Source organism: Capra hircus, chromosome 5 (genome assembly GCF_001704415.2).
Source record: "Capra hircus breed San Clemente chromosome 5, ASM170441v1, whole genome shotgun sequence".
Taxonomy (NCBI): domain Eukaryota; kingdom Metazoa; phylum Chordata; class Mammalia; order Artiodactyla; family Bovidae; genus Capra; species Capra hircus.
Genome location: NC_030812.1, coordinates 112,262,491 through 112,332,454, shown reverse-complemented (window position 1 = coordinate 112,332,454; position 69,964 = coordinate 112,262,491). Strand labels below are relative to the sequence as shown.

At 56.3% G+C, this 69,964-nt stretch overlaps 1 protein-coding gene across 1 annotated transcript; it reads left to right on the top strand.

Moving 5' to 3' along the window:
* NFAM1 (NFAT activating protein with ITAM motif 1) lies at positions 10,728-47,222 on the top strand. Its single transcript, XM_013964382.2, has 6 exons — positions 10,728-10,877; positions 29,913-30,242; positions 31,416-31,528; positions 36,809-36,907; positions 45,316-45,402; positions 46,769-47,222. Exons 1-6 carry the CDS (start codon positions 10,772-10,774, stop codon positions 46,826-46,828), a joined length of 795 nt encoding a protein of 264 aa, XP_013819836.2. The 5' UTR covers positions 10,728-10,771; the 3' UTR covers positions 46,829-47,222.

The window sequence follows — 69,964 nt, the reverse complement described above, 5'->3', positions numbered from 1 at the left end:
CCACACTAAATGGGCGATTTATCTTTGCCTGCACTCTGAACTTCCCCACAGAGAGTGTATCACAGAGCCTGAGAAAGCCTTTTTCAAAATCAAAATGACCTGTGGGCAACCTCAGCTAATGAGGTGAGGGGTTGGGAATCAGAGTGTCAGAGGGGACAGAGAAGGGGGGCTTCTGAACCAGTGCCTCCTCTATGAGCCCCGCGGACGGGCCTCGTCAGGGAAAGCCAGGCTTTTGCCACATGTGACGCAGACGAGATCCAACCAGTCCATCCTAAAGGAAATCAGTCCTGAATATTCATTGGAAGGACTGATGCTGAAGCTGAAACTCCAATACTTTGGCCACCTGATGTGAAGAACTGACTCATTTGAAAAGACTCTGATGCTGGGAAAGATTGAGGGCGGGAGGAGAAGGGGACGACAGAGGATGAGATGGTTGAATGGCATCACCGATGCAATGGACATGAATTTGAGTAAACTCCGGGAGTTGGTAATGGACAGGGAGGCCTGGCGTGCTGCAGTCCATGGGGTCGCAAAGAGTTGGACATGACTGAGCGACTGAACTGAATTGAACTGAACTGAGGCAGACGATAGTCACCATCACGAACCACTTCAAAAGAGGACCCATGTGGGGGTGGCTTCCAAGGACGTAGAGGAGGCCCAGCAGAGGGCGGACCAGCCGCTCGGGGGCAACGGGGGACCCAAAAGGAGCTGAGGGACTCTTGGGCAGCACCTGTCCAGGATGCAGGCAGGGCCACACTCCCACTAACCTCAGCCCTGCACAGAACCCAGCTGGACACCAGGGAGGTGCAACTGGAGGAGCTGGAAGCTGGGCGGGGGAATGAGCAGGACCAGGGATGTCTTGGCCTGGCGGGAGGGAACCACAGCCCCATCCTCACCTGTGGGAAGGAAATGGAAGAAGTTCCTGGAGGTGGAAACTCCTAAGGAAGGACTGTTCATCCAGGGCAGGGGCTGAGAGCCTCCTGTTATAGGTGGAACACAAGTTGGGGGGGGGGGTGGCAGGGCGGGGGGAGGCAGGAAGAGGAGGGGCAAAGCCACAAGGGCTCTAGGGAGAGGTAGCGGGAGCCCCAGGTCACCTGCAGACCCCAGGAAGCCCCTGAGCCCATCCCCCTCACTTCCTCCTCCCCCATCAAGTTCCCCAAACAGCCAAGGCCTCCTGCCCCCACCCCTGCTCTGACATCAAGCACAGCTGTTGCTTCGGCTGCCTGGACCCCAGGACCATCTGTTAGTCCCCTCCCCTCCCCCTCTGCTTCGGCAGCATGTCGCAGGGAGCCTGTGATGCAGGCATCTGGGATTCCCACAAGGGGAAGGGAGTCATCTGGGAGGGGTCTTATTTTCCCATGATCTCAGCACCAAGCCCAAGGCCTTGTCCCCGGGAGCACAGTTTAAACACCTGAGGAACTGATTTGAAGGAGGAACTCGGTTCTGAGGCCAACTTCCTAATACTTTATAATTCTACATGTTAGCCAATTCTTTCCTATGAAGGGCCAAATCCCACGTTTTCAGATTCTGACATCCACTTTCTACAAGTTGGTAGCCAAAGTCATATGCGTCTACTGTTAATTTGATTAAGGCTTCCCTGGTGGGTCAGTGGTAAAGAACTTACCTGCCAATGCAGGTGACTCAGGTTCGATCCCTGGGACAGGAAGATCCCCTGGAGGAGGAAATGGCAGCCCACTCCAGTATCCTTGCTTGGGGAAGCCATTGGCCGGAGGAGCCTGGCGGGCTACAGTCCATAGCGTTGCAAAGAGTCAGACACGACAGAGCGACTAGACAACAACAAAAATGTAATCAGAACTCCCTGGGGGCCCCTTTTACCTCTGCATTCATAAAAGGGCCTCATACAGGACTCCTCTCCCAGTTTCCCATTCATTCATTCAAGAGATACTTGTGCTTGTTCTGAGCACCTGCAGAGACAGAGGTATCCTGCCCCTGGAAGGGACGGCTGCTGCAGGCAGGGCAGGTGAGGACCCCAGAGGAGGTGTGGCCACAGAGAGCTCACCACCTAGCCAGGGAGTGCAGACACCCCGGAGGTTGTTAAGAGGCAGCCCATGCGGGTGGGCAGAACCGGATTCAAACCCCAGCTCTGCCCTTGCCAGCTGTATGGCCTTAGAAAAGTGACTTCCCTTCTTTGAACCTGTTTCCTCACTTGCAAGATGGGGATACCTGCCCGGGACGGTGGCTAAGAGGATGGACGCAAGCCCAGCATCTGGCAAAGATGAGTTCCATTCCCGCCTGGGGACACCCTTCCCACACCCTCCCCGCTACCCCAGACACCGGCCAGACACAGGCAGGCAGGTCAACGCTGGGGCAGGAGGTGGGCGCAGAGTGGTGTCAGAGGGCCCTTTGCCTGCTTCAGGCCCTGGGTTTCCTGCCCACCCTGAGGTCAGCTGCATCCAGCCTGGAGCCCAGCCCCGGCCCCACGGGCGGCTCAGGGATGTCCATGGCCTGTGCACGGCTCATCTTCCAGACGGTGGTGACAACAAAGATCGGCAGATAGATTTAGGGAGCGGAGAAAGGAAAAGGAATGACCAGCAGGGCGCGGAGATTCGGGGACTCAGGCCTGGGCTCTCCGCCAGGCTAGGCCGCTGCTTAGGAATACTTTCACCCAAGCCAGACGCAAGGAGCCTGAAAACACTCCTCCAGGCTCCATGGGGGTGGTGGGGGGTTTCCCGGGGAGGAGATTTCTGGGGGCGTGAAATCCTCAGGCCCTTAGGCCCTCAGCCTGCTGCTCTTCTGTGGGACCTGATAGATCACAGCATCTGAAGGTCTAGACTCAGCTGACTTTCTCCCTTCCTTCTCCTATCTGGACTCAGGGCAGGCTGTGGTTCTTGTCAATCAGCACACCGCCTGCAGATTTCTGGTCCTAAAAGCCACAGTGTGGCAGGCATTTTGTACAGAACGGGATTTTCACTCCAGGGAACGCAGGAAGTCTCTTTACTTCCAAATGAGCTGTCTTCCAGAGAAAGTCTTTCCACTCAGAAACCATATCACAAATGATGCCAGGCTTCCAGGAACAGCCAGCAAGCTGCTTAACTCGGAGTGTGGCTGAAAATCTGTACCTGTGAAATGAATACAGTAGAAATCGATACCGGTTGCAACACCAGTAATTTTTTAATAGAAACATAAATGGTTTTATTCATTTGACTGTTGACCCTGGAGAGAAGGTGGCTTCATCAGAGGATCGGGGAAGAGGGGGGCTGTCTTAGTCCGGCTCCCATGGGCCCCCCCTCCTGTCTCAGCTCCATAGCCTGGAGCTGACATCTCAGCCCCTCCTGCCTGCCATCTCTCTCCTACTCCTGGGAGCTCCTTACCAAGACTCAGAATGCTGTGGCCATGGTTTCCATGGAGGGCTCAGCCTGATCTGGGCTTGCGTCCCTCTCATACGGGGTTCCTACTGGGTTGTGACTTAGATATGTGGGCATAAAGCTCTGTCCTAGAGGGAAGGTGCCCAGGACAGCTCCTGACCCAGAGCAAGGCTCTGGAGACCTTCATAGAATGAATGAATGAGTGAACCAAAGTTCCTTGTGGCTCATCCGAAGGATTTCCTCGGGAATTAGAGGTGCCAGCCTTGGATCTTTGCCATCTGTGGATTGAAGGCCTTTTGGCCTTCACCCAGATCCCAGGCATGAGGGTTTGAGGGAGCAGGCAGAGATGCAATTCAATGGACAGATAGGAGAATGGAAAGCAGAGCTTTCCGGAGAGGTCAGTGGTGAGAGAGACCCCGGGAGAATCCCCCGCCGCTGTCCAGGCCCCAGCACCCTGCTTCTGGAACCTACCAGGGGCCATGGGCACCTGGAAGGCCCTCCTCCCTTTCATGTATGTCACCCTGCTGCCCTCCCAGACCTGTCCCCCACGCAGACTTCCCCATCCATAACTGCACACCCTTGGGGGCTGCACCTGCCTCTCTCCCGGTGCAGACCCTTGTTGTTCTCTGCAGAACCTCCCCCAACAACCCACCCTCTCCACCCAAGCCCCTGGCCCAGCCCCTGTAAAGAGATCTTGAAAGAGGCTCAAAGGTTTAAGTCAAAGCAGCTACTTTCAACCAACACCTCATTCTTTGCAAAGTGCTCTCACTTCTGTTACTATGACTATTCTTCATCAGATCTGTGCAAGGTGGGTATTTCACCCCTGTATTGTAGGTGAGGCAACTTCCCCCACTGGCCTGGGACGCAAATGAAGGGGGGTTGTTGCTTGAGCTTCACCAACCGGCCTTCTAAGAGGGAGGAGGAGGGAAACGGAAGGGAGGAGGGACGACCCAGCCTCTTTGAAGGGCTCCTCCTGGCCAGAGCCTCCTTTCAGAGCTAGCTCCCTCGAGAGCCGTCCATCACTGCCCACAGACCCTTGGGAATCCGCCTTGGGAAGCGCGATGGGCAATTTCTCAAGTGTGAGAACCAGCATCTGTTACCACACAGGTCCTCTGGTCTCCCAAAGCCTCATGGAGCTGGATCTCCAGGGTGGAGCCAGAAATCTTTGCAATTAGTGGCTGCCACCCCCTCACCGCCCTCCCCTCCCCACCGCACGCCCTGCCCACAGGGGACGGAGGTCCTCAGTCTTAAAGAACCTTGAGCGTCGGAGGGGTGACAGTGCATGACTCAGCCTCAGGGGAGGCTAATTGCTTTCTAATTGGCTGAGCTCTCTATGGGGAGTCCTGCCTGGAAAGTCCCTGGTTGTCACTGCAAAGCCACGGACTGGTTTGCCTGGAGCCCGAGAGCTGGCTCCTGTGAAGCTGCCCCAAGAGGAGTTTCTAAGGTGTTCTCAGCCAAAGCAGCTGTCAGGATGGAGCAGGGTGGGCTCTGAAGGAGGTTCTCGTGGGTGCTGCAGAAAAGCATCAGAGAGGCAGGCAGGTTGGGGTCCTAAGGCCTCACTCCCTGCCTTCTGTTCCCACGGGCCCCCAGCACATTCCTGGTCCTGCCTGCCCTGTCCTCCCCCTCCCCCCGCCACTTTATCATGTGGCCTCTCAAGCTCTGGTCTGCCCCGTGCTGACTGGCAGCCTCTGGGCACCCCAAGACCGCTGGAGAGGGAATAAGCGACTTGGAGAGGCAGGCATCCCAGGTGAGAGAGGGCCACGTGTGCCACCAGGTGGCGCCATGAGCACAGGACAACCCAGGGGCTGCCCTCCAGGCTGGAGGGGAAAGGGGTGGAAGCCTTAGGATAAGACCTTCAAGCTCTGCACACACCCCTCCCGCCACCCGAGGACCTCCAGTGATCAGCCTCCTGGTGGGTGTTTGTCTCTCCCAGGGACACAGTTGTACCAAGAGTCTAAACCTAACAAGGCCATGGCACATGGTGAACATGCAATAAAGGTTGAAAAACGATGCCACCTTTGTTCTTCAGATCCTCAGGATTACTTTCAGTCTGGCAGGGGCACGGGAGGGGACACTAGCTCCTTGCTGCCTCTCCCAACGGTGTTAGCAAGGAAAGTCTTATCTAACTCTGGGTATACATCCAACAGGAAAACCCTGGACTCCGTCCCCTCTGTGACCCCAGGCAGGCCGCTTACTCTGTTTTGCTGCATCACTAAATGAAGGTTGTAATGCTAGCTCCCTCTGGAGAATCAAATGAATTGCAGGACACCATAGTGGTTAAAGAGCTTCCTCGTAGCTCAGATGATAAAGAATCTGCCTGCGAAGCAAGAGACCCAGGTTAGATCCCTGGGTCAGCAAGATTCCCCCGGCGTAGGGAATGGCTACCCACTCCAGTATTCTTGCCTGGAGAACTCCATGGACAGAGGAGCCTGGCGGGCTACAGTCCATAGGGTCAAAAAGAGTCGGACACGACTGAGGGACTAATACCTTCACTTCCCTTTTCATAGTGATTAAAAGCAAAGTCAAGGAATGCGAGTCCTTGTTCCGCTGCTTCCTAGCTGTGTGGCCTTAGGGAAGTGACTTGCAGCCTCTGAACTGCAGTTTCCTTGTCTGTAAAATAAGGGCAATAATAACACCTACACACACGAGGTTTCTGTGGGGACTGAAGTATTCAATACATAACGAGCCTTTAGAATCGTGGCTGGCATGAAGCAAATACTTCATAAACGGGCCAAATTTGGGCTGAGAAGGGACTTTGGAGATGGGCCAGGTCAGCCTTCCAGGCCAGGCAGGTGTATTTCAGCAGCGTGCAGGGCGGATGGTTTGCACACATCCAGTAACAGCGAGCTCATCCCCCTGAGAAAGGAGGCTGGTCCACTGTGGACCGGCCTAGTTCACGATTGGATGGGTCTCGTTCAACTGAGTTGCAGCCCGCTCTCTCCCCTGGGCTGGGTGGTCAGGTCCACTCTCAAAGCAAGGAGTCAGCACCACCCACCTGCCGGCTGCTACATGGTGCAGAAAGGGGCCCCAAGGCAAACCCAGGTGTTGCTAGGAGGGGAGGGGGCCGCCCCGCACACCACTCTCTGTCTCTCTCTAGTGTGCAGGGTACCCGAGGCAGAGGATGGAAGAGAACAAGGAGCCGATCCATCTGCCCCTGGTGCCCTGGGCAGTGGGGTCACGGAGCCCAGAGGAGGGTGACACTCTCCATCCCGACTCCCAGGCTGCTTCTCAGGGGGCCCTAGCAGGCTCCTCCTGGTGCTGGGGTCTACAGGAAGGAAATGACTTCCTGCGGGTGGGAGAGGAGGAGCGTGGTCCCCTTCTGCTTCCTGTGCCCCCGCGGCCCATGGTGTGGCCTGGAGAGGAGACAGCAGATCCTGAGCATCAGGGCCAGATGCGGCTCTGGAGCCTCACCTCGCTCGCTCACTTGGGGCAGCTGGAAATACTGTCTGGGGGTTCTGTGTTCCTCCCTAAATGGGGAACACTTTGAGGACAAAACTATGACTTTTGTGTACCCCCACTGCCTGGCACACAGTAGGTATTTAATAAGTGTATGGAGGCCAGCGACAGTGATCTCATTGGGAAAGCTTTAGTCTTTGTGTGAACAAGGCACTTTAGGACTGCAGGGGACTTGTGTGCTCCCCCATGTCCTCCTTCACAGCTGCCACCTCCTCCATGAAGTCCTCCTGGTCACCCCTGCCTCCCTCTTTGCTCTGTACACACTGTGCTATTGAGGCAGGCTGGAGCAGAGGCTGGAGTCATCCTGAGTCACTTCCCCTGGACGCATTTCTTAGCTGTGTGACCTTGGGCAAATTTTAACTTTCTTGTGCCTCATTGTCCTTATCTGTAAAATGGGAGTGACTATAAAATCTGTGTTTGAGTGTTAGTTGCTCAGTCATGTCTGACTTTTGCAACCCCCAGACTGTAGCCAGCCAGGCTCCTCTGTCCATGGGATTCTCCAGGCAAGAATACTGGAGTGGATTGTCATTCCCTCCTCCAGGGGATCTTCCCAACTCAAGGATTAAGCCTGCATCTCAAGTCCCCTGTGTTGGCAGGTGGGTTCTTTACCACTAACACCACCTGGGAAGCCTGATTATAAAACCTCCCTCATGGAATTGCAGTGAGCATTAAATAGATGTGTAGATTAAAACTGTCTCATACGTGTGTCTGGCGTTGGTTGAGTAACTGCTCTGAACTGCCATGCGATTGTGTGATTGTGCAGACGGCTGCTCTCCCACCCGAGACGTGGGCTCCTCGAAACGGGTCTTTCACTTTTGCGTCCTCCTGTTGAGGCCAATGCCTGGGGAGGAACAGGTGCGCAGCAAAATGCGAAGAGATGACGGATGGATAGAAGGATGGACGGACGACTGGGCGACAGCAGGAGCTGGAGTGAGCGGGCCCCGGGGCCCTCGCCTGCAGACTCAGCTGCGGAGGCCTGGCCCAAAGGCTGCACCCCGGAGATGCCAGCGGAGCCTTACATGGTCTGCTCTGCCTTTCACCCACTGATCGCAGCTCCCCCCAAAGGCAGGGGAGAGGAGAACCCTGGCCCCAAGTCCAGCAAGTTCACCGCCCGGCAGCCGCTTCAGGGAGAGGAGGTGGAGTCTCGGGGAAACTGTGGTTCCTGAATGTGCTGCGACTTCTCTTTCATCACCATCGCTGAGGCCCAGACGGCAGGGCCTGGGCCCCTGGCTCCCCACCCAAGGTCTGCGCCTGCCTCTCCCCAGGGGCTGGGTGGCCTCAGACTATCTAGGAAACTCAACAATGACCCCGGACTTCTGGCCACTTCCTTTCACGTCACGTCTGCCTGGGGAGGGTGCCCGCCTCCTCCCGCTCCGCCGCGGAGTCCAGTCTGATGCCCAGAGGCACCCACCTCCACAGCCAGCCTTGGAGGGAGGCACTTGGGCTCATTCATCCTTCATTCGTGCACCAGGATTTATTGGGCACAGACCAGGTGCCAGCCCTGTGCTAGGCTCAGGGGAGTCAGAGGTAAAAAAAAAAATGACAAATGGGAGACCCCCAGGAAGGCAAGAGGCTGCAGGCTAGACTCGGGCCCAGAGGTGGCAAAGTTCCTAGGACCCCGGGGCGTGCAGATCCAGGCCGCGGGCAGCACCATTAGGGGACCGCAGGCTCTGTGTTGGTGGTTGCAGGGGTGAGGGGGCAGAGTGGCCCCAGAGGGGACAGGCAGGGGTCCCTGCTCCGAGGCGGCCTGGCACTCGGCTGCCTCCAGATGCCAAGTCATAAAGAGACTCCTGGAGGCTCAGACCGATGCCTTTATAACGCTCCCTTCGTGCGTGGAGGCATTAACATGACGTCTATCACCATGGCATCGAGGTGCTTAGACAACCTGCTCCCCCCAGGAGCTCGGAGACAGCGTGAAGCCGATTATCTGTGTCTCACTGCGACATCTGCGATCATGTATCACAGTGATGGATCCACAGTCAGTACCACTGGGGTCCTGCCACCCCCCAGCCCGCAGAAGTGTCTGCGGTTCATCTGTCTTCCTCACCTGGGGACGGGCCCTACTGCCTGCCGTCCTCCCGGTGCTCCTGGAGTTGGTAGGAAACAGCTTTCTGGTTTTCACTGTTCGTGTGCTCAGTGGCTGAGGGGAAAGCATTTAGACCAAGGGGAGAAGCTGGACCCAGTGTTGCCATCCCTGGAGGCCAGTTAGGGGTGGGAAGAGAGGCTCTGGCTTCACCCAGTCAGGCTGCCCCTATCATGGGCATATTGCTTTGCCTCTTGGGGGCAGAGTTCGTCAGATTGGGATAAAAGCCTTGATCTTGAGGGTTGACGGGATACTAGGGGCTTCCTCGGTGGCCCTAGGGGATTCCTCGGTAAGGAATCCGCCTGTAATGCAGGTGATCTGCAGGAGTTTGATCCCTGGGGCCGGGAAGATCCCCTGGAGTGGGGCATGGCCACTCACTCCGGTATTCTTGCCTGGAGAATCCCACGGATGGAGGAGCCCGGTGGGCTGCAGCCTGTGGGGTTGCAAAAGAGTCTGACACAATCAGCGACATAGGACCACCAACAATGATGGGGGGAAAAGGGAGCGTGTTCAGCTTGTGCTGAAACTTACCACCTTTAGTGCCCCCCGCCTTCCTCTGCGGGCCAGCTGGCTGCTCACCTCCACCACAGACCCCCTCCCTCTGCCTCTCTGGACAGGCAGGCATGCAGCTGTCCCCCATGCCATCCGGCTCTGCCTGGTGCAGGGCTCCAGAATGCCAGGCCTGCACCGGCTCCCAGTCTGCTGGGGAGACGGACCCAAGAGGCAGGTAGTCACTGACCTGTGTTGGGGGCCTTTGGAGGGGAGGACAGGGACTGAGGTTCACTCCTGATGGGGAAGCGATTCCTGGGCCTCCTGGTGGCGGAGGGGCAGCACGAGTTTAGGGGAGCGGCAGCAGGTAAGACATCTGAGGAGGGTCGGAGGGGAGGTGTCTGCTGGGCCTCTCAGGGGGACCCCCACGGTAGCTGTTGCTGGGCTAAGGAAAGACAGCAGGCTTTTTGGTCTCTGCGAAAGGCCGGAAACTTGGGGCTCTTGCCCACCCCCACCCCCAAATGCCTGCCCCTCCCTCATCCCCCTAGCCCCTTCCACCCCCACATCCCAAACCATCCTCTTTGAGGAGTACCTTGATCCAAGGGGCTCCTGGGCTATTTCCAAGAGGCAGTTTGTGTGAATGGGGTTGGTCTGTTGTTTTTTAGAGTTTCAGGCCTGAGCAGCTAGACCTGCCCTCCTTTGGTCTAGTTTATCCAGCAGGAAAGGGGCTGAGAAGGGGAGAAGCCACCGCCTCAGGGGTGAGGGTGGGGCGGGAACGGGAGGCCCAGCCCCTCTCTGTTTGGCATGTCCTTGTTGCTGTTGTTCAGTCACTGAGTCGTGTCCAGCTCTTTGAGACCCCATGGACTGCAGCATGCCAGGCTTCCCTGTCCTTCGCTGTCTCTCAGAGTCTGCTCAAACCTATGTCCATTGAGTCAGTGATATCATCCGACCATCTCATCCTCTGTCACCCCCTTCTCCTCTTGCCCTCAATGTTTCGCAGCATCAGGGTCTTTTCCAATGCGTTATCTCTTCGCATCAGGTGGAGCTTCAGCATCAGTCCTTCCAATGAATATTCAGGGTTGATTTCCTTAAGGATGGACTGGTTGGATCTCCTTGCATTCCAAAGGAAGGTTAAGAGTCTTCTCCAGCACCACAGTTCAAAAGCATCAGTTCTTGGCACTCCAAGTCACATCTGCACTTCTTGGACGGCTGGAAGCCGCAGATCCTCGCCTGGCGGCTCCTGGCCTGAAACTGTTCCCACCAGGGAAGTCCGGGGTCATTGAGAGGACAAGGCGGTCAACTGAGACCTGGAGGAAGCAGAAGGCCGGCCGGGGAGGAGCCTGTTAAGGACGCCAAGGGCAACCGTGGCTACCAGCAGGCTGTCCCCGCCCGCGACCTAAAGAGGAAGGAGGCCCCGATGGAGAGCTGGCCTCCTCGGCCTAGGGCCCGGCCGGGCCCCCTCCCGGCCCCCGGGCTGCTGGGCTTGATCCTGCTCCCCTGGACCCTGCCGCTGGCAGGCGCAGGTACGCGGTCCTCCCCTCCTCCCGAGCTCTCTGCCTCGCGCACATCACAGCCTCTTTCATCCGGCGCGCGGCTAATTCCCCGGACCCGTCTCCGGGGATTTGCTGGTTGCGTTTGAACATTGCAGACTTCACAGGGGAAGCCTTTGGGGACCAGGAGATGTTTAGCTAATGCCTTGCCGAGGTGGCTTTTGAAGAGGCGGGGCCGCGCCCCCCTCTCGCTGCTGGAACAGCCTCCCTCTCGGCTCCTCCTGACCCCCTGGCCCCTCAGCGAGGTGGGTGGGCGTTGCTGCGGGCTGGGAAGGGGGGCCATCCGGCGGGGTGTGGGATCTCTGGGGAGGGGTAGCTCACCCCCAAGGTATCTGATTGCGGAACCCACGCCTTGAACCTGCCCATTGGTGTTGCAGTTCCCCGTTGGGAGGGGTGGGGCTGAGGGAGGGAGGCCACCGCTGGTCATAGGGCAAGGTACCTGGGAAGCTAGGGGGATGGATCCAAGCCTGGCCCTAGGATGGGTTGCCTAGGGGCCAGTTCATCCAGACCAGGGAACTCCCAGGAGTGTCCCCAACCAGGGCTGCCCACCCTGGCTCTGGGGTCTCTGAGGCTGTCTCGCCTGGGCAGTGCCCACCCTCCTGCAGCCCCAGCCTCTGCCCATCCCGCTGGGCAGGCTGGGTGCAGGCTGGATGCTTCCCTTTGCATTCACCTTGATTTTTATGAGCCTTCTAGGAGCTGCTCCCACCCTTCTGCTCCATCCTCTCCCTTTCACTCATACCATAAGCAATAACAGCTATATTTGTCCATATATTTTTTAAAAATGTATTTATTTGGCTGCGCTGGGTGTTAGTTGGGACATGCGAGATCTCTAGTTGCAACATGTGAATTCTTAGTTGTGGCATGTGGGATCTAGTTCCCTGACCAGGGAATTAACCCGGGCCCCCTGCATTGGGAGAGCAGAGTCTTAGCCACTGAACCACCAGGGAGGCGCGACATCTACTCTTATTATCATAAATTAGCCTCTCTGCGCACATAAGCTGGGCTTTACACTTGTACTCAGGCCCCTTCAAGGCACCCTTGGGGCGCTGTTCCCACTGGCACCATGTAAGCACCGAGAAATTGAGGCCCAGCATAGCTGGTCCACAGCCTGGAGGGTGAGTAGAGGCCAGGTTCAGCTCTGAACTGACCCTTGGAAGTGGGCTCCAGGGATCCTCTTGCCTTTCTTTGTAAAGAACATCCTTCACAAAAAATCTACCCCTTTGGGAAGGCAAGACTCAACTGGGTATACCCACCCCTACCGCAGGCCTGACAGCCCAGCCCCTGTGAGGTCATCTCCTGTGCACCTCACACCCCCCACCCCGTCACCAACCACCACCCCCAATGCAAAGAAGGCTGAGGAAATGCAGCTTCTTGGTGACAACGTGTTGAAACTCATTCGTTTTAATTTTTCCCCCAGTTCCCATCATTTCTCTTTGTGTGGTCCCTCTTCCCCAAAAGGGACCCACGCACACCCCAGTAACTGAGTAGAAGAGACTTTTGGGGGTGCTGCTGTGAAAAGTGCCGTTTGTAACTGTCTTGACCACAAACAAACAACATATTCCCTGCCCCCGCCCCCCAGGATTGCAGGAAACATTGTACACAAGAGAAACTCTGCTCTTTTGCAAGAGGTGGAAACACCTTGTGGTCTCCTCTCGGAGCAGCAGACAGCACCCAGTCCTCCTGGTCCTTCCCCTGCGGGTCTTGGGTTCTGTCTCTAAGCTGTGCCATGCCCCTCCCCACCCTCTTGTCTCTGAGCTTTGAGAGTTTGATGGAGGGAATCCAGTTTCTCTCACATCCCCCAAACCGCCCCTGACCTCACGCACCTGCCTGGTGCAGCCAGCTCCATCAACCACGAGCACCAAGACCCAGCCTGCAGCCTCAGCAGTGTCCCTGGGGGACCTTGGAGAGCGTCGTCTCTGAAGCCTGGGCTCGATGAACTATTTACCTGGACCACCTGATGTAGGGTTGTGTGCAGGCCAGGGAGTCTGGATCTGAGCTCTGCTTTGGACCTGGGCCCCTGGGCAGGTTCTGTCTTTCCTTTCTTTTTTTCTTTTTTTGATATTTATATTTCTTTACTTGTTTATTTGGCTGCAAGGGGTCTTTGTTGTGTCACGCGAGATCTTCAGCTGTGACATGAGAACTCTTAGTTATGGCATGTGGGACCTAGCTCCCTGACCAAGGATCGAACCCAGGCTCTCTGCATTGGGAGTGAGGAGTCTTAGACCCTGGTGGTTGTTGTTGTTTAGTCACTAAGTCATGTCCTACTCTTTTTGCGACCCCATGGGCTGTAGCCCACCAGGCTCCTCTGTCCATGTGATTCTTCAGGCCAGAATATTGGAGTGGGTTGCCATTTCCTTCTCCAGGGGATCTTCCTGGACCAGGGATCGAACCCGGGTCTCCTGCTGCTGCTGCTGCTGCTAAGCTGCTTCAGTCGTGTCCTACTCTGTGCGACCCCAGAGACAGCAGGCCACCAGGCTCCGCCATCCCTGGGATTCTCCAGGCGAGAACACTGGAGGGGGTTGCCATTTCCTTCTCCAGTGCATGAAAGGGAGAAGTGAAAGTGAAGTCACTCAGTCGTGTCCGACTCTTCGCGACCCCGTAGACTGCAGCCTATCAGGCTCCTCTGTCCATGGGATTTTCCAGGCAAGAGTACTGGAGTGGGGTGCCATCGCCTTTTCCGTTGTCTCCTGCATTGGCGGGCAAATTCTTTACTACTGAGCCACCTGGGAAGCCCTTTAGCCACTGGAGTACCAGGGAAGTCCCCTTGGGCAGGCCCTTGATGTTGCCCGATGGCCTCACCTGTCAAGCGGCTGCAGTAGTAATGCCTGAAGGTGCACGTGATGAGAGCTCAGAGAATGTCAGGCACCTGCCTGCCTAGCAGAGCCAATCAAGATGCAAGATTCAGTTGGCTGGCTCTACATCTTGGGGAGCCCCCGGCCTCCTTGGGGTCACTCTGACCTTTCCAGGGGTCTAGCAACACCCTGGGATGGCATCTCAGGACCATTCTTGCTCCCAACCTTCCTCCCCTGCTCTCCTCTGATCTCTCTGCAAATTCTACTTTTCTCAAAGGGTCTAGCGGCTACCTCTGGTCTGAAGGGCACCTCTTAGAGGAGAATCATCTGAGTCTGAGGCTCAGCTTTCCTGAGAGCAGCTACACGCCTGCTCTAGCCCTGCTTCCACCAGGCTTTAAGTCACTTCCAAGGGCTTTGAAGCCAGACAGAGCTTGTTCAAATCCTGCCTTCTTCTGTTGACTGCTGTGTGACCTCAGGCAAGTTCCTTAACCTTTCTGAGCCTTGGTGTCCTCAACAAACAGTCTCCAGTCTCTCCCTGGCTGTGTTTATTTCTCAACTATTCATTAAAGAGGACTAGTTCCAGGCACTGGGGGGAACTGGGGGTGAATAAGCCGCAGCCGCTACTCCCAGCCTGGCGGAAACCATGAGACTCACCCGCAGAAACACGACCCCAGGGCCAGAGTCCTGATGCAGGCTCGCCTCCCCTCCCCCGTTAGCTCTGGACTCAGGTGTCACCGCTTGCTTTGTTGTCCAAAAGATGTTCGGGAGCCTGCTGCCTCCCTCCCCGCAGCTCCAGGCCTCTGTCAGGACTGGCTTCTGCTTTTGATCTTCGTCTAATCCCAATAAAGAGCTTCCGAGGCAGGCGGAGGAGAAGACCTCCCTGTTGGAGGTGGGGCAGAGCGGGTGCTGGAGGGGGCGGGTGGGTGGGTGGCAGGCGCAGCAGGAATGAAGGCTGGGAGGCCAGAAGGCAGGGCCCGGGGGCGGGGATGGCGAGAGGTTCAGACTCGCTGGGGAGGAGGGTCTCTTAGTAGAGCTGCGGGATGCGATTCCCACTGGGATGTGGGTCTGGGTGGGTCATAAACGCCTGTCAGGTAGGAGTGCAGATGCCGTTCCGATGGGGCATTGTCAGCGCTTTCTCTTTTAAAATTGCGAAATAGAATACATACGCAGAGAAGTACCATAAATATTATAAAGCCAAGTCTGGCGTGTCTACCATCCAGGTCAAGAAAGAAAACATTCTAGTGCCCCAAAGCCCCTGGACACCTCCCAAGACACCCCCTCTCCCCCACCCAGAGGACACCATCCTGAGTTTAGGGCAATTGCTTCCTGGCACTTTTTGGGTACTTTTATCCTTTGGTTTGTGTCCCTAAACGATATAGATTACCCTGGCTTTGTTTTTGAACTTTGTATAGTCAGAGTGATGTTGTGGGTGTTCTTTGCGAACTACTTCTTTCACTCAACATCTTTTAAAAATTTATTTATTTATTCACTTTTGGCTGCACTGGCTCTTTGCTGCTGTGTGCAGGCTTTCTCTAATTGTGGCAAGAGGCACAGGCCCTCTTTAGTTGTGGTCCACAGGCTTCTCTTGTTGCAGAAAACAGGCTCTAGAGTGCGACGGCTCAATAGTTGTGGCACACGGACTGAGTTGCCTCTCTGTATGTGGGATCACCCCAGACCAGGGATTGAACCTGTGTCCTCTGCAATGGCAAGCAGATTCTTAACCACTGGACCACCAGGCAAGTCCAAACATGTTTTTTAAGCTACATCCGGTTGACAATGTGGCTGAAGTTTGTTTATTTTGGTTGGTAAAGAGCAGGGGTCCCAAACCCTGGCCAGTGGGGGTAAGTCCAACCCACTGCCTTTTTGTATGGAGTTATGAAATGTATTTTTCTAATGGTCAGAAAAACATCAAGAGAAGAATACATATTTCACAGTATGAATATGAAATTATACAATAAAGTATAATTTTATACTTAAGCCCTCTGTATCTGCCAGTTCTGCATCTGCAGATTTAACCAACACCAGATCGAAAATATTCAGGGGGAAAAAAATTTCCAGAAAGCTCCAAAAAGCAACACTTGAATTTGCAGTTCTCATGGCAACTATTTATATAGCTTTTACATTGTATTTACAACTACTCACATAGTACTTACATTGTATTAGTCTTTTTTTTTTTTTGGCTGCACTGAGTCTTAGTTGTAGCATGTGGCATGTGCAACTCTTAATTGCATGCATGAGATCTAGTCCCCTGACTGGGAATCAAACCCGGGCCCCCTGCATTGGGAGCACAGAGTCTTGGCCACTAGACCACCAGGGAAATTCCTGTATTAGGTACTATAAGTGATCTACAGACGATTTAAAGTGCAGCTAGCCTTTGGACAGCATGCATTTGAACTGCTCAGGAACATTTATACACAGGTGTTTTTCAGTAGTAAATACTACAGTAGTAAATACAACAGCTACACTGTTGGTTGACTCTGAGGATGTGGAACCTTGGGTGCAGAGGGCCGCCTGTGAAGTTACACTTGGATTTTCAACTGTGCGCGGTTCAGTGCCTCTAACCACCGCGTCGTTCAAGGGTCAGCTGTATATGGGAATCTTATGCCATTTTATGAATCCTATGTCATTATATTATGAAATATAACTTTTGTGGTTGTCGTTTAGCCGCTAAGTCCTGTCCTACTCTTTGTGACCCCATGGACTATAGCCTGCCAGGCTCCTCTGTCCATGGGATTTCCCAGGCAATACAGGAGTGGGTTGCCATTTCCTACTCCACAGGATCTTTCCGACCCAGGGATCAAATTCGAGTCTCCTGTATTACATGTAGGCAGATTCTTTACCACTGAGCCCCAGGGGAGCTGCATAAAATATAATACAGACACAGAAAAGTATGATAAATATTAAATAAATATAGTCCCATGTGTCTACCATCCAGGTCAAGAAAGAGAACATTCCAGTGCTCCAAAGCCCCTGTATAGACTTCCCAGGTGGCTCAGTGGTAAAGAACCCACCTGCCAATGCAGGAGATTCGGGTTCAACCCCTGGTCAGGAATATCCCTTGGAGAAGGAAATGGCAACTCACTCCAGTATTCTTGGCTGGAAAATTCCGTGGACAGAGGAGCCTGGTGGCCTACAGTCCACGAAGTTGCAAAAGAGTCAGACACGACTGAGCGACTGAAAAACAACAAGCCCCCTGTACCCCCATCACTCTCAAGATACCCTGTCTCTTGAGCATCTGTGGATTTTGGTGTCTGTAATGGGAACCAGTCCTCCATGGAGAGTGAGTGATGACTGTATTCCCATTCCCATGTCCATAAATAAAGTTTTATTGGAACACAGCCATGCCTATCCATTCATGGCTCATTTATGGCTGCTTTTGCCCCCACAACAGCAGAGTAGAGTAGCTGCGATAGAGACCATATGGCTCACAAAGCGGAAAATACTTACTCCCTGGCCCTTTACAGAACACGTTTGTCAACCCCTGCTGTGGAGCGTCCCACTGAATGAACATACTGCGATCTATTTAGTTATGATTGACGTTGCAGGTGTTCCCATCTCGGAACGCTCATGTGTGGTCTCCAGGCACAGGTGTGTTCAGTGCCTCCAGCGGGTATGTTCCCATTAAGACTGCTTCTGTCTGCACTCCCCTCCTCCCTGTGTGAACTGCGAGCTTCACGAGGGCAGGACACATGTGGACTTACTTGGCTTCAAATCCTTGGCTCCCAGCACGGAGCCTGGTGCCCAGAGGAGGCCCAGGAAATACTCATAGTAACAGGAAGAATTCAGCTCCCAGACAACCCCCTTCGGAACGCTGAGCAGCATGGAGATGTGATGCCACCAGGAGAGGAATGACAAAACCTTCCTGACTTGTGACCGAGGGAGCAGGTGCCCGAGAACCCCGAGACAGGATCTGACCCCCTCCAGCTTCCCTGCCCGCTCTGAGCCCCAGCTTCCCTCCTATGCAGGCCTCTTGCCCGGGGCAATAGGAACGCACATCTGGGACACCAATGACCCCAGGGCTGGCACCTGGGACCGCTCAGGGAAGGTCTATGGGCCTCGACCATGGGGACAGGCTGTCTGGAGGAGGTTGGGGGCCTGGCAGGTATCTGCTCTCACCCACCCCGCCAACCCCGTCCCAGGACTGTGTGGGCTGCAGTTGAGATACAGCAGAGCCAGGGCGGGGGCCCCTTGGAGGCTCTGGGCTCGTCCCTGTTTGCTGCTGATGGGGAGGTTGTAGGGCAGTGGGCAGGAGGGAGGCACCAAGTGGGTGCAGCCCAAGCCCAATGGCAGGCGTGCCCTCCCATCGGGCAGCCCGTCCTCAGACAGTCAGGGGAGGCACTCACTCCAGCGTTGGTCATAGGGTCCAAGGACGCATGTCTGAAGGCAAGTTCATGCCTGGCCACACACACCAGATTTAAAATATTGGTTGTTCAGTTGCTCAGTGTCCGACTCTTTGTGACCCCATTCTCCCAGAGATTTAAAACAGGCACACCCTTTAAATCAGAGCCTCCCCTTCTCAGAGCTATCCTAAGGAGCTGGGGGCCTAGGAGACAGCCCCTGGTCCCTTGGAGCACAGCTCAGGCTCGCTGCCAGCAGCTGGTTCACTGCAGAGCACCTCGATCTGCCCTGCCCCCTGCCCCTGGCCTGGGGCTACCCTTTCCTCCCGCCCCCACCCACACCCCACTTCCGAGCCACGCTGATGACTGCCTGCCCCTGAGCTTTTGGTCCTGCTGGTCCCTTGGCCTGAAAGGTGTCCTCGCATTTGCCCACCTGGTGACTCCACCCTGTTGTTCAAGGTCGAACTCTGGTGCTCTCTCTGCGGTGTCCCTTCGGGTCCACTCTTCCTGCCCTGACAGACTCCGCCTTGCTCCCCACAGTGTTCACCCCTGGCTCTGAATGTGCAGGAGCTCAGAAGTGTGGGACAGGACTGAGCTTACCTGCAGCAGGCGAGGGTAGGGGCGACCCAGGAACAGGTATTCAACCTCTGGGGGTGGGCTGTGTAAGGAAGAGGGCAGGGGAAGGCTGGAGAGGAGGGGTCTGCAGGGCCAGGGTCAAGGCTGGAAAGGAGCCACAGCTTAGTCTCAGGGTCTTGACTGACCTCCAGCGTGGAAAGCATCAGGGGTTGGGTGTTGGGAAGGGTGGGGTGGAGGGCGGGGCTGAGATAGGGTGGGAGGGGCGGGGTGGGATGGGATGGGAGGGGCGGTGGGGGAGGGCCCGGCTGGCATACTGGCGGATGCGGAAGGGGAGGGAGAGGAGGAAAGAGCGCGCCGAGTGATTCTGTGCCCGGAGCGGGTAGGAGCTTTGGGGAGGTGGAGATTTAAAAGAAGTCGGGATAAAGGTGATCGGCACAGGCATCCCCGCGAAGAAGTTAGTGAGTTGTCAGCCAGAAGCGTTTATATATTAAAAGGAGGCTGGAGCTGGTTGGGGGCGGGTAGTGAACCCCACAGAACAAAACCACGGATGCGAGGGTTTCAGGCTGCTGAGGAAGCCTGTCTGGAGCTCACTAGTATTTCTCTCTGTCCTCTCTCTAACAGGAAGTGTGATCAGGTCACTTCCCAATTTCGAGGCCTGCAGAGGTTCCCCAGGTTTCTAGGTCAACATTCAACCCCCAATCTCCTCCTGGCCCCCACCGGAACCATTTCTTTCAACTCCACCAGGGCTCTGGAGCCCCCCAACTCCCTGCCCTGGCTCAAGGCTTGTAGAAGCTTCCTTGTGCTTAAACCCCCTCGCTTTGACTCTCCCCTTTAAACCTGGCTCCTGCTCTTCCTTCAAAGTTCAGCTCAGTAAAGAGGTGGGAAAGAGATCAAAACGCTCACAGCTGTGATTCCAGTGGGGCAGGACTGCACACAAGCTCCCGGCCTCCTTGATCCCTCTCTGTGGCTTCCAGAGTGTGCACAGGGAGCGTGTTGCACGCTTTCATAATGGAAGGGGGTGCCCTGAAGAGTTCTAATTTAAAAAACAAACTGCCACTCCCAGGGTTCCCTCTCCAGGAAGCCCTGCCTGCCGCTGGGCTGGCCGTCCACTGGGTTTCGGTCGCCCCTGAGACTTCCCTTTATCTCACCCCTCTCAGTTTTGTCAGGCAGCCCCCTTCCCAGCGGCAGTGGGACCTCGAGGGGCCACAGACGCCTTGCTGAAGGGGGTGTCCTGGTGGGGTCTCTCCACTCGCTCCATTTCTCTCCTTTCAGAGACAAGGGGCAGCACCTACTCCACCCGTTGGCTCCACCACACCTTCGCCCCGTCCTGACAGCCTTCTCTGAAGACAGAACGGGTTGTAAAGGGAGAAACAGTCCCACGTTCCCCCAGTCCACACTCTCAGATGAGTCCCCAAGATTGAGCAACTTGCCTTTCAAAACAAGCCGGAAGGGGAGTGACTGCTGTAAATATACCAATTCACACCAGTGAAGCTTAGACATTTCTGGACTAAACACTTGACGGTCTGCCCTTGGTTTGTGTCCCCACGTGGCCGCTGTGCACCCAGGGGCCAGAGTCTGGAGGCCTGAGAATAAGATGAAGCAGACGTGGAAGGGCCCTCCCGCTACCTCCAGGCAAGCCATATCCGTGAGCGTCTTTGTCATTCGGAGGTGTTGAAAGATGTGACAGCCAGTCTGATGGCAGTGTTCCGGGGGCATGAGCGCTAAAAAGCTCCAGGATACACACGCTCTGTTCAAAGACTGCCTTCCAGCCCGGCTCCGAGCTTCTCCCTAATCAGCCGCTCGGTCCACGCACTGCAGTGTTTGATGCGCGTGCCCCGAAGGACTTGCCCGTTTTTCGGTGGCGTCCTGGGATTCGTGCTCGGGCGAATGGCCAGAGCCCCATGATAAAACCAGCAGTCCCACACCTGCAGCCCTTCAGAAGGGCCTTGAAAAAGAGGCCCGGCTCTGAGAGATGCCAGAACTAAATTGGAGGGCAGAACTCCTGCCTAAAATAAAGACCGTGGGAACGGCTTTCTTCTGTAGCCGGAGAATCAAAGTGTTTTCATTTAAAATCGACCTAAGTTGGAATGGCTACCTTTGATCACCACCTCTGGGCTACAGAGCCTTGGCTCGGTGCCCTAGAAAGGATGGCGTTCCGGGCAGAGGGGGAAGCTGGGGCCAGGGCTTGGCTCAGGGTTGGTGGGGGAGAGGCGCAGAGAGTGGGCCAGGGCAGCTGGGGCACGGGCGGTGCTGGGGAGCGTGTCAGATCCTGGGGGGGAGGGGATGTCACTACTGCAGTCGGGGGGTGCAGCTGGCTCTGGCTGGCCTTGCCACAGGACCAGCTATGCAGGGCTCATGGGGCCCGCTGGTTTCCATTTCCTTCTCCAGGGGGATCTTCCTGACCCAGGGACTGAAGCTGGGTCTCCTGCAGTCGCTCAGTCGTGTCTGACTCTTTGTGACCCCATGAATCGCAGCACGCCAGGCCTCCCTTTCCATCACCAACTCCAGGAGTTCACTCAGATTCACGTCCATCGAGTCCGTGATGCCATCCAGCCATCTCATCCTCTGTCGTCCCCTTTTCCTCCTGCTCCCAATCCCTCCCAGCATCAGGGTCTTTTCCAATGAGTCAGCTCTTCGCATGAGGTGGCCAAAGTACTGGAGTTTCAACTTTACCATCAGTCCTTCCAATGAACACCCGGGACTGTTTTTCATTAGAATGGTCTGCCTGTCAGATGACCCAGATTTAGGGGAAGGGCCTCTGAATTTTTATCTCCCTTTAAAAGGGGGCAGTTCTTTCATGTGAAAAGTGTTTTCTGTTTTGCTTGCTCTGAGGTTTTAAAATGCTTGCCTCGAGTAGTGGTTAAGGGGTTAGGGCTTTGCTGGTGGCTCAGTGGTGAAGAATCGGCCTGGAGAAGGGCACGGCAACCCACTCCCGTAGTCTTGCCTGGAGAATCCCATGGACAGAGGAGCCTGGTGGGCTACAGACCATGGGGTCGCAAAGAGTCGGACACGACTGAGCGACTGAGCACAGCCGGTGCAGGAGACATGGGTGTGATCCCTGGTCCGGGCAGATCCCACAAGCCAAGGAGCAGCTGAGCCTGAGCGCCACAACTATTGAACCTGTGCCCTGGAGCCCAGGGGCTGCGCTACTGAGCCCGTGTGCCACAGACGCGCGGGTGCCCTGGAGCCCGTGCTCGGCCACAGGAGAAGCCACTGCCGTGAGCAGCCCGCAGGCTGCAACGAGGAGCAGCCCCTACGCACTGCAACCAGGGCAAAGCCCGAGCAGCAGCGAAGACCCAGCACAGCCAAAAGTAAATAAATAGATTCACTAAGTCAAAATAAGAGAGACAGAGTTGGGGGTTTAGGGACTTCCCTGGCGGTCCAGTGGCTAAGACTCTGAGCTTTCTTTCACTGCAGTGGGGGACAGGTTCCTTCCTTGGTTGGGGAACTAAGATCTCACATGTTGCAGTGCGACCAGTTAAAAAGAAAGACAAAAATAGAGAGAGTAGGGTTATTGGCTCAAAGAGACTCAGCCTAAAATCCCATGTCCACCACCAGGCTCCTCTGGTGGCGCAGACGGTAAAGAGTCTGCCTGCCATGCAGGAGACCCAGGTTCGATCCCTGGGTTGGGAGGAAGATCCCCTGGAGAAGGAAATGGCTACCCACTCCAGTATTCTGCCTGGAGAATCCCATGGACAGAGGAGCCTGGAGGGCTATATAGTCCAGGGGTTTGCAAAGAGTTGGACACGACTGAGTGACTAACCCTTTCCACCACTATTAAGCACTTTGCTGATTGGACAAACCTCTCCACTCTCTGAGCCTCAGTTGTTTCATCTGTGAAAGGGAACAGGCCTAGTGGAGGTTGGTTCTTAACACAGGCTTGACTGCGAAGCCTGAGGGTCTGTACTGTATAAACAGTGTGTGCGCACAGGAGCAGCTCGGGGAGGGGCTGAGTGAGTCCTGTCCACCTAGAGGCTGGCTGCACAGTCTGTGGAGGAGAAGGGCACGGGAGGATGTGCTGGGCAGAGGGAACAGTGTGGGCAAAGGCTCGAGAGCCTGGCAAGCTTGGCATATGCTGGGGAGCGAACAAGTGAGAACCGAGGACAGCTGAGTTGGGCTGCACAGGGCCTGGAGGAATAGGCTGGATCCTCCAGGCTAGGGAACTTAAAAAAAAAATTCCTTAACAGTGGCCCCAAGTTAAGGGATACATGGTTATAGTGTGACCCTGTCTGAACCCAGTTGTACCAATGTAACAAGCCAGAAGGTCATAAACAGCGACCTTACTACAAATGAGATGCTCTCTGTTCTATTTCTTTTTTTTTAATTGTGTGTCTTGACCCTGTAAATTGATTTCAGACTTATTCCTGGGCCTCCTATGGTTGGTTGGGGAGGGTGGGCGTTCAGACAGGGTCAGGCAGGGCAGGAACAGGATGGCAGGTGGCTCCCTCGGGGGCAGTGCCAGGCTGGCCGGGCAGGGGAGGAGAGAAGGCTGGATGCTGGAGCTGTCAGAGGAGGATGTGCTGGGAGCGGGAGGTCTGATGGGGTGGGCACCCCTCTCACCCCCGGTCAAGTTCCTTGATTGCAAATCTGCACCCCCCCACACCTCCAGAGGACTCAGCTTGGAGTCCCTGGGCCAGAGGTGGGAGTTAGGCGCCGACTGCTAACCAGCTCTCAAACCCACAGTTCAAGCGCCCACAGATTCAAAAGAAGACCCAGAAAAGGAAGGAATCAGGCACCAGCGGGTGGTAGATAAAGTCTTTCCCAACCAGGGCGGCAGACACACAGGCAGGATGGGGGAAGAGCAGCAGGAGGCTCCTGGCGGGGAGGGCTCTTGGGCACACACTGCTCAGCCCACGGGACAGCCTCTAAGGCCACGCCCAGGATCCACGCCCCAAGGTGTCGCCCACACCCATGTCCAGCCCAGCACAGGGCCTGAGGTGTCAGAGAGGCTTGGGGCAGGAGGCGCAGGGCCTCTTAGGGGATCCCATCATGCCCGGAGACCACCCCGTGCTGCGGTGCCCCGTGCTGAGGGCCTGTCACTTACATGGGCAGAAGAGTCAGGCTGGCATTTGCCCTTCCAGGTTCCCAGCGAGGACTCAGGACTGGTCTGGCTTCCCTGCCTGCTGTCACTGGGGAGAGGCAGCCCGGCTCTGTGGCAGGCATGCTGGGTTCTTGGACCCATTTTATCGCATGACAACCCTGTGAGGTTGGCCTTGTTCTTCTCCCCTTGTTTCAGGGAAGACACTGAGGTTCAGAGAGGTAAAGGCACTTGCCTAAGTTTGCACAGCTTTTTAAAAAAATATTTATTTATTTGGCTGCGCTGGGCCTTAGTTGCGGCGCATGAGATCTTTGATCTTTGGTGGGGTGTGTGGAATCTTTTAGTTGTGATGTGCAGGTTCTAGTTCCCTGACCAGGGGTCGAACTCAGTCCCCTTGCAAGGGGAGCATGGAATCTTAGCCACCCAACCAGCAGGGGACGTCCCAAGCTTGCACAGCTTCCAATGGCAGAGCCAGGATCTGAACCGAGGCTGGCTGCCTCCAGAAACTGGTCTTCTCCCAAATACCTCCTGCCCCCTCATTTCTGGCCAGGCCCCTGGCTTTCTAGCAGTCCTTGGAGCTGCCAATAAGCGAGGGAGGAGGAGGTGGTGGTTGTTGTTGAGCCGCCAAGTCCTGTGCGACACTTTGTGACCCGAGGAACTGTAGCCCAAGCTCCTCTCTCCATGGGATTTCCCAAGAATACTGAAGTGAGTTGCTATTCCCTTCTCCAGGGGATCTTCCTGACCCAGGGATCGAACCCACATCTCCTGCATGGACAGGTGCGTTCTTTACCACAGAGCCACCGGGGAAATCCGATGGTGGAGGTACCATCCCTGAAAACACCGTCTCCCGCAAAGCAGGAGTGGGCGGGCTTCGTGGGGGTAGCTTGTGCTCCCCAGTGCAAGCTTCTGTCCGTGCAGTTGTGTGGGGGTGGGGAGAGGAGGACTCAGGGATTTGTCGTAAGCAGCCAAGCTCTCCAGCAGAGCTGGACTGGGGTGGTGGCTCTGGGGATCAGGGCCCTCCCAGACACCCCACTGCAACTGTTTCCAGTCCCTCCCTGGCTGACCCTGCTCCCAGCCGGCTCCCACTCACCGTGGACCTCACCCAGCAGGGGCGCCCCTCCTCTGGGCCTGCACCATCCACACTGACACAGGCTCACAATTCTCCCTCCAAAAAAACTCCCCCTGGACCCGACCTGCAAATTCTCCCTGCGCCTCCTGCTCCCACATTTCAGGTCTGCTCTGGAAAGAGCAGTCGCCTCCAGCCCCTCTTCCCTTCTGCCACCAAGCTGTCCCCTCTGCAGAAAACGCCAGACTCCTTAAAGCACTTCCCTCCTGGTGCCTGTCCCAGCCTAGGCTGCACTGGGGATGCACAGAATAATCCAAAATCTACGCTGGGATGCTTCTGCAGCCCAGACCTCTTGGTGTGCGGAGATGGTCCTGGAGCTGCGCCAGCCGTTCTGAGCGAGTCGGAGCGCTGCGGTCATTTACAGCCGCAAATGAGTCCTAGTTCTTCGAGTCCCAGCCAAGATTCAGAGCCGGTTCCCACTGAGCTCATCCCTGGTGCCATCTGGGGTGAGAGTAAGGGGTGAGGGCCCTGTTGGCTCTCTCTCTCTCCTCAATCCCCCTCTCCAACCTCCCCCAGCTCTGCTCCAGGGTCTGCCAGCTGGAGGCAGGAGCCTGGAGGAGCAAGAAGAAGCAGAGAAGCCCTGCCCATCAGGTGCTGCAGACATGGGGCCCTGTCTCTGGGCACTTGCAGGGGTGTGGAATGGACGCCCGTGGGCACTTCTGTGGCCACTCAGGGGCCCCCAGTTGGGCTCTCGCAGCTCTCCCTCCTGCCACGGCCTCAGGAATCCAAGGTCCACCCCCATCCTCCTCTCTAGGCCCTTTGCCCCTCTTGGCCGCCCGTGAATCTAAGGGAACCCCAGGCTGGCTCACACGGTCCCGGCGCACTTTGCTGGGAGACACACTCCCTTTGCTGAGTTAAAGGCAAAGCAGGAAGCAGCTGACACCAGGCTTGAGACAGAACAGACAGCAGCCAGTATGCCATCCCTGCGGCACTCAGTGTCACGCCTCAAGCTCAGTGAGGGTCCCCAGGACCACCCCCCTGCCTCGCGCACTGCATCTAGGGTGAGAAGCAGGGCCCCACAGGGCAGGCTGGGTGCCCTGGGCAGCTCTGTTCAAGCCCCATTTCACCCGTGCTTTCTGGCCCGTGATTTCCATGTAACCTTGCAGCCTTGCAGCCCCTTGTTAGCCTCCAGCTGTGAAAATGTAGGCCTCCTGCCAGCAACCCCCCCACTCTATCATCTGATAGCACTCACAGCCCAGCACCCGTCACACTTGGCTGGGTCTGACCTCCCCTCCTAACCTGGCAGCTGGCTTTTCTTCCTTAGCACGGTCACACAAACCTGGGTTCAAATCCCAATGCTACCGCTTAGGAACTATGGGGCTTTGGACTTCTAAGACCCTCTGTTTTCTTTTCGTCTGCAAAATAGGGTTGGGTTAGTTGCCTCATAGGACTGCCATGATGTTTAGTTGACGTGGGGCCTGGGTCACACCCAGCCAGAGGACTTTTTCTACACATTTCTTTCCCCTCTGTCCTCGGGCCAGTTCTGGCCTCACTGCATGCGTGTGTTTCCGTCCCCACACTCTGAGGGATATCACTGCCCCTTCCTGTCCTCCCCAGTCTCAATTAGCGGTTCCCTCCCCTGGCTCCGTCTGCTGCCCTGTTAGACCGGGAACGTTGCGAGGGCAGGGAGCTCCTCCAGGCCTTAAGGCACTCTTTTTAATTTTTAATATTAATTCATCTATTTGGCTGCTCTGAGTCTCAGCTGCGGGGCGTGGAATCTTCGAGATTCATGACACAGGCGGGATCTTCAGCTGCGGCATGCGAACGCCTAACTGTGGCACGTGGGCTCTAGTTTCCTGACCAGGGATCGACCCCGGGGCCCACTGCATTGGAAGCACAGTCTTAGCCACTGGACCACTAGGGAAGTCCCTAAGTGAAAGGAAGAAAGAAACTCAAGTCGCTCAGTCGTGTCCGACTCTTTGCGACCCCATGGATTGTATAGCCTGCCAGGCTCCTCCGACTGTGGGGTTTTCCAGACAAGAGGCCTGGAGTGGGTTGCCATCTCCTTAGGTACTCCTTAATGTTTGTTGGAGGTGTAAACAGATGGTAGCTGAAAAGCCGTCGTGGACTCGGAAATCACTCTGAACCTGACTGTGGCTCTGAGCCTGAACTGTGGAATGCTTCAGGTGGCTGCCAGCTGGAGCAGCCTGGACCCCAGAGGGGCTGCTTGGAGGCACAGGTCCAGGAGAAGTGAGGGGAGCTGGGCTGCTATGGTCCAGGCTTCGAGGTACTGACACCCAAGTAAAAAGAAGGGACACTGGAGGCAGTTAGCGCCATCGTCGGGTCAGAACCCTGTTGCTTTCCTCCAACAGCAGGCTCTCCTCCTCCCTGTTCTTGGCCCGCCATCTCCTGACTGGCCGCCCTCACTGGTCCACAGAGACGGCCTCATCCTTCCACATTTTTGGAGACAGATCCACCCTAATCTGAGGTTCTTTCTGCAGCAGACCTGAGCCAAAGCCATCCCCTTTCACAATCCCATCCCTCTGACCTTAAAATAACGAATCCCAGAAGAATACAGAACAATGGTCATCTATTTTTATAGATTTCCCCAGAATTGTAGTCAGGCTTAATTGCACTAGCAGATTTCATCATTTTCTAGAAGCATCCCTCAAATGGGGATCGTTTTTAAGACACCTGGATGGATGTCTTCCTGCTGGGACAAACAGGAAGGTGGCCCCGACTTGATGACAGCGTGGCCAGCCTCCCCGGGCCTGGCATGGCCTCTTGGATACGGGACCGGAGGAGGCGCTGGGGGAGGGGGAGAGGCCTCGGTGCGGCCACTTTCCTGGTGGTTTTGGTTGGGTTCCAGGCTTCCCTGGTGGTACAGATGGTAAAGAATCTGCCTGCAATGGGACAGACCTGGGTTCGAGCCCTGGGTCGGGGAGATCCCACCCAGGAGAAGGGAAGGGAATGGCTACCCCCGAGTATTCTTGCCTGGAGAATCCCATGGACAGAGAAGCCTGGAGGACTACAGTCCACAGCACAACAAAGAGCCGGACACCACTGAGCAATCATCATTTCCACTTCACTTCTGGTCGGGTTCCAACCTCCAGACCCCCATGAGGAAACACCAGGCTATCACTGTGCTTGCCAGGCTGCCTTGAAGCTTCATTGTGAGACCCAAACGGGAGGAGATGCGTCAATGTTGCAAGTGGTCCCTGAGCTGAGATCTGGGGACTAGGGAGGCATTGGCCGGGTGAGGGGATGGTGGTCTGGGCAGAGGGGACAGCAGAGGGGGCTGCAGAGCTGGGCAGTGGCCTGTGTGTGCAGGAAGGACATGGGGAGGGCTTGCTGGGGGCGGTGAGCACTGTTCATCTCACCTCCTGTCCTTCCCGGCCCAGCTGGGACCCTGGGGGATCACTGACCACCCCTTCCTTCAGCCTCTGCACCCACACCTGTCCCTGCTGTGCCTTAAAACTCAGCCCTGACTCAGGCTCCTTGTTTTATGACAAAATTAAAATATTGTTATAGTTAAACAGTCATCACCAGCAGCCCAGAGATATAAAGTGCAGTGTGACGTCCTCTCCCCTCCCCCTCTCCGGAGGGGGAATCCCTGGGGCCAGCTCAGCGGGGTCTCCATGAGCATCATTTGTGACAAAGCCGACCCACTGTGACATCCAGATGTGCCAGTCGATCCCCTGGGACTAGCCTGAGTCCTTCAGAGGAGAGGGTGTCTAGCTTCTTCCCTGGAGCTCCAAATATCAGTGTGGCCTGAGCTTGGAGGAATTATCCGGTGTGGAGGGCTGTCGTCCCTGTCCTGGGGTACCCCAGGAAACCTGACCTCACTCCCCTGGGGACCCGGCCCAGGGCTGAGCTGGAGCCCCTAGAAGAAACCAGGCGGGCGGGGGCCCCACGCCTCACTTCCGCAACCAAATAAATCCTGCTGCTCGCTCCAAGTGGCTCCAGTGAATGATCTTCTCCTGATTAACAACCCGGCCAGCATGTTCTTGGTGGCTCGCTGCCGACCTCAATTTAGAACTGTCTGCTGGTCGGCTGCGGGAGAAGAAAGGTGCAGGGCGGGCGGGAGACAGGGCGCACTGAAGCTGGGGGGCTTGGGCAGCTGAAGTCCGGGGGTGGGGAGGTGGCCACTGACCCAGCCCAGAATCTGACGGGCACCTCAGAGCCTGCAGGAGGGTGGGAACCCCAGCCAGGCAGACTCCTGCCTCGGGGGAGCTTTCAGACTGTTTTCCTAGGTGCCTCTGATGAAAGGCCCTGGAGAAGGAAATGGCAACCCATTCCAGTCCTCTTGCCTGGAAAATCCCACGGACAGAGGAGCCTGGTGGGCTACAGTCCCTGGTGTCGCAAAGAGTTGGACACGACTGAGCGGCTTCACTTTCGCTTTACTTTTCTGATGAAAGGGGTGCTAGGTGGGGGCCGGGAGAAGACAGCTCCCCCAGAACTGCCTCAGTCATGGTCACGGCCATGCGGCAGCCCATGGAACTCCTCTGCATTGTCCGAGAACTGCTTTTAGGGGTGCGGTTTGCTGCCCACTCCAGTATTCTGGCCTAGAGAATTTCATGGACTGTATAGTCCATGGGGTCACAAAGAGCTGGACACGACTGAGCGATTTTCGCTTTCACTTGCTATATTTTATAAACACTCTACAAGCTCTTCTCTAAGCTCAGATTCAGGGAAAGGTTTGTCTCTCCTCACTGATGCCTCCTCCAGGCTGGGGAGAGCGTGCCTATGCCCGGAAGGGCTTCTTCCTGCCAGGAAGCATTTCTTCACTTGGTTTCTTGCCTCCTTCCTCTTTGCTTCTCCTCCTTCTCCAGCTTTGGGTCATCTCAGGCCTGTGCTTTTTATCCAACGTGGCTTCTTGACCTTTGGGAAGGAGGGTAGTTGGGAGTGTGGAGTCTGGCGTCTTCCAGCCCCTGGGGAGGAGTTGCAGCTGCCCTCCACACCTGCTGAGAAACTGAGAGTTAGCAGCTGGACCCCCTGAGCCCAGACTCTTCCTGCTAAACGGAGCCCTCACGCACTCGGCTTTGGGCGTGTTGGGAAGTGTAGAGTCATGTGTGAAAAGCACTCGGCATGCCACCTGCATCCTTGCGTCCATGGAGTACGTGGTGAGCGTGAGCCCCGGTCCTCGTGGGGACATGGGGGCACTGAAGCTATCACTCTGTCCCTTTCCTTCCCCGGCAGAAGAGCGGTCTGTGACCCACACCGGCCTCCCCATCCTGGTCTCTCTGGCCAACAGGGCCGTCTCCTTCAGCTGCAGCATCACCTACCCCTACACCCCCAAGTTCAAGGACTTCACAGTCAGCTACTTCTACGTGGACCTCCAGGGCCAGACCAGCTTCGTGGAGAAGATCAGCTGCCAACCTGGTACAGGCAGTGAGAACCAGACCCACACCACTGTCTGTCCCATCACCCTCAAGCCACGTAACGCGTCTGCCACCGGTACCTACTACTGCTCCGTGTACTGGCCGGACACCAGGATGACAGGCAAGGGCACGTTCATCCTGGTCAGAGGTGAGCTTCCTCTGCAGCTCTTTTCTGGGCACAGGGTCCGGCAGGCCTTGGGGGCACAGGAGCAAAAGTGGGGAGTGTTTGCCTCCCCGCTCAGCTTTGGCACAACAGAGCTGAGCCACCTCCGGAAGCCCCTGGCCACACAGGTGTGCCGAGATGCCCACCTTCATGTGGAAAGGGCAGAGTCTGGGGTATGGATCGGCTCTGGCCACCTCTGGCAGGCCCTTGTCCTCAGGGTCCCTTTCGCACCATGGGTCATGTGAGTGCAGAATGGAGCCCGGGGCCCGTGTGTGTTTGTGGAGACCTGTGAGCATGCACGTAGCTCGTGGACATCTTTCTGGGGTCAGATTCCTAGTTTTCATCACATTCTCAGAGGAGTGAGTAATGACTCCCAGAAGTTAATAAGAACAGCCCATCACCGAAGTCATGACCCTCTGACCCAACTCTGCCATTCCCACTGGTCGTGCCAGGGTTTCAGAAGGCCATGGACCTGGGCTTGGCACCCCCATCCTGCAGTTTGCCAGGATGTGGCCTTGGACTTGCTCTTCATGGCAACACCCTGCCTGTCAGAGGCTTTCCTTGGGATGAGAAGGATCCTGAATGCAAGGGCTGGAGCCTGGTGGCAGGATGTTCTGGGTGAACTCCAGACACACATGTGCCTGCCATGTTGGTTGGCGCTCCGCCGTTTTTTGGTCCACCATATGGATGGAGGGATGGAGGGAGAAAGAGGTGGACGAAGGGACGGGTGGCTCAAGGGAAGCGGCTGGACTGTGCCCTCGCCCACCCCTGGCGCAGGGCAGCACCTGCCAGGCCTGGTACAGACTCTGCCCAACCCCTACTTCACCTCACTGCTCCTGCCCGTGTGAGCACAACATCACGGGTGGAAAGGAGGAGACCCCAGGAGGTGACGTGGCTCACCCAGGCCCTGGAAGCGCCTTTTGGTGGAGCCAGGCCTTGAGGCAGGGGCACCTAAGGAGCAAAGAATGTGGTCCTTGCCCTTGCCAAAAATCAAGGCAGCAAACACATTAAGGGGCTCGGCCAAGGCGAGTGTGGGGTGGTGGAGGACCTCAGCAGAGGTGGGGTCTGGGGGTCCTAGTCGGGGAGAGTTGTAAGGAGGGCTGGGGGTGGGGTGTGCCTCTCCAGACAGCTGACCTCTGCTTCCCTGCCCTCACCCAGACACAGGGTACCAGGAGCCCCCCCGGAGCCCCCAGAAGCTCCTGCTCTTCTGCTTCGTCGGCATCCTGGCCGTCCTGAGCATCCTGGCCACGGCCCTGCTTCTCTGGAAGAAGGTAGGGGATGAGGACCCAGGGCAACCCCGCCCCCACCCCACTCACCATGGCTTAGGGACAGCCCCTCCCAAGCAGGGTGCTTGGAATAGGTGCTTCTTGGGGCCATTTGCCCCCGGGACCCCTGCCTCACCCCACCTCCACCCCCACGGCCACCAGATCCTTTTTGATCTTGTTGCGGGAGGTCAGGACTCTTGAGTCTTTTCCGGGGCTCAGGTTCCTTCGAGTGTCTGATGGAAGCTGCAGGCCTGCATTTGTACCATTTCTAGCTCTCTAAGTTTCCAAAACCTTATCTCATATTTTCTGTGCATGCGTGCTAAGGCGTTTCCATCTCATGTTCAACTCTGTGCGACCTTATGGACTGTGGCCCACCAGGCTCCTCTGTCCATGGGGATTCTCCAGGCAAGAACACTGGAGTGGGTTGCCATGCCTTCCTCCAGGGGATCTTTCCGACCAGATTCGACCCAGGGATCAAACCTGCATCTCTTATGTCTCCTGTGTTGGCAGGCAGGTTCCTTTTCCACTAGCACCCATCGGGGAAACTCATATTCTCTGGATCCCTGGCAACCCCGAAGGAAGGAAGAAAGGAAGGTTTCCTCAGGGCTGCTGGGTGCTGGGCACCCTCCCCTGCGTGCTCTGGTCAGTTGACTTCCATCATTTCTTCCCGCTCTACAGCTCTGAACAGTGAGGTTTCTTCCCCCCTGTGGCTCTTCCAAGGACAGGGACAGGTGGGAAGGCTCTGAGTCTGTCCTCAGGAGCAGCCCCCGGGGGGCAGCCTGGGTGCTGGACACAGTAATCTGAGGCGAGAGTGCCAAGGGACTCACCCCCGCCTGCGGATCCCCAGCCCGGGCACAGCTGTGTGAGCACACAGGTGTCTTCCACGGGCGGGATGAGGCCCGAGCTGTGTCCGGGCAAGAACTTGACCTACTTCAGCCCTTGCTCTGCAGAAAAAAAAAAAAGGGGGGATTTTAATGATTGGATCTCAGTGTCCAGTGAAGCCAGGGAGGCCATGGGGCAGAGTAGGAGGTCACGAAGGAGGTCACTACCTCCTTCCCCGCGCCCTTCCGCCTTCCCTCCCCTCCTTCCCAGGAACAGCTGCTGAGTGTCTAGTGTGTGCCAGGCTCTGGCCTAAGTGCCAGACCTAGTGGAAAGCAAGACAGAGGCACCCCCTGCCCTCTTGTCAAGTTTCCACCCTCTCTGGGCCTCAGTTTTCTCCTCCAGAAATGGGGTTAAGGACAGATCCCCTCCTCCATCTGAAAAGGTGGGCGAGACCTCATTGGCCAGATGCCAGTGGGTGCCTGGCCCCGTGGGAGCACAGTGCAGGGCACCTCTTGCTGTTGTCTGTGCACTTGGGGCGCTGGGGTGAGAGCCCAGCCTTGAAGGGGAGAGGACTCGGAGGGGAGAGGACTCAGAGGGCCGGGAGCTGCCGCGGGGTTTGTGCCGCCGAAGAATTCCCCAGAGTTCCCTGGAGCTGCGTCTAAATCCGGATGTGGACCCTGTAGATGCTGCCCCAGAACTGGTTGGCCCGCATGATTTGAACCCTGAGCTGAGTACAGGAACAAAGCACGCAGCAGGGTCCCCGGCCAGATACAGGCTACCCGGCCCGCCTCGGAGGCCGAGGAGGAAAAGGGACAGAGGACCCCAGGAGCACATCTGATAAACGCATCAAAGCTGGGAGCTACCGACTCAGAAGAGGTAGATGAGTCCTGTCCTGCAAGCGGGTTCGAGGGCTCCCACTCAGCGTGAGGGCGAGGTGGGCTTCCTGGAGCAGGCAGCCTCCGATGTTGGTCCGTCCTCATCCTTGCGGGGCTTCAGACACAGCAGGTCTCCCTCCTCCATGGCGCACTCCATCCTTGGTTCTGGACTCCCCAGGGGAGCCGTGTGCTAGGTCACCCACATTTCTGTGGCCTCTGTATGTCAGCACGTCCCAGGTCCCTTCCTCAGAGCTCCCCTCATCTGTCTATACTCTTCCATGACTGCTACGCTCTAGGGATTACAACCCCACCTAGTGTGGCTGCCCTGAGCCCTCCCCGCGCTCCAGATCACATCTTCTCCGTGCAAGTGCCCACGGGCATCCGCACCCACCTTGGGAACAGCGCTCCTTAGTCCCCATCAGCTAGCATCATCCCAGCAAGTAGCACCACGCCAGCAGATGTTCAGACCGGAAGCCCTGGTGCTGTGCCTGTCTCCCCGCCACCACCATGGCTGATCCCTGGGCCCATCCCGCAACCCCCAGCCCAGGCCTCCGTCACCCCTCGCCCAGAATACGGGTCTCCCTGTTTTCCTCTTGCTTCTTCTCACTCTGCCCCACACAGCCTTGTTTCTGTGTCACCGCCTCTCCCCTCACCAGAGTGGAAGCCCCAGAAAGAAGCCCCAGACTTGGTGTCTGGGGGAGCCTGACTCACAGAGTTCGTGAAAGGGATGATGGAGTGAGTAAGCGCTGAGACCTGAAAGATGAGCCCGCGGTGGCCAGGCTGAGAGGTGGGCAAGGTGACAGTATTGCTCCCGCCTTACAGAGCGGGAAACGGAGGCTTTACAGATTTCCTGAGCAGCTGAACGGTTTACTCGTTTGAAAATCACAGTCAGGAGGGTACATGCTGATGGTCTGGGACGGGGCACCTGAACGGGGCAAGGCTGGCTCCAGGGAGCATCACTTCCACCATAACACAAGGCACTGTCTCCAGGACCTGGATTCTTTCTCATGCTCCACGCCTGTCTTTGGACAGACAAGCAAGCTCTGAGAAGTCCGTCCCCACCCCTGGCAGACTTGGACTCCTTCTCGTGACCCCACAATGTCTTTTACCTTCCTAGTGGCCTCACCGCCCTCCCCCACCCCCAGCCTCAGTGGAGCACCACGAGGCCAGACCTACCTGGGTCTTGTCACCAAGAAGTCCGGGAGAGCCCCTGCCCATGAGCCCACACCCACCAGCTTTGGCAGTGAAGCAGGTGGTACAGAGGAGGGGCACTTGATTTGAGAACAGGGCACCTGGGTTTGATCCAAGCAGTCACCGACAAGCTGGACAAACTTCAGTTTCCCCCTCTGGAAAGCAGGAACTCCATGCCCACTTCCTCAGGCAATTATGAGAATTAAGTAACAATGACAGATGGTTAGACACCATCATTGACTCAATGGTCATGAATCTGAGCAAACTCCAGGAGACAGAGAAGGACAGGGAAGCCTGGCATGCTGCAGTCGATGAGGTGGCAAGGAGTTGGACGTGACTTACTTGGAGACTTAGCAAGAATAAGTCCTAGAATTCTTTGTAAACTGTAAAGTGCTGCCTGAATGTCTGCCCCTGTCTGTCTGGGAGACCTACACATCCCAGAAGAGCCAAAACCCCAGGTATTGTCAGGGCAGCATCTTGGTCAATCACACAGACCTGGGTTCAAATCCTGCCCCTGCCGCTTCTGGCTCTGTGGCCTTGGGCAAGTTACCAGCCCTCTCTGAGCCTTCACAGCCTCCTGTGTGGAACAGGGATGCCGTGTGAAGACTGGTCTTGCAGATTTGTCAAGGGGCGCAGGAGGGCAGGCAGGTCACGCATTTAGAGCCCCACCTGGCACCCAGTGAGGCTCCGTCCTAGTCCTGAGCCATTATGCTGTGACGGGATGGCGCTGGCTTCTGCCTGAGAGTTAAGTAGCTCTCGAGAGCTAATCCCAAGTAAATGGGCTGGGGACTGGCAGGCGGCCAGGGTTTTTAATTAGCTCCTGCCCCGAGATGAGGCTGTTGTTGCTCCACTGTTGGCAGCACGGTGCCTGCGATGAGAGGGGGGCGTGAGGACAGCCTCCTCCTGCCTCTGCACGGCCTCCGCTCCCAGAGCCCCCGCCTCCCGGAAGGCCCCCACCCACCCCACCGCCCCCGCATCCTCGACCACTAGAGTCTCTTGCAGCACCCAGCACAAGCTTTCTGAAACCACCTTCTGATCCTAGTGTGTCCTGCTTGCAGCCTTCAGACCTCTTCCACCATCCACCCTCTGCTCGCAGCCCAGCACAGCCGCCCTGATCCATCCCAGGCAGGTTTGCGTCTCTGACCACGCTGACCATCTTTTCATTTCTCGAGACCTTCAGGCCCTGGCACCTGCTGCTGCCTCTTCCTCTCCTTCCTCTCTTCCAAACTAAGAGGACTTAAAAAAAATCTTTGGCTGCGCTGGGATTTCGTTGCCGTGCTTGGGCTTTCTCTAGCTGCCGAGAGCAGGCTCTAGGTTCAACGGCGTGTGCAGCACGTGGGTTCTTCCCGCTTCCCCTGCATTGGCAGGTGGATTCTCAACTCCTGGACCACCAGGGAAGCCCCAGCCTTCAGGTCTCTAACAGCCCTTTCTGCCGGGCTAGGCGCTTGTTTCTTCTCATGAGCCAGAGGCTCTGTCTCTGTCGGTCAGCGCAGGAACCACGCTTGGGAAAACTGCTGGTTCATCGTCCACCTCTCCACTGGGTCCTAAGCTCCGGAGGGCAGGGATGGGGCCCCCGTGTCCACGTTGCCTGGTTCACTAGAGGTGCCTGGCGAGTGTGTGATATTGCCCAAGGGCCACCTAAGCGACACCCACATGGCAAGCACTTACTTCCTCGTCGGTTCCCTGAATGTGTGCAACATTCTATCAAAGGAGGGTGATTGCTGGAGAAAGTGACGTCCAGACTGGGGGTGAAGGCAGAGTCCATGAGGGACAGAGAGGACTGGACACCTGGTCTGGCTGGTGCTCACTCAGCAGCCCTCTTCAGTAGTCGGCCCTGTAGCCGGGGACCCTGTCTCCCTGCTGGCCCTGTGCCCTGCAGCACCCACCTCCCCAGAACCAGGCCCTGTGTGGTGGGCGGGGTACCTTGACAGAATCTTTATCGTTTCCAGTATCCTTGGGCAGGTGAGTGATTTGATGTAGGTCTTGGGTGTCCCAGTTGGCACAAGTGGTTAAAAAAAAAAAGAACGCCTGCCAATGCAGGAGACATAAGAGATGGAGGTTCGATCCCTGGGTCTGGAAGATCCCCTGGAGGAGAGCATGGCAACCCACTCCAGTATTTTTTCCTGGAAAATCCCATGGACAGAGGAGCCTGGGGAGGCTGCAGTCCACAGGGTCGCAAAGAGTCAGATATGACCGAAGTGACTTAGCATGCATGCACGCATTAAGGGTATTTGCCACGCTTCTCGGGAGAAGGTGGGTGGAAGGTGCTGAGTGATCAGTTTCCAAGTGGCCTCATGGGTATCTGCCAGCCTTTCCTCTGTGGGGTCTAGTGGGGTCTGGGGAGGAGGGGAGCTGCTGGTCCCTGCCCAGCTTGACGACCCTGATTCCTTTCCCCCAGAGACAGATGTGGGCTCTGTGGAAGCACGTTGCCAAGAAGTGCCCGCGTCCCAGTGCCACCAGCAGCCCGGGGCAGCCTCCATCAGACTCCGTCTACACGGTGAGTCCTCCAGCCCCTGAGGCCTGACTCGGGGACTGGTTCCCTGGCTCAGTGAGAGTTCCAGCTACGTGACTTCTCTGTGAAGTCCGAGCCTCTGCTTCCTCATCTGTGAACTGGGGACCAATATTCCCGCCCTGTGGGATTTCTGTGAAGGTGAACCGGGGTTACGGGTTTGTGGCCCTGGCCCCTGGCAGACTCGTAGATGGGAGGCGCCTCTCGGTGCCCTCCTTGGCACGCCCCTCCACTTCTGGAACAAGGGGGCGGCCAGGGCACAGTGGTGAGGAGTGAAGAAATTTCCTCCGTCTGACCAAGTGACAGTGACCAGCTCACCAACTCCTTCCTGTTTTTATTGCACAAACAACATTGGAGCAACAAGAAGAATCACAAAAAGAGGAAAAGGTCGGGCAGTGTCCCACACCCTAAACAGAGCAAGGAGTTTCAGTTCTTCACCATCCCCTTCCCCACCACACACACACACACCACGCACACACACATACACATGCACACATGCACGCGCATTGTTTTATGTCCTTACAGCCAAGCAGAGGTGCTGTTTGTTGCCCAGCAGGGCCTGCCCACCTGGTCTACACGTGGCCACTCTGCCCAGGGGCTGGGATGCCAACAGACATTCCTTTCCAGTTGCGTCTATTTTAGCTGAATGAGGAACATATGCTCATTGTCGAGAAAGCGAAGAATAAAGGCTACCCAATGTCAGCTGCGGTCTCAACTCTACGGGACCTTCAGGTCCCGCCAGGTGCGGGTCTTGGCTCCACACCTGGGAGGTGCACAGCCATGCCAGGGGTCCTGCAGGGGCCCCCAGGGGATGTTCTGGGACTCTGCCTGTACGAGCTCCAGCTGTTCCTGTACCCACCACCCTGACCCGTACATGAAACACGGATCTTTCCTCAATGTCCAAAAATCCCCACACAGAGGGTGTTCAGAATATGACCCTGATTATCAAGGATGAGGTAGATGGGGATGAGGCAAAGACAGGGTTCCTTCAGGGCAGCACTGATGGCCCCAAAGGGGACACAACACTGCCAGCTTTCCCAGAGCCTTGCCCCCACTCCCACTCCAGGGGATTTCCAGCAGCCACTGCTTCCCACGGGGCCCCAGACTTCCCCATAGTCTCTTTTCTCCCGGCAACTTATCATAGTATTTTCCCTAGGAGGAATTCTGATATCAGCTGTTAAATAAAAACATTTCTTTCTCTCCATACACACACATACACACACACACACACACACACGATCTTTCTATATATATCAAATAGAAGAAAATAACCATCATCCTAAACCTATCTTCTTCCAGGATAAATACTACTAACATTGACTTCTATACCTTGCAGTCTTTTCTGTAAACACATACCGAGAGACCCATACACACACTCACACACACACATTTTTTTAAAGAAAATTGGAGTAGTACCGCTACTTTTGTTCATGTTACAATATCTCATGAACATCTTTTCACATGAATAAATATCCTTCTCCAAGGTTATTTTTAATGGAAGAGAATCACTTTTGCATGGAGCATCTTTCTTGCCTGTGTTTAGACTTCTTTGAGACTCAGGCTAACTTTGCTGGAGTGTGGGGAAGAGGTCTGATGGCCCTGCCAGGTTGCTGGGTGGTTCAAGAGGCTTTAAGGCTGGAGGGGAGCTGGGGAGAGGGTCCACAGACTCTGCTAGCCCTTGAGACCTGTCCCTAGTGGCTAGGGTTGGACCTGGGCAGGTAAGAATGACATGGACAAGCATGACGATGATGTCAGGGGTCGTTTGGTGAGTACTCCCTGCATGCCTGGAGCTGTGGTACACCTGTCATCTCATTAACACTCATAATGGGGCTCTGGGCGTGTTGTTCCCATTTTATTTTCTAATTGTCTATTGCTGGAAAGTTGAGATATGACTGGTTATTTTTTATATGATTTATTTTTGTATGTTGACTATATAAAGAGCAACCTTGCTGAACTCACTAACTCTAATCCTTTCTCTGTCCATTCCGTTGTATTCTTTGTGGACCCAGCCATGCCATCTATGAATGATGGAAGTTTCCTTTCTTTCTTGTTAACCTTCAGACCTTGTATTTCTTATTTTCTTGTCTTACTGCACTGCCTCAGACAGTGATGGTGAACAGGAGTGGTGGACAGGGAGAGACCTGTGTGTATGTCCCCTCTCTACTTTCTTTCTCTCTTTTGTTGTATTTATTTATCTGGCTGCACTGGGTCTTAGCTGTGACATGCAGGATCCTTAGTTGTGGCGCTCGAACCCTTAGTTGCAGCAGGTAGGATCTATTCCCTGACCAGGGATTGAACTCAACCCCCAGGATTGGGAGCGTGGAATCTTAGCCACTGGATCACCAGGAAAGTCCCTCTACTCCATTTTGTTTGGATACTTTGATCACTAATTTTCAATCTTCCATCTTTCCTAATTCATGCACTTAAAGCTATGAACTTTCCTTTAAAGTGGCTTTAGCTGCATCCCACAAATTTTGATATGCCATATTTTCGTTATTGTTCAGTTTAAATTTCCCACTGAGGTTTCCTTCCTCCCCCATGAGTTATTTAGAATTGCTTTGCTTGATTTTCAAATGTTTAATTATTTTCTAGTTTAATTGTTTTTTATTCCTTACTAATTCTATTGTGATCAGAGAATATCTTCTGTATGATTTCAATCCTCTGAGGTCTTTAGAGATCTGCTTTAGGTCAGCTTACATTTCAAATGCATTTGAAAAGAACTTGCATTGTGCATGGCTGAGTGAGTGAGTGTTCTTTGTGATAGAGAGGTCAAGCTTATTGATTGTGTTGTTAAAGTATGCCATTTCTTTATGGGCTTTTTGTCTATTAGATGTTGAGTGAATCAAGTTAAAATCTGCCCATATGATTGTAGATTGTATATTTCTCCTTCTAATTATGTTAATTTTTACTTTTTATTCATATGAAAAAATGCTCATGATATATTGTGACCAAAAAAAAAAAGGCTATCCTGCTGCAATTCATGTGTGTGTGTGTTTGTCTGTGAAAATTGACCAATTAAGGAGCATGGATTTAGATTTAGCCTGAGAGACTGGGCTGCAAAGCTTAGTTTTTTTGCTCATGAGTTCTGTGACTTAAAACTTTCTAAGCCTTGGTTCCATAAGCTGTGACACAGGGCTGATGTAGTTTTCCATTTACAGTTTGCAAACATGTTACGATTTCCTCTATCTTCAGTTTCTCATTTTGAGCCCACAGCCCCTCCAGTGACCCTGCTCTTTTTCCACGACTCCTGTTAACAGGTCTGTCAAAATTCTGTCTTCAGTTTCTCTCTCTCTTTCCTTTCTGATCCACTTAGTCAGGCTTTCTGCCCACCTGTTCTCTCTGCCCACCAAAGCCTTCCTTCTCAAGGTCGCTGTTGGCCTCCATGATATTAAACCCAGTGGCCCTCTGGGTCCTCCTCTTCCTTGGTGAGCTGTGGTGTCTGAGGCCAGCAAGCGCTCCCTCCTCCTGGACACACTTTCTCTACTTGCTTCCAGAACATTCCACCCTCCCGTGATGCCTCTCTGACTCACCGCCATACATCCTCAGCCTCCTTCACTGGTTCCTTCTTAGAAACCAGAGGAATCCTGACCTCTAAACGTTGGAATCCAGGCCTGGAGCCCTTTCTCTTTGAGCTTCTCTCCCCTCCCTGGGTGATTTCATGCAGCCTCAACCTTTTGAGACCGTCTACACTCTGACAGCTCCCTCATTTCTATGTCCAGCCCAGACACCTCCTCTGAACACTGGAACCAGCTCTATTGGGACCCCTCATCAGCTTCTCTCTCAGACCAGCCTCCGGTTCTTCACCCGTGGAACTGCCTCTTCCCGCAGTCCTCCTGATGCAGAGGATGACCACGCCACCCTTCCTCCTGCTCAGGCTAAACATTCGGGAGCTGTCCTTTCCTTCTCTCCTTGCACTGCTGCTCCCGTCAGGTCCATCAGCACGACTTAACTCCAGACGTATCCGGAATCTGAATCTTCCCACCCCTCCAGGCCTGACGCTGGTGGGAACCACCACCATTTCTTGCCTGGAGCCCTCCATTTGGGTTCTCCTCCTTTCTCCCTTCCTTTCTCTCTCTCTCTCTTTCTTGTATTTGGCTTTGTTGGGTCTTAGCTGTGGCATGTAGTGCCCCGACCAGGGACTGAACCTGGGCCCCTGTGTTGGGAACATGGAGTCTTAACCACTGGACCACCAGGGAACTGGAACCCCTGGAACCCCTGCAATTGGTTTCTGATCAGCTGGCCCGTGATTACCCTAGCCCCACTGTCTGTGCTCCGATCAGCAGCAGCGGAGTCACCCCCTCCAAACATAGGTCCCATCCCTCTCTGCTCTGAGCCCTTGGTGAGCCTCGGGCCTCTGAGAAGCAGACACCAGGGCAGGAGTAAATGCGTGATAGTGGTATTCGGGGACCACCTGTGAGAGCAAATGGAAATGACTGGGAGAGCTGATGTAGGTCTGGTTCTGGGTAAAGGAAAGGGCGAAGGAAGGCGGAGAGGACTTGCTGACCTGCGCGCAGCCTACGGACGCTTCAGCAAGGCCCCTGGGAGCCCGGTCAGAGGGGCCCGGGGGTCTCCCAGGGTGGGAGAGGCAGGGATGGCATCCCTGCCGGGCTCAGCCACTGGCTGGGGCAGCCCACGGGGCTGTGGCCTCTGTGCACACGAACGCTGGGTCTCAGAGCCCAGCAGCCGGGCCCTGGGTCAGTGCTTTTGATCCCTGGAGCTGGAGGTCTGCGGATCACACTCACGACCGTCTAGTGAGGTGGATTCCTGTCTCACTCAGAGTGGGCACTGGAGCCCTGACTTTTCTTTGAGAGCTCTGCCCACAGGCCCTCCCGCCGGGGCACTCACTCGCTCCGGCACACTGGTCTCCATGCTTTTCTGCAGACATACCAGGCTTGCCCTGCTCCGCCCTGTGGGGGGGGCCTTTGTGTTGGCTGTGTGTGCCCCCCCGCCCCCGCTCCGAGGTTCTGTCTGGAGCTGTTGTGGGGCCCCTCCCTCGCTCCCATCTCCCTGCTCAGGGGGCACCTTTGCAGGGAGGCCTTTCTGACCTCCTCACCCCCACCCCAACCTCCCCACCTGTCCCCGCCGTGACCCAGCCTCCTTCCCTTCCTTCTCCAGGTCTCTCCGTGGCCCTTACGGCCACTGTTTGCTTTCTGACTGTGGTCTGTCTGGGACCCCAGGGCCCAGCACATAGCAGGCGCTCAGCAGTCAGCTGAGTGGAGGCCCGCTCTTAGCTCCCGGGTGCCTGGGGTTCCCTGGGGGCTCTGTGCTGGGCAGAGTGGGCACTCCATGGTGAACGTGGGGTGTCAGCGTTGTAGTTTCACATGTCCCAGGAGCATCTGGATGCCTCCCCTCAGCTCTGCTCCAACTTCCGTCTGGCCCAGCGCCCTCATTCTCGCGCTCAGCCTCCAGCCCTCCTGCTCCTCCTGGCAGGAAGAGGGGCCTTTCCAGCACACCCCTGATGCCGTTGCTTCCCACCCAGAAACCTCCAGTGACGCCCCACTGCCAGCTCCTCAGCTGGCACGTGAGGCCTTCACTGGAGGCCTAGCCCAGCCCTGCCTTCCCGGACTCCCGTTAGCACCATGGGCCGTTCACTTCAGACATGCCAGGATCCTGACCTAGAGCAGAAGTGCTCTGTCTCTCCTGAGTATCCCTCCTTGCTGAGCAGGGCTCCCAGATCTGCCCCAAGAGTGAAGTGAGTGAAAGTCGCTCAGTCGTGTCCGACTCTTTGCAACCCCATGGACTTTACAGTCCATGGAATTCTCCAGGCCAGAATACAGGAGTGGGTAGCCTTTCCCTTCTCCAAGGGTTTTTCCCAACCCAGGAATCGAACCCAGGTCTCCCGCATTGCAGGCAGATTCTTTACCAGCTGAGCCATAAGGGAAGCCCCCAGAGGGCATCAGGCAACTCTCAGGTGTCCATGAGACATAGCTCTTGTGTTTCCTTGATGACAGGTGTGGGTATTACTAGGGGAATCAATGTCCAGGACCCTCAGATTAGGTCTTGGCTCAGGGCTGCTGACTGCAGACCTCAGCCCACCCGGACAAAGGCCTCGGCGCTGACTTCACCCCTCTACCAGGGCTGATGACCACTCAGCTCAGCACCACTGTCCATAGAGGGCGGCAGGAGACAAAGGACTCGGGGGGCCTGGATCCCAGACAAGTGGCTCAGCCCGGCCCAGCCTCAGCCCAAAGCACAACACAGCAGCGCGGCCCACCCCAGCGCTGTCCAGGCCAGCCGTGGCAGCACAGCGTCAGCCTAGCCCAGCCCGGCAGCCGGTTCAGAGGCCTGGCCCTCTCCCCGCGGACGGAGGCAGCCCCCATCACCCATCCCTGGAAGGCCAAGAAGGTGTCCTGTTGACAAGGTGGCCTGCATTTCACAGCCTGCTGATGCAGGTCACAGCCGGCATGCAGATGCCGCCCAGCAGGTCAGGGCTTGTCGCAGGCTTCTCTCAGCAGCTGCTAATTGGCAGCAGCTCCTGCAGCCGCCCTTTCCCCAGCCCTGCAGCCGCTCCCGTCCACAGCCTGACCGCCGCCTGGGTGGGTCAGAGGCCTGCAGGGCCCCGGGTCAGGATGCTCTTCTCTGGCTTGGAAATCACTTAGCTGCGTGCCCAGGCCGGTGGGAGCACACATCACAGAGGGCAGGAGGAGCTGTGAGACCTCAGACAGCTCCGGGCGTCTCTGGGCTGATATGTGGTGGGCGGCCCATGGGCACTGGACCTGAGGGGACCCTCTGAGGGGCCCGAGATCTGGTCTTCTGCCAGCATATCGGCAGAGAGGTCCTTTTTCTTGCTTCTCTCTGTGACCAGGAACATCCAGCTTGGTGGGAGGGCGGCTGTCAGATCTTCAGAGATCCAGGACTGGGTGGATGGAGGCTGGGGGCCCAGGGCCGCTGGGGAGACCCACACCCCGTGTGTCAGGCTTGCCGGAGGTGGCTGGTGCTTTGGGCAGGCATGAGAGCCCAACAGGCCAGAGCAGGTCTCAGAAGATGCCTTTCACTGAAGCTGGGGCTCCTCCCTGGGGCCTCCCTGCTCCCACAGGCAGGTCAGAAGCCCCTTTTCCAAGACCCTCCCTCTTTCTGACTTGGAGGTCTCTGGGCAGACTTGCCATCCCTGTGTGTGATGCCCTTGAAGTGAGGGTCTCCCCAGTGCCAAATGGCTTATTACACAGGTTTTCATGCCCTGCTCTTTGGAGCCTCCTCCCACCCCTCTTTACCTCCCCTCCCTTCTCTTGCCTCAGAGTACCACCTGTCTCTCCAGCCTTCCTCAGCAACCCCTGCTTGCCTGTTGCCAGGGAAACCACCTCCTTGGCAACGAGCCGGCATCCATATGACATGTACACGTGGGAAGGAAAGGTTCCTGCCTCTTGCTTAGGCTGTTGGTGGCTCTGCTCCAACAACCCCCAAGGAGTAGCATCCACCCTGGTGCCCATCAGGGTCTGAGCAAGGGTCTAGGCTGTGACTGCAGAGAGGGCAGGGAGGCACCAAGCCCCCCTTGATGATCATTCAATCGTTATTAAGCACATGTGACTCACTAGACCCTGTGCTGGGCCCTTTGTGCACAATATCTCATATAATCATCCACTGAGCCTGCAAGATGGACAGTTATCCCCATTTTACAGATGAGGAAACTGAGGCACAGGAAGGCTCCCGGTTGCCTGTGGCTGGCAGATGTCAGAGCTGAGAGTTGAGCCTAATCTTGCCTGATTTCAAACAAGAAATTGTTTCTTTTTATTAATACCATCCTGAGGCCTCTGGTCAGGCTGTTCATAGCTGGACCAAGAGTCAGTGGGGCCCTAAGACACACACCCAGGTGAGTGAGGAGCCCCTCACCACAGCTCATTCAGGGCTGTTCTCCAAGGGTCCCAACCGCGGCTGCGGTGACCTAGAGACAGATCAAGCCCCTCTGTGGGAGAGGAGTGTGATTCCGGTGTGAGCCTAGGTCCTCTGTGAGCACAGGCTGGCGGGAGGGGTCAAGGGAGACCTAGAGGGGTGGAGGGATGAGTGGGACCCTCCCAGGGGCTTTGGTCCAGGGAGTGAGGGGGGATGTTCGCAGAGCTCCTGTTGCAGCCTTGGCCATGGGAGTCACGTCGGGGGACTGCTGGCTGCCAGGTGCCCAAGGCCCTAAGGACAGGCAGGGACAGTTGGTGTGGGCCTGGGCCTTTCCTCTTGCCAGCGAGCTGGAGGCCTGGAGAGCCCTCCGGGCTGAGCACAGGCTCCATGAGAGGCTTGAGGTGGTGGGAGGGCGTGGCAGGGAGCACCCAGAGGCGTGGCACTGTGCAAACTGGGGAGGGGTGAGATGGCTCCAAGAGGGAACGGTGGGCGCAAAGGTGCGGCTGTGTGACCGAGAGGAGTGAGACTGGGCGCCGTGGGCGTCCCCTGACCTCCCGGGTCTCCTGCAGGACCTGCAGCGCCGCGAGTCCCAGGTCTACGACAGCATCCAGGGTGAAGCCGGCAGCCCGCCCACCTCCCAGGGCCTGCTCTCCCAGGTACGCAGGGTCGGGGCAGCGAGCCTGGCTCCTCCTCTCCCTCCACGTGTCCTCCTTCCACTTCCCCTCCTCTGGGAAGCGCCCGCCATGTACCGAGGGTGGGGCGTGAGCCACCCGCTGCTGAAGCAGAGCCCTCCCCTGAGGCGGCTGATCTGGTACTTAGGAGGCCTGGTGGGTTTACCCCCTACCCCGGCACCACCCCTTTCCAGCTCTGCCACCCTGGCCAAGGGGCTAACCTCTGTGCCCACATCTGTAAACTGAGGACCCTGAGAGCATTCACCTCCTAGACTTGCCATGAGGATCACAGATGGTGCTGCGACCCAGTAGGCGCCATGCAAGGGAGCAAGCGTAACCACCACTGGGCACGGTGGAGTGTCTATGCCCGTCAGTCAGGCAGGGGTGTGAGGCTTCTTGCTGTCCCCAGGCTGAAGGTGGCTGGGGACTGTGCTGGTGGCAGCCGGGGCAAGCCTGGACAGGACTTTATTATTATCATGAAGGGGTCTAAGGCACATCCCTCCATCATGAGTCTCTCTTAAACCTCAGTCTGCTCATCTGTCAAGTGGGTGCATGACAGTTTCCTGCAAAACCAACTGCCCATGAATTCAAATGAGTTCCAAGTTAAGTAGCATCTATACCAGAGCTCTGGACACCATCAAGTACAAGGGTCTCAAGGACCGTGGCTGGGCACCTTGGAAGAACCATCAGGAAGTGAGGGGGGCAGGTGCTTGGGCCCCCTAGCAGAGGCTGACTCTGTTGAATCTCCTATTCTCAAAGCTCTTTCTACGGTCATCTCTGAACTAGGCTGTGACTGGAGGCAAGGCTTCCCCACCTTGGGACCCCCAAGGTTGTCTGGGCCATCCCAGGGAGTGACCACTGTATGACAGGCCCTGAGGTCCTGACCAGGACAACTAGACGCTGTTCCAGTTCCCCAGCATCCTCGGGTCTGCAGGAACAGGGTCATGGATTCTTACAGACACACAGAAACATCTGTGAACAGTGGGCTCTGGGGAGGGACTAGCCCAGAGTTGAGGAGGGGCCTCTTGGCGTGCTGAGCTGAGCTCTGTAGAGTGAGGAGGAGGTCATCGGGGAACAGATAGGGTCCTGGGAGCACCCCAAGAGGAGAGATGACCATCTGGAGAGGCCTAAGGCAGGAAAGAAGAGGCCTGTGGGGCTGGAGGGCAGAGAGCAGGCGTGGGGTGGGAGGACAGGAGAGGAGGCTGGTGAGGTGGGCCTGGGGACAAGAATAGGGCTCCCGGTCAAAGCTACTTAGAAAGCCATCTATTTGTCTGCCTTTGCCCAAAACTAAATTAGTGCAAATTTATCTTTCCCCTCCCTACTGTTCATTTCTTTCTTTTTTCCTTTCCAGGAGAAACAGCATAAATTTGAGGGTGATGGTGAATTTAACCTGGTCTATGAAAATCTCTAGGATGAGCTCTGCCTGCCCACAGGTCTCGCCCTGGATCAGAGGCCCTGGGGAAGCCTCTCCCTCCAGGGAACTTGATCTGTATTGGAAGTGCGGCTGCAGGGTACCCCCTCACCTCACCCCCACATTTACGAGGCTGGCCCCCACGCCTGTTCCGCAGCCCAGTCATGCCCCTCAAGTGTGCCACGTCTCCAGGCTTTTGCCCAAGCTGTTCCCTCTGCAGGTGGGCACTCCCTCCGTCTCCAAGGGCTCTCTTGGACACCTCCCATCCCTGGGGCCCTCCTCACCCTCTAGGGACGCTTGGGCTCTCTTGCACCAGCCTGAGCCACCAGGAGGTTCCAGCGGGGACCCAGTACTGTGTGCACACGCAGAGTAGATGAATAAAAGAGCAACTATACAAAAGGCCCCCACCCCTTACCCGCTGCCCTGTTGGGCCAAAGACAGAGCAGCTGTGCAAATGGAACCGGGGGCCAGCGTGGGAGGTACGGGGTGTGAGCAAGAATGAACCATGCGGAGGCTGGGCTGGGAGACCGAGCTGGAGGCCCAGGATGTGGTCATCGGTCTGGGGGCCTGGGGCTGGGAGGGTCAGGGCACATGCAAGTGAGGAAGGAGATCTGGGCATCAGGGGGCAGGGAGGAGGGTGCTGGCAAGACAGGGGCCGGACAGACTGACGCTCTCTGCCTCCCCCCACGGGGACCCCAAGGTTATTTACCCTTCAGCCTGCCCCCGACACTCAGCGTGCCAACTGCTGCCTCCCAACGCCCCCTTCCTCAAAGCTCCCCACCCCCAGGGCCTCAGTGGTGCCTCCGTCCACCCTGCAGCCCTGTTCCCCGGAGCCCCCCTCCGCCTGGCCTGTCCCCACCCCACCCTCCTCCTCCTCTTCAGCTGCCTTAGGCTCCAGCCCTGCCCCCTGCGGACTGGGGCAGACCAGTCCCTTCCCTGCTTGCCCAGCTGCCCAAGGCCATGCCTGTCCATCGCTGCCTAGCTGCATGGCTTGGTTCCTGGAGCTGTCCCTGGGGAGCACAGAGGGGTCCCTTTGTGCGGCAGAAGCTCAGGCCCGCGGCTCCTCAGTGTCTGATCCTGAGCCCTTTCTGCTGCCCTAGCGTGTGTTCCTGTGACCCCTCATTTCACCTTCAGCACCGCCCGCGGCACCCCATCTCGCGGGCGGACCAGGGCTGAGGCTGGGGAGCACCAGGCTGCCAGGCTCGGCGCCCTCCTCCCTGCTCCCCCCAATCCCCTCCTGACCTCCCCTGCTTGCTTGTCCTCCCTCCCCACACCCAGGGCTGCCCCAGAGGTGCCCAAACCCCAGCCTGCCTGCAAGGGTGGTTGTGGGCAACACCGACTGCTCAGCAGGCCAGTACTCACCCCGGCCCAGGCCCTGCAGGGATAGTTAGCGCTGGGGAAGTGGGGCCGGGGCCACAGACCGACGTCCAGAAGAAGCCCCAGCCCCTCTGCTAGGGCAGCAGGGGCCCCCACCCCGGGCTCACAGGACCCCTGTTCTGGGCTCACGGGACCCTCCCCCCCGGGCTCATGGGGCCTCCCAGGCTCACAGGAACCCTCTGGGCTCACTGGACCCTCTCCCCAGGCTCATAGTGCCTCCCCGAGCTCACAGGACACCCCCTGGGCTCACAGGAACCCCATGTGCTCACAGGACCCCCCATCTGGGCTCACAGGAACCCCATGGGCTCACAAGAACCCCCTTTGGGCTCACAGGACCCTCTCCTCAGGCTCATAGTGCCTCCCCGAGCTCACAGGACACCCCTTGGGTTCACAGGAACCCCCCTCTGGGCTCATGGGACCCTCCCCCTGGGCTCATAGCACCTCCCTGGGCTCACAGGAACCCTATGGACTCACAGGAACCCCCTGGGCTCATGGGAACCCCCTCCTGGGCTCATGGGAACCCCCTCCTGGGCTCATGGGACCTCCCTGGGTTCGCAGGAACCCCCCCCCTGGACTCATGGGGCCTCCCTGGGCTCACAAGAACCCCGCCCCCAAGCTCATGGGAGCCCCCCCTGGCTCACGGGACCCCCCTCCTGGGCTCACAGGACCCCCCACTGGGCTTCCAGGAACCCCCTCCTGGGCTCATATGACCCCCCTGGCTTCACAGGACGCCCCCCAGACTCATGGGGCCTCCCTGGGCTCACAGGAACCCACCCCTGGGCTCAAAGGGCCCGCTGGGTTCACGGGACCTGCTGGGCTCACAGGACTCTCCGCCGGGCTCATGGGACACCCTGGACCCACAGGAACCCCCCTGGGTTCACAGGATCCCCCCAGGCTCATAGAACACCCCCTGGGCTCACAGGGCCTGCTGGGTTCACAGGCCCTGCTGGGCTCACAGGACTCCCCTCCGCCGGGCTCATGGGACCCCCTGGACTCACAGGAACCCCCCTGGGTTCACAGGATCCCCCCAGACTCATGGGACCCTCCCCCCCGGACTCATGGGGCCTCCTTGGGCTCACAAGAACCCCACCCCCAGGCTTATGGGATCCCCCCAGTCTCACGGGACCCCCTGGGCTCACAGGAACCCACCCCTGGGCTCACAAGGCCTGCTGGGTTCACGGGCCCTGCTGGGCTCACAGGACTACCCCCCGCCGGGCCTATGGGACCCTCTGGGCTCACAGGACCCTCCCGGGCTCATGGAACCTCCCTGGGCTCACAGGGCCCGCTGGGTTCATGGGCCTTGCCGGGCTCACAGGACAGTCCACAGCCTCCTAGCTCGGCTCCCAGCCTCCGAGCACAGCAATGAGAGCTCTGAACTGGATTATGGGGCTGGAGTGGGGTTGGGGACGCAGAGGCCCCTGTCCCCCAGAAGGCAGTTTAATGAACTGTTTAAGGAGGAAAACTGCCTCGAGCAAAGCTACCCTCCAGTCTCCTGACTCCCACGGCCCGAAGCAGAGGCCGGAGCTAGGGTCGGGGTGAGGCAGACACAGAGCCCCTGTCCACGGGGCTGCGGAGCCGCTCCAGGAAAAGCCAAAGCCTGTGAGAGCAGGAGGCTTTGTGCCTGGCCAGGCCCGGGGCATCCGCAGCCCCTGGCCCCCAGACCCACAGGCTGGCAACCAGCCTTTTCCACATGGCCCCGGGGATAATGCGGGGAGCCAGGAGGGACGGCGACCTCCCGCCCTGGCCCAGGTCCCGCAGTCCCCTGTCCACGAGGCAGCTGAAGGGTCCTGGTGAGAGGTACGTGGGACCTTGACCTTCCTCGGGCTCAAAACCTTCCACGGTCCCCACCTCACCTGGAACAAAATGCCAGCTCTTCCGGGTAGCCCGTGAGGCCCTCAGGGACCAACCTGTCACCTTTTTTTAATATTAATTTTTATTTATTTATTTATTTGGCTGCACAGGGCCTTAGTTGTGGCGTGTGGGATCTAGTTCCCCAACCAGGGATCAAACCCAGGGCCCCAGCATTGAGAGATCAGAGTCTTAGCCACTGGACCACCAGGGCAGTCTCCCGTCACCCTTCTTGTGGACACACATGTTGTCAGTGGTGGCCAAGCTGGGTGCTCCCTGGGGTCTTCAGTGAGCAAGGAGAGAGGCAGGGAGGGGGAGGGGGCACGCTCAGAAGAGAATGTTCTGAGACCCCCTACTTGGGGCCAGGGGGACCAAGCCCCCCATCCTCCGGCCCCCAGGACTGAGCCAGGACTGTGGAGACAGGCCAGGCAGGGGTAAGAGGCAGCAGATGACTGCAGGGCAGGGGGTGCAGGGGGCTGTGGCGGGGAGGAGGGGCAGAGGGGCCTGGAACTGAGCTCCTGGAGGGCAGGCTTGAGTGGACGCTGAGTGCATGGAGAAGAGGAGGGAGGAGCCGCTTTCGGAGGTAGCCTGGGGCTGGGTGGCCGCCGACTTCTCTTGAACCCCAGCTCCAGCTCTGAGCAGCCACGTCCACCTGAGCCCCGGCTTCAGTGACAATCAGGACGTCAGGCGCTGCTCGGAGAGGACAGATGGGGAACTCCCTGCTCTGCGGAGGCTCAGCGGGTGTGTGTTTCCTTCTCTCAGCCTTCAGGAAAAACTGGCTGCCACTGTGCAGTGCGGCGGGGCCGGGGGTGGGGGGCTGTTAAATGAGGGGCGGGCCTTCCTGGGGGTGGGGACCCCCTCTTTGGTTCCCCCACAGGGAGGACCTGGGAGTGGGGACAAGGCAAACGGAGACAAGTGTGTGTGTGTGTGCCGGGCCCAGGAGAGGGCTTGAGAGTGGCCAAAGAGGGAGAGAGGCTCTTAATCCGCAAGGAAGATGCCCGAGGGGAGGTGCTGAGGAGCCACAGTGAGCCCACCTGAAGGGGAGCCTTAGAGCAGAAGGGTGGGTGGCAACCATCCTGAGCGCGGACCCCGGGGCCTAGAGCCGGTAGGAGAAGCCCCTGGCAACCCCTGATGGCAGCCACGGGCACTGCCTCCTGCTGCCCGGATGGTACCCTGAGCCCCCGCACAGACGGTGGGCAGACGTGTGCCAGGGCCTCAGCTACTGGCCCTCTCTCTGCCTGACCCGCCCGGCTCCGACCCAGGGTTTCCTGCCAACTCTAGGTCACAGCCCCGTCACCCTCTTTGGCACCTCTGTGCGTTTGAAACCTCTCAGTACAGCCCACACCCTCAGCCTCCATGGCCTGTCCAGGGAAGTGGCTTTGAAACGGTCCGTTCAGCTCCTTTGGGCCGCTTTGGGCAGCTTTCAGCCTCCAGCCCTCCTTCGGCTCCTGTTCCTCGCAGCACTTAAAAACAAGTGTTCCTGGAAACCAAGCCCAGGAACACAAAGTGGGTGTGAGAAGTGCTTTCCCCTCCTGGGGAATGATTTCCAAAGGATTCTGCAAAGCAGAGTTTCCATGGGAACCCTTGCTGTTTACACTGGAAGCCTTGGTGGGGCTGGGGTCTCCTTCACAGCAAGTGGCAGGACACTGGTGTAGGGGGGCAGGACCCCGGTGTGGGGGGCAGGACCTCAGTGTGGGGGGCAGGACCTTGGTGTGGGGGTGGGATCTCGGTGTCGGGGGCAGGACCTTGGTGTGGGGGCTGCAACCAGGCACAGCTGTTGCCTTTTAGCCACCAGCCCTCACTCACCTGAAATCAAGCTACAGGCAAATCTGCCTTCCCCCACCCCCCTACATTCTAATTTAAAGGCCACACTCCGTTCCAAGGATGCCTCTGGGATTTCCAGGATGGATTTTTATGTCGTTCACTAGTTTTCTTGGCAGACCGCTCAGCAGGGAGGGGTGGGCTGTGGCCTTGGTCCAGCTAGGCTGACAGCATCCTCTCTCCAACCCGCCAGGGGATATCATTTGCCCACCTGAGGGGCATCCCCAGTCAGAACCCAGACTCTGAGAGCTGGGGATGTTCGCGGGAGGCACTGAGACGCCTTCCTTCCCAGGGTGCCTCCCTTGACCTACATTCAGAATTGTGGCCTCTGAGCCTTGATGGCACATGGGTCAGCCCTCTTTGGTTATGTGCTCAGCCCTGCCTGGCTCTTTTGCGACCCCATGGACTGTAGTCCACTGAGCTCCTCCTCTGTCCAAGGGATTTTTCCAGGCAAGAATACTAGAATGGGTTGCCATTTCCTCCTCCAGGGGGGTCTTCCCAACCCAGGAATTGAACCTGAACCTCTGGTGGCTCCTGCTTTGGTAGGCGGATTCTTTGAGCACTGAGCCACCTGGGAAGCCCAAGGTTAGCGTGGGTCAGGCTAGCCATCCCGACTGTCTGCACTTGGTGCCGGAGGGTATTTTGTATGAGTGTATCTCCGCAGGGGACACAGGCATATCCTACAGTGAAACACTTAACACTCCCGCAAAGTGAAATTCTCTTTGTTGTTCTTGCCACCTCCCAAATCTCCAACCCAGTCCCCTCCCTGGAAGTAACCACTGGGTCTTTTGGTCATATTCTCTTCTTCCAGGGTGTGTTTATGGCATCCACACGCACAGGTGCGTAATACGAACATAAACTATATAGCGCTTGTGTGGGATTCCCAGAAGCTGAAACGGAATCAGCTGTAGGTGTTGTTTGCTCCTGCTTCGTTTGTGCAGCCCCAAGTGGCAGGGATTTGTCCTACGTGACAGCGCATAGGAACTGCCAGCCTCTTTAATTACAGCGAAGGGGTCTGCAGGACTGATGGATCCTAATTCAATCAGGCCCCGATTAATGCCCTTTCCAGTTGTTTATGATTTTCCAATCTCACAGGAGGTATTGCAGGAAACACCCTCAGACGTATCTGCAAAACTTTCTCCACGGGAAATGTTGGGAAGAAATTGCTGGGGCCCAGGGCGTAGACACTAACTGTTTTAACAGACACTGCCAAATCGCCATGCGTGGAGGTTGTCCTGACTTCTACTGCTCAGGCTCTTTATCTACAATATCTCGTTTAATCCTGAAAACATGCCAAAAAGGGAGGGGGCTTGTCTCCCCATTTTACAGAAGCGAAGCTAGGATTCAGAGCAGCTGCCTGGCTAAAGGTCACTTAGCGCAGAAGGGCAGTGCTGGGCTGGCTCCAGCTGTGTGCAGGGGAGTGGGCCGCAGGGGAAGCAGAAAAGAGCCAAGAGGGACTCTGGCCCCCAGGGCTGGGCGGGGGGTGCCCATGAAGGGACAAATTTCCTTAAGAACATTGCTCAGAACTACGGGGATACAGGGGCCCTTCTGTCCCCTCCTGCTCTGTTTCCTTGGGGCAATGAAGGCAGGTCAGTATGGGGAGAAGCCGGGCCTGTCTAGCAGCCGGTACCCAATGTGGGGCCTGGTTTTCAGGTAGTCTGCATGCTTGGATCCCAAACCTCCCCTGGAAATTTCCAGGCACAGCCTGCCTGGAGGTATGAGCCGCCTCTTGGAAGCCTTATAATCTGGGGTAATGCTGCTGTAATTGGCATTGTTTTGTACTTGCAATCCTCTCGTTACCTGAAAACTCACTCACAGTGGCTATATCTGGAGAGGGTTTAATTTTAGCACTTTGTGGATCTCAAGAGGCTGAGGAGCCCGGTCTTTTTCCTCCGTCATCCCCTCACCCCCATCCCAATTCCCTAGTGTATGCTACATTCCGGCAGATCTCTGTACCTGGCTCCCCACCAAGGTCCCCCCACCCCACCCCGGCTGATCTGGGAACTGCTTTTCTCCCCAGTTCCCCCTCTCTCCCTCCCTCAAGCCCACCTGTAGAGTCTCCATCCCTCCTCTTTCCAGCCCATCCCGGTCTCTGCCGTCAAATTGATCTTCCTATAGCACGGATCTGAACGTGTGCCTCCCCTCTCAAAAACCCTGCAGTACTTAACATTTATGGTCAATTCATTTCAATAAACAGGCTAAGATAATTCAATGGGAAGAACAGCTTTTTCAATCAACAGTGCTGGGAGAAATGGACATCCACATGAGAAAGAATGAAGTTGGAGCCCTGCCTTACAACCTGGAAAAACCTCATAGTGCCTTCCGCTGTCCACAGGTGGGGGGCTTGACCCCTCAGCTCTTACGACTCCTTCATTCTTCCAACATTTGTCCAGCTCTGACTATGTGCCAGGCCCCGTCCTGGGGCTGGAATAAGAGACAGACAGTTCTGTCCTCATAGAGTCCATCAGCCTCCTTTCTGACCAGCTCCCACTGGCCCAAAGTCACCCCAAGTCCTTTCCATGCTTCAATCACAGTTGCTGCTACCCCTAGTGCCAAACTCCCCACCTCTGATCGTGAGCTGGAGTTCCTGCTCAAATGCCACCTCTTCCAAGAAGCCTGCAGGAACACTCCCTCCCCTGCCAAGCAGTTTCTTCATCTCTCTGACTGCTCTGACCTCCTTGTATTGAATCGGTTCACACACATCCCCAGGAGGCTTGAGCTTCCTGAATATGGCAAATCCCTTGCTGGGCTCGATCCCTGGGTTGGGAAGATCCCCTGGAGAAGGGAAAGGCTACCCACTCCAGTATTCTGGCCTGGAGAATGCCATGGACAGTGCATGGGGTTGCAAAGAGTCGGACCCAACTAAGCGACTTTCACTTTACTTGTCTCTCTTTCTGTCTGACTCAAGAGCCTAAGAGCAATTTGTTTAAAGAATAAATGCAAATTTTTCTCTGCTGGTGATTTACAGCTGGCTCTTCTTTTAAAAAAAAAATTGTTTATTTTTTTTGGCTGTGCTGGGTCTTCACTGCAGGCTTTTCTCTAGTTGCAAGGAGCAGGGGCAGCTCTCCAGCTGTGGCCCACGGGCTTCTCATTCTCCTGTTGGGGAGCGTGGCCTCTGGAGCAGGTAGGCTGCCGTAGTTTGTGGCTTCTGACCTGTGGAGCACAGGCTTAGTTGCCTCGCAGCATGTAGGAACTTCCCAGACCAGGGACAGAAACTGCCTCCCACGTGGGCAGGTGGATTCTTATGCACTGAGCCACCAGGGAAGCCCTAGGGCTGGTTCTTGCTGGAAAAGGGAGAATGATTTTCTTCCCGCCAATTTCCAGCACCTGTAATTAGTACATGACCCATGTTACATACGTGAAAACTGGGAAAGACAGGTAGCTGCCTCCACACCCAGGAAGGGCAGGGCAATGGAAGTGCAGCTGTTGGAAAAGCACCCCACTTTTGTCTGATGGAAAGAGGCAGTCTCCGGGCTGGGCTGCTGGAGGCGAAGCCTGGACACATCAGATGGGCCAGCAGCGGCCTCTCACCCCACCTCCCGACCGTGGAGGCTGTCAGAAGCTCTAATCAATCGATGATGCTGATGCGGGCCTGTGGAGCGCGCAGCAGGGGCCATGAGCCCTGGTAGGGTGGTTCTGATAATTCATCCCAGAAGGCTCTATCACCACCAGGGGATGCCTCGGCCGGCTCAGCGATGCCCTTCCTCCGTTGCCTTGAGTCTAGGCCAGACAGCTCTGACCACGCGGGGCCCGGGACCTTCCAAGCAGTGGGCAGGGACTGAGCCCAGTGGGGAGAGAAGGGTGGGAACACGTGTCTGGGTTTGCTCACAGCCACCCTGTTAGTGTGTGGGTGGGTAAGAAAGGCTCTGGGGGTTCAGGCCTTTCAAGACCCCCTACTCTGGCTTCCTGGGAACGAGTCAGGATCCAGCCTCAAATGCCCCTCACTTGCTCCAGCAGCCCCACAGTCTCCCACTTCCTATGGGCGGGGGTTGCTTTGTGTGTGGGGGGCGGGGCCAGATTGCTTCTGGCTCCCCGGGTCTGTTAGGACAAGTCTGTGCAGTTGAGTCCCCAGGGGAAGGAGACTGTGGAGACAGGTGACCAGGTCCAGAAATAAAACTGGTAACCGCGGTGATACAAAGCAAGCCCCAAGCTCCCCCGCCTTAGCCTGTACTGTGGGTCGTCCCAGCCTCCTTGGATCAGGTGAGGACGCTTGCAGGGGCTGAGGAGTTGACCCCAGGTTGGTCTGGCCCCTCGGCCAGTGCTCATACCCGACGTCTCAGTGCTTCAGGATGCTGGTGCCTTCTCCCTGGGTTCGAGCCCAGAGTGGGAGATGAGAGAGCTTTACGATGCTCCATCCTAAAACTGCCCTGTAGGCACACACGTTCACACACTCCTCCCTGGGACCTGGTCCGGCTCCACCCTCACCCCTCTGCCCCAGCCTGCCCTGCCTTGTCCACTTTCCTGCTCATCTTCCCATCTTTCTGTAGTAGGGTCCTTCTGGGGTCTTTCTCTCTCTCTTCCTTAAAGTATTTATTTATTTATTTGGCTACATCAGGTCTTAGTTGCGGCATGCAGGGTCTTTGATCTTCGTTGCAGTATGCAGGATCTTTAGCTGCAGCATGTGGGATTTGTTCCCTGATCAGGGATTGAACCTGGGCCCCCCTGCACTGGGGGCATGGAGTTTTAGCCACTGGACCCCCAGGGAAGTCCTCTGGGGTCTCTCTTAACCTCCAGGCCCTGGCACATGCAGTTCCCTCAACCCAACAGATGTTCCTGAAACACCTACTGAATTCTTGCCTGGAGCTAGGCACTGGGCTTCCCTGATCGCTCAGAAGGTAAAGAATCTGCCTGCAATGTGGGAGACCCAGGTTCAATCCCTGGGCTCGGAAGATCCCCTGGAGAAGGGAATGGCAACCTACTCCAGTATTCTTGCCTGGAGAATCCCATGGACAGAGAAGCCTGGCGGGCTGCAGTCCATGGAGTCACAAAGAGTTGGACACGACTGAGTGGCAAACACTTTCACTTTTCTTTCAGGCACTGTTCCCATTTTATAGATGAAGAAACTGAGCATCAGAGAGCTGTAGCAACTTGCCCAAAGCCAAACAGCTGGCACACGGTGGCGCTGAGTTCAAGCCCCCGGAAGTAGCTTCAGAGCCTGTGATTGCAACCTCTTTGCTCAGTTGCCTTGGATAGTAGGCTGAATAATGGCTCCCCCTAAAACGTCCACTTCCGAATCCCTGGAATCCATGAATATTAACATGGAAAAGACTTTGTGCTTGTGATTAAGGATTTTCAAATGGCGAGATTATCCTGGATTATTACACTCACAAGTGTCTTTATAAGAGAGATGCAGAAGGAGCTTACAGATGGAAGGCAGGAGGCAATGCGATGATGGAAGGGGAGACAGAGATTTAGCGATGTTACCTTCCTGGCTTCGAAGATGGATGTAGGTGCCATGAGCCAAGGAATGCAGCCCTAGAAGCTGGAAAGGGCAATAACATAGATTCTCTTCAAAGCCTCTGAAAGGGGCATGGCCCTGCGGACGCCTTGGTTTCAGCCTACTGAAGCCGATTTTGGATTTCTGGATTCCAGAAGTATAAGAGGAGAAGTATGTACTGCTTTGAGCCACCAAGTCTGGGGCAATTGGTTATGGCAACCGTAGGAGTCGGATGCCCTTTTCCTCCTGAAAGAGCCGATTCAGCCTCCCAGGCCCCCAGTCGGGTGCTCACGCCAGCTCTGTGTTCCCTGTGATGTCTCCTCATGGCTTTGATCCTGGAGGTTGCTGCAGCCACTGTCTCTCTGCTCACCCCAGCCTGAGCCTCTCCTCTCACTCCCAGCACTGACCTTGCCAGGGTGGCATCATCCTCCAGTTGCCCAAGGACAGGCCCCAGCTCTAGGGCATGGCAGAGGAGGAAACTCAGGCTCGTAGAAGGTCAGTGCATGCCCGAGGTCACACAGCTGGCAAGGGGCAAAGCCAGATTTGAATTTGGGCCTGTCTGATAACAGAACTGGTGCTCCCAACAACTCCTCACCCGGTGGACACTCAGTAAATGTCCCTGAATGAGTGACAAGGCAGGCAGACAGTGGAACTCCAGGGAAAACACATTACGGGAAGAGCTATGAGATTCTGAGCAAAATAAGGAAGGCTTCCTGGAAGAGGTGCCCTTGAAGGATGAGGGTGCTCCAGGCAGAGAATATCATGAGCAAAGTCTGAAGACAGAAGGAGTGATATAGCAGGAAGGGTGAAGCGCTGAGAGGAACCTGGAGAAACGACGCCAGGCCCAGGTTGTGAAGGGCCTTGGGTATCAGGCTGAAGCCTGAGGAGGCCACAGAGGTTCGGGAACAGGAGGGCAAAATCCCCCACATTGCTCTTTAGGTGACTTTGTTCGACTGAGTGACTTTGGGGAGGGTAGCCCGTTCCATTTGGAGGCTGCTGAGATGGGTAAAAGCTTTGGGGTTGGGATTGAGACCAAGGAGATACAGATTGGGACAGGGAACCAGACTCGAGAGCCACTTTGTGGCGTGGGGGAGGGGGCCAATGAGACCTGGTGACCTACTGGTTGATTGATTGCATACCCTCATTCAGTGGACAGAGGCTCGTGTCAGTAAACAGAAGCAGGGACAGCGCAACTGTGAGTCGCTCAGTTGTGTCTGACTCTGGGCGACCCCATGGACTATAGCCCGCCAGGCTCCTCTGTCCATGGGATTCTCCAAGCAAGAATCCTGGAATGGGTTGCCGTTTCCTTCTCCAGGGATCTTCCCGACCCAGGGATTGAACCCGGGTCTCCTGCATCACAGGCAGAACAAGACTAGAGCAGCAATGCAGGGAGAAATCCGGGTGGCCACCAGGGGTAGGTGTTCCAAAGGCAGCCGACACAGGGCTCAGGAGACAGGTTGAGGCTGAAGACAAATGAAGGGGAGAAACTGGGAAGGCTGGGGTGGCCACAGGAGCAGGAGGAATGGAGCAATCTGAGAAGGTGTGCTCAGAGGGTGACCAGGGCACCCACGATGAAGGACTCATGAGAAACTGACTCCTCTCCTCCTCACCTGCTGCCCCTGGACGCCAACCCAGCACTCTTCTGGGTCCCTGTGGAATGGGACCTTTCCTGGTGGGCTCCACTTTGGGGAAACCTGATAGCAAATTCCAAGCCAATAAGAGCAAATAAATGAGGGGTGATTACTGACAATAAGAGAGGGTACGCCACGGGGTGCCTCCAAACAGCAGCTCCTCCAGTACGTTTTAAGTGCTCTATAGGTCATTAACTACTTGACAGAGACAGCCTGACACTTAAAGCAAAGGACTCTGCACCTCTGTCAGGGAAAAATCAATCAGAAATGAAGACAGAGCCTCCCTGGCGTTAAGATGCACAGGGTGGGCAGACGGAGTTCGATTTACACATAATTTTAAGGTCCTCTCCATTGTGTGAAGTGAGGTCATGGGTATTTGAGGCCATTTATAAATCCCAAACTGGAGTTTGGAAATATTTAACCTCCCCTTGCCTTTTTGGGGGGTTGTTGTTAATGAAATATTTCAAAGATGGAAAAGTACTGAGACAGGCTTAATCTAAAGGCCACCACTTGATTCTGTCAAGTAAAACTATACAGCTATGACTGAAGCTTTTAAATGTTACTTGTTTTTTAAAATGTTTTGTTTGTGTGTTTGTTTCTCCTTGCTGCCTTTTCACATTCTATCTTCCAGCCCCGCTCAGGGAGACCTGAAGGCTGACCACCCACCCCTGTCTAAGATATCACTTCTTCCTCTGAAATCCAAGAGTAATTACTGCCTCTTTAATTAACTTGGCGATTAATCACCACCTGCTTGGGAAACAGCTTTTATTGTCCTTGTCCGTCTTGCATGTGGGATGCGGGTGGTTCGGGGTAGGGGGGGTGGGTGGGAACCAAGCAGGCAGGCAGGCTGGCTCTCCTCAGGGTCCCAGGCTGGGCAGGGTCTGCTGGAAGGAAAGGCTTACTATTCAGGGGATCAGTTCCCTCCTGGCTCTGTTTAGGCAGCTGCCAGGCGTCAGGAACTGAGATGAGCCAGAGATAAGCCCCAAAAGAGCAGTGGGTAGCTAGGAAGGTAATCTACCCTGGGCCGCCTCAGGGTCCCTACTCTTGCTGTTCCCGTCTGACCAGAATGGTCCTTCCTCATTGGGCCTTGCAGGTTGAATTGTGTCCCCTCAAAAGATAGGTTTGAAACCCTAACCTCCAGTACCTGTGACTGTAACCTGATTTGGAAATAGGGTCTTTGCGGATGTGATGACGTTAAGATGAGGTCATACTGGATTAGAGTAGGCCCTGAAGCCAATGACTGGCATCCTTACAAGAAAGCCATATGAAGACAGAGACTCAGAGAGAACTTGCTGTGCCACCAAGCTGGCTCCTCTGCAAACCTGAACCTGGCTGCTGAGGGTCTCAGCCTTTATCTGATCGATTAACCCTCCCCCACCCTGGTGGCCCAGCGGTAAAGAATCTGCCTGTCAATGCAGGAGACACAGGAGATGTGGGTTCAATCCCTGGGCTGGGAAGATCCTCTGGAGGAGGAAATGGCAACCCACTCCAGTGTTCTTGCCTGAGAAATCCCATGGACAGAGGAGCCTGGAGGGCTACAGTCAGTGGGGTCTCAAGGAGTTGGGCACAACTGAGCACACACACATGGTAATTCTGACCCTAGCACACCCAGCTCCTACACCCTCCATTGTCAGGGGAAGCCCTCTCCCCACCCCATATCAGAGACCACCCCGCAATCAAAATGGCTCTCTTGGGAAACAGGGCGCTCCCAAGAATTGCCCTTCCCCGGGAACAGCATGCCTGCTCAAGTCAGTTTGCTTAATGAGAACCCCTGTGCCCCACCCTAAGAAAATCCTCCTACATGGCCCCAAACCCTCACAAGTGGGCAAAGTACCCACAAGGTACCCCTGGATTGAGCAGAGTGCTTTTTACTTCCCCTGTGATTAGATTCCCCTGTGGTCAGGGAGGGAGAAGGGACAGCAGGGAACCAGGATTTTAACATGAAGGCACACTGCCTCATTCATACTGCCAAGCACAGCAGCACGGTATAATCGGTTCACACAAACAGTTCATCTTCTAACCCATCTTCAGCTCTAACCTAACATTCTCTTTTGACAGATGGGAAACTGAGGCCTGGACACTTCACAGGGATTCGCTGCGTAGGGATCTGAAGTCCACTGATGTAAGCACATCCCAAGTGACAGCATTTCTCAGCACCTCAGTCTCTCCATTCTTGTTGTTTTAGTCCCTAAAGTGAAAGTGAAAGTGAAGTCGCTCAGCCGTGTCCGACTCTGTGCGACCCCATGGACTGTAGCCTACCAGGCTCCTCCTTCCATGGGATTTTCCAGGCAAGAGTACTGGAGCGGGTTGCCATTTCCTTCTCCAGGGGATCTTCCCAACCCAGGGATCGAACCTGGTTCTCCCTCATTCCAGGCAGACGCTTTAACCTCTGAGCCACCAGGGAAGCGGGGAGATGTCCCTAAGCTGTGTCCAACTCTTGCAACCCCATGGACTGTAGTCTGCCAGGTTCCTCTGTCCATGGGATTCTCCAAGCAAGAATACTGGAATGGGTTGCCGTTTCCTTCTTCAGGGTGTCATCTTGAACCAGGGATCGAACCCTGATCTCCTGCCTTGCAGGCAGATTCTTTACCAACTGAGCTACAAGGGAAGCCCAAGCTGGGGGCTTAGCAGAGGATGGTTTCAATCCATCGACCTCTGGGATATGGGCCCAGCATGCTTCCACTGCGCCACGCTGCTCTACCTCCCACTCTAGAAGGATATTAATACCCTCTTCTAAGGGATGTTCCTAGCCTTAAAAATAGCTCTAGAAACCTATATGTACATTTTCCATGAATTCAATCAACAAACACATTTTGAGCACCTCCCAGTACCAGGTCCTGGGGATACAGTGGGAGCATCACAAACCCGGTGTCCTGACTTCAAGGTGCTGCGGATTTGGTCAGTTCAGTCTCTCAGCCGAGTCCGACTCTTTGCGACCCCATGGACTGCAGCACACCAGGCCTCCCTGTCCATCGCCAACTCCCGGAGCTTGCTCAAACTCATGTCCATCGAGTCGGTGATGCCATCCAACCGCCTCATCCTCTGTCGTCCCCTTCTCCGGCCTTCAATCTTTCCCAGCATCAAGATCTTTTCCAGTGAATCAGTTCTTCGCATCAAGTGGCCTATTTGGTAGAAAAGGACAAAGAAGTGCGTTACCTTCGAGGTAGTGAAGTGTTAACGACAGAGTGTGCAGAAGCAGTGAGGAAAAGGCTACAGATCTCAGGAGGACCCGAAAGAGTAGTGGCGGCTACATGAAAAAAAAAAAAAAAGTCAAAGAATGGATCCTGTAACCCTCTACTCTTCTTTGCCTTAACCAATCAGGCGTCAGCATCGCCGGGCCGGCAGACCAATCAGAAGCCGGAACAGGAGCTCTAGTCGCCGACAGAGGCTTCCCCGGGGAGTGTGGCCAGAGCCCGGGTGCCCCGCCCCACCCCGCCCGCCCCCGCCCCCAGGGCGGCGGGCCCCGCCCAGACGCCGCCCAAGGCCCGCCCCGCCGCGGCCAGCAGCGCCAGCCCCGGAGTCCCTGGCCAGCGGCCGGCTGCTGGGGAAGAGTATTGTCTTAAACGCCGAAAAAAGAAGAAAGGCGGGAGGGTGGGGAACTGCCAAGTGACCGGGAGAGGATTTATAACATGTTCTTTCACCGTCGACAATATTGCACAATGTATGAAAGAGACGGTATCGCCTGGACAGGAGCGTGAGGGAGCCGGCAAGGTAAGCCGCCCCCGGCCGGCTGGTCTGGGCGTGGAGGGCACCAGGAGGAGATCCGGGCGCACTTCCTACCCTGAGCCGCTGTCTTTCGCGGGGGTCTGCGTGCCGGTCCGCGCTCTGGAGGGTCTCGTGCGCCTTGAGCAGTGTGGACGCGGCCCCAAGAGCTGCGGTGTCTCCGAGGAGGAGTGGACGCGGCCCCCTGAGCTGAGACGTATCCGGTGACGTGGGGGGACTCCTGAGGCGGTGTAGACGAGCGCAGGGGAGCCGGCTGAAGCGCCCCCGCCCCGAAATCCCGAGGTCGTCGAGACTGATCCCTAAGACTGGGGTTGACGGTCCTCCTAACTCGTGGCGAGTGAGACTGGAGACTTGGACTATGACTGAGCCAGCGACCCGGGGGCAGGTGAGGCCGTGTGGACACGCGCCGCAGAACCACGAGCAGGTGTAGACGCAGGCGGGTGGCAGACGCAGAAAGTTTGCCGGAGCGTGCGGCGCTGGTGGCGCGGAGGGAGGGTCCGCGCGGGCGGGGACCTCCCCCCACCTTCATCACCGCCGTGGGTTTCAGCCGCTTCCCCTGGCCGGAGGCGCCCGAACCCCGGACCCCAGCGTCAGGAGTGACTGAACCGAGCCGTAGAGGAAAACCAGAAATTGATTTCGAGCCTCTCAGGCACACTTGCTCTGTCTCCGCTGGGGCTTGGGGCATCTGCATGTCACCTAGGAGGAATCTGAGGGGCAGAGGTCGGCCTGGTGTCCAGACACGCGCTGGTCATCAGCCAGGGGGACACAAACCCGTCTGGTCCAAGCCCCGAGCCCTGCTCCTTCTCTCCTTCCACTTCTGCCTCAGGGAGGAGAAAGAGTGCCGGGCTGCTGGTGCTGGGGTACAGAGGAAACCTGGGGGTGGGGTGTAGGGAGGCCCTGGATCTGCCTCCCACTGCCTCTTGGGGGCTCCGGGTGGCCGCATAGGTCCAGGCAAGGGAATGAATGGAGGAAGGAGGGCAGTGGTGAGAGGCAGAGTATTGGGCAGGTGATGAGTGCTCACCTGCCTTGACCCCAGGCGAGTGCTGTCTGGTGCAGATCAAGTGGGACAGGGTATCCATATGACACTCCTCTGGAGGAGAAGGAAGACACCCAACCTCGGTCTCTGCCACCAGGGAAGAGCAGAAGGGGGCCCAGAGGCTGGAGGAGATGCCGGTCAGTCCAGGGTTGTTCTTGGGGGTAGTTCTGTCTCATCTCCCGTTACTCTCTGTGCCTTCCCCACCCCCACCCCCCCATTCTGACTCCTACACCCTCCTAGTCTGTGATTCCGCCTACCATAGGTCCTTTGCACATGTTGTTTACATTTTTTTTTTATCAACAAGTAGTCATCAAACATCTACTATGTCCCAAGCACAGGCAACTCAGTGGCAAACAGGACAGACCTCTGACCTCTTGGGGACTTCCGGACTAGTGCAGGGAAACAGATGGTGGGGAACAAGAATCAGGAAAGGAATAGGGACAGGAGGCAATCTTGAGTGGCCATCAGGAAAGGCTCCTCTGCAGAGATGACAGTGAGTCAGAAGGGTTAATGCCTCATCATCAGTCACCTCCTCCAAGAAGCCTTCCTTGATCTCCCCTGACTCGACACTTCCCCTATGATGCTCTCGCATAGCCTGGGAACCCCTCCCTCCAGGGACATTTTTATGGCATTACTAGGTTAATGTTTGACTCCTCCCATCGGTTGTAAGTGCCAGGAGGGCAGGACCTGAGTCTTAGGGTGTTTGTAGGCAAATCGAATAAAGGATGAGTAGAATTTTCCCAGAAAAACGGGAACTGCTCAGCCAGATCAGGCACCCAGATGGCAGAAATTTTTCTTTCCCCTTCCCTGACCTGGGTCCTGGGCTCCACACCCCATTTGTTGTCCACAGAAACAAATGAAAAGAAACCAGCAGGCTCAGTGAAGAAGAGGGCAGGGAGAGGCCTGGCACGGATGACCCACTGAAGTGCCAAGGCTGGCCCTCAGGAAGCGAAGGGACTCTGGGGTGGGGCGGTGGGGAAGCCTGGGGACAGGTGAGTGTCTTTTTTCTCTGAGCTCAGACCAGCCTATGCCTCATTTTTGTGTCCCAGCTCTGGGAGGCTTGGTTTCCTTCAAATCCCACTCTGGGAGAAAGCGGGGGTCAGCAGGGTCCCCCGGAAGGCCGGGGTACAGGGACACATTGCCTGCCCTCCTCCCCCACATCTTGGACAGACAGCACCCAGAGTCGGGCCTCCGGGCCACAGACAGCAATCCAGGTAATCTGCGGTTCATTTAAACTCCGGGCTGGAAAGGAGGAATCAGGCTTAGAGGGCCAACTCCTACTTTCATTTTTTAGTTTCTGTCCTCAGTGAATTTCTCCCTCCGGGGCTCCGTCAGACCTGTGCGCCTGGCAGCTTTCCGGTGGAGATTACCGCTCTCACAGGCGCCTGACAAAGCTTTTAGCACCCCCACCTCCACCCTCCCCACTTCAGGGGACTGAGCGGCCTCCGCGCACAGCTAGACAGTGTCTGCGTGCTTTACTGAGGCTCCGGCAGGGATGCAATGAAAACAGGCTCGCCACCCCCACCCCCAACCCTCCTGACTGGAGTCACTTTAAAAAATTAATTTGCAGTGATTTAATCCCTTCTGTTCTGTGGGGATCACCAGCATCTTAAAGATGTATTTAAATCAGATCACTGTTCCCCGTTAAACCTTCACTGCCTCCCCCGCCCAGCAGAAAGAGCACTGGATTTGGAGTCAGTGGTTCACTGCCAAGTTCTGCTAATGAGTGGGCTGTGTGACCTTGGGCAAATTACTTAACCTCTCTGTGCCTCCATTGGCTCTGGAAACTGAGGTTAATGATAATCCTTCCCTCACAGGGTGTTGCGAGGATTAAATTAGATAATGTTCAGGGAAGAGCCACGCAGTGCCAGGCCTGTGTTTTCCATTCTCCCAATACTAGCTGGGCCTCTAATGAGCCTGGTGACCTTGAGCGGGCCACTCAGCCACTCCTGGCCTTTGATTTCTGCATCTGAAAAGCTCAGCGGTTGCCCTAGGAGAGGATGCCACTGAGCCCCCCACCTCCAGCCCTGAGCCCCACCCAACTCCTCCTGCCCTCTGCCAGACCCCCACCCCCACCCCCAGCCCTCACCACCCCCTTCCTCGTTATCCAGGCTCTCAGTTCTAATTGGAGAGGGTCCCCCTCCCCAGCTGCCTCTCCTCCTGGCTCCCTGTGAAGTCGCAGAGCTGGGACCCCAGGGGCCTGCCGTTCTTGGCTCTTTTTCAGGAGCAATTAGCCACAAGCCTTGGAGGTGGCCTCAGTGGGCGTGTGGCCAGGCCACTGGAAGCTGGGACTCTGCTCCGTCTGTGGCCTGCAGGGCTCCCCCAGGCGCTGGGGTCCCCATTGCCAGTGGCGGGGAGGCAGAGTCCTCGGCAAAGCCATTTCCATTTCTGTACTTTATGACTCCTTGAAGCCCCGAGTCTGAGTGTAAATTAGTTCTACCCTGTGCTTTTGTTGGCAACTGTCTGTTCCTTGGAAGCGAGGGGCTTTGTCAGGAAGAACAAAGCTGTTTGGTGTTTTTCTGATTTGGGGGAAGCGAGCTCCTGGGGGAGGGCTCATCGCTTCTCAGTGTCAGGCGAGAGTCCTTGGATCTCAGACTCCTCGGTTTTGTTTGGGGTTTTTAACTCCTATGGCTTCGGAGTCACATATGTTTATGTGTGTGTGTTGGCTGAGGGATTTTTTTCCCCTCCTTTTTGGCTTGCAGAGTGTATTCCATGGAAGCTAATTCCAGGGACTGAACTTTTCAAATCACTGCTTCAACAGCTTTTAGAAATCTGGACCTAGTTACGCCTGTCATCCATGTGTAAAGATTTAGAAAAAAAATTCCAAACCCGAGGGTGGGCACTTGCTGGAGACCTGAGGTCAGAGCTGAAATGTCGAACGCCTCTTGGGACGGGAGGGGTCTGGAGGGGAACGCGGTCTGCTCGGTGCCAGACATCTGGATATTTTGAAAACATCTGGGTGGCTGGATTTTTCAGGTTTCTGCCTGACATTTAATATCACAAACACTGAAGCTGCCTCCAGTCCCCATGTCCCCCGCGCACCCACTACCGCATCCCAAACACACACCCAGCCCCTTCCCTCCCTTCCTGACGGTAAGAAACATCCATTCTTTCCAATTCCCCAGCGTTTCCCCCCTACCGGAAATCTGATGGGCTTATGACATCATGGCTGGCTGCTGAGCGATGAAGTGGATGCCACAAAGAAATCCGACATATCAGATGGATTCTGTAATCAGTTTCCCTTCGGCTGTAGTAACAGGCGCGAAGTCAGGAGGATCTGAGCTTTGTTTAAAAAACAAAAAATACAACTAAGACTTAACCTGTATTCAATACATTTTTTTTTTCAAAAGTGAACAGACCTTTTGAACATCATCCTATTTGAATAGAAATGCTGGTTTTTATGAAATGAAAGTGGCTAATAAACCAGACCTGAAACTGCCTGGGAACGCATGTTCCATCTCTGTTGAGTTTTTGTGTGTCCTTATTCACTAATAAAGGAGGAACTGGAGACGTTTTCTCTCTCTTCGTTATTCAAATGGGATAGTGTTTTTATTTTTTTGGAAGCCAATAAAATTCACTGGGTAAATTGCTGGTTTATGTTTTTCCAGGAATCCATTTTTATGGAGTGACCTTGGACCTGACCCGGTCTGCAAACATTGTCTTTCCCTCTGCTGGTTTTTCTGGCTGTGAAACTGTTAAGTGGATGCAGTTAGCCTGCTTTTCAGACTCTGTGCAGGGAAGGGCTGGGACCTGGTGGGCCAGGTCAGTTCGAGGGATGAAAAAACCGCTGTGAAAAGATAGAGCAGGGGAAGAGACAGTAAAGGGGGCTGTGACGTGAGCCCCAGAGCAGCCTGACAGGGGGAGCCCACCGTCCTCCCCGTCCTCCCGAAGGGGAGTGAGGGACCTCAGAAAGAGCTCCTGACTGAGGCAGCTCGCCCAAATGCAGGCTCGGGCTAGAGGAAGCTCAGGCTTCCAGGTGCTGTGCCTGCCAGGCCCCCAGTGTGGGCACGTGGGTCTCATGGACCCGGGTGGGAGTCTCAGCTCCTCCGTGGACAAGCTGTGGGGCCCTTGACCTTGCAGCCCTGTGAGTGGGCATAAGGACCCCACCTTGCCTGCTGGAAGGAGCGTGATGCTAGACGCTGCCCACGATGCCCGTCCGCTTCTCAGAGCTGGGAGAGGCTGGGGGAGATTTTGGAGTCAAGTCCACTCTGCTGGCCACGACCCGAGTGATGACCTTGACCTGTGTAATGTTCTCTGTGCCTTGGTTTCCTCATCTGTCAAACCAGCATAATAGCAAGACAGACCTCATGCCTGGGGCAGCTGAAAGAACCAACGTAGCGCGTGCTCACCAAGCCTTCGCTCTCACAGGAGATGTGCCCTGAGCCCAGCAGGCAGGGTGCTGGCTCGGACTGTGGGGCCTGGGATGGGGAGGGGTGCGTCAGGCTGAGCAGAGCTAGAGGACAGTCAAGGACTGAATACAGCCCCGCTCCCCTCTCAACACAGAACTCTCCATGGCTCCCCGCTGCCCAAAGGGAACAAAGCTCCTCCCTCATCCGGGTCCGGGCCTCTCACACTTGGGCCTCCTGCGCTGTTCCCTTCCCTCTCAGCTGAAGCACGCTGTCTTCTCTGGACTCAGTACTAAAGGGTAGGTCACGTTTTCCAGCCCCTTCCATAACTTTATTCTGTGTTCTTTGTCTGGATGAATTAATTTGATCCTCACACCAACCCATGCAAGGTTATCATTCCAGTTTTAGAGGCAAAGACGGAAGCTTCGGGGTTAAGTTAAGCCCCAGGGGTTGGGCTCCCGCACCATCCACTGAACCCCCACCCCACTGGCTCCACTGAGCCTTCCTCCTCCTGTTTCCCACCTCATCCCGAAAGCCAGAGCACCTGCCTTCTCAGGATGCCTGTCCCACCTCCACCTGCCAAGACTCTCAAGGTGTACCACCTTGGCCAAGAGATCCCAGCTCACCCTCCAGCCTTGTCGTCAGATGAACGCTGGGGGGCCCCGTGTGCCCTGGGGTCCTTGTCCTCCTCTCCTGCAGGCCAGAAGCTGGGCTGTGGCCAGCCTCAGGTCCCTCTTGAGGCTCTCACTGTGTGCAAGACGTGGGAACTCCTACAGCAGCTCCCCACACCCAGCCTGACTTCTCTCCCCAACTCCAGGCCTGTCCTGCCGACGCCTTTTCCCTCCACGTCTCCATGTGGATGGCCAGGGTTCAGCTTCACTCAGCAGGTCACAACCCGAGCTCTTGAAATTCATGCCCACCGCCTTCCCGTCTCAGGTAATGGCACCCTCATTTTCTACCCACTTCCCCAGGCCACAAAGCTTGGGATTGTCTTTCACGCCGCTCTTTTTCATAATCTTGAGCTCTGTCTGCCCCACCCCCACTCTCATTCACCATCAGCAAATATCATTGGTTGTATTTTCAAAATATCCCAGCAGTTCGACCCCTTCTCCACCTGCACTGCCCACCCACATGAGGGCAGCAGCCTCCTCGCGGCTCTCCTGCTTCCCCCTCCGTCCCTGGAATCCATTCCCCATGAAGCAGCCAGTGATGCTATTAGAACTTAGACCCTGCCCTCCTCTGCCCAGAACCCAGCAATGGCTCCCAGCTCACTGAGGGTCAAAGCAGAGTCCTGCCCGGGGCCCCTGCTTGGTCCCTTGCTGACCTCAGCTCCTGCCACCCCCATCTCGCTCACTGTTGTCGTTAGTTGCTCAGTCATGTCGGACTGTTTGCAACAGTCCGAGAGCATCAGTTCATCGGGACTCAGCCTTCTCATCGGTCCAGCTTTCACATCTGTGCGTGACTACTGATCTTGTTGTTCTTCCACGTGTATTCCCACCTAAGGACCTCCGCACTTGCTGTTCCTTCTCCCCAGTATCTACTTTTGGCTCTTAACACCACGCCCTCGCTTCCTTCAGAGATCAGATCCAATGTCCCCTGCTCAGAGAGAATCTCTCTGACCACCCTCCCCCATCCTCCGCCCACTCTCTTGTCCCTTCTCCGCTCTGCTGCTCCTCTGTTTCCCTTGCCCTGATGTCACACGTGTGTGTATCTGTCACTAGGAAGGATGTGACCTGTACAGGGCAGAGCCCCCTTCCCCGTCTTCTCACTGCCCTTTCCCTGGCGTTTGTTAAACATCTGATGAATGAAAAGCCAGATGGATGGATTCCGTGCCGGGACAGCGAATATGGAACACCTGGCCTGTTCCGAGTGCCATGCTTGGTGTTGGTGTGATGTGCGTGAACAAGGCCTCCTGGC

Bases quoted from the DNA above. Each gene is read 5' to 3' on its own strand.
- NFAM1 (XM_013964382.2), top strand. From the start codon at position 10,772: ATGGAGAGCTGGCCTCCTCGGCCTAGGGCCCGGCCGGGCCCCCTCCCG. The intron at 10,878-29,912 runs GTACGCGGTCCT...CTTCCCCGGCAG, and splicing joins CCTGCCGCTGGCAGGCGCAG to AAGAGCGGTCTGTGACCCAC. The intron at 36,908-45,315 runs GTGAGTCCTCCA...GGTCTCCTGCAG, and splicing joins CATCAGACTCCGTCTACACG to GACCTGCAGCGCCGCGAGTC.